Source organism: Syngnathoides biaculeatus, chromosome 3, assembly GCF_019802595.1.
Source record: "Syngnathoides biaculeatus isolate LvHL_M chromosome 3, ASM1980259v1, whole genome shotgun sequence".
Taxonomy (NCBI): domain Eukaryota; kingdom Metazoa; phylum Chordata; class Actinopteri; order Syngnathiformes; family Syngnathidae; genus Syngnathoides; species Syngnathoides biaculeatus.
The window spans coordinates 25,306,431-25,378,519 of record NC_084642.1 but is presented as its reverse complement, the minus strand read 5'-3'; the positions used below and the strand labels follow the sequence as shown (position 1 = coordinate 25,378,519).

General features: G+C 40.8%; 1 protein-coding gene and 1 long non-coding RNA gene across 8 annotated transcripts; one reads left to right on the top strand and one right to left on the bottom strand.

The window, feature by feature from the left end:
* Nucleotides 1-20,648: 20,648 nt before the first annotated feature.
* On the bottom strand, nucleotides 20,649-42,474 carry LOC133498321 (uncharacterized). Its single transcript, XR_009794264.1, has 4 exons — nucleotides 42,335-42,474; nucleotides 24,029-24,192; nucleotides 21,868-21,918; nucleotides 20,649-21,227 (listed from the first exon to the last, which is right to left on the bottom strand). It is a non-coding gene; the product is annotated as an uncharacterized LOC133498321 (long non-coding RNA).
* A 14-nt stretch (nucleotides 42,475-42,488) lies between these two features.
* LOC133498319 (LIM domain only protein 7-like) lies at nucleotides 42,489-71,233 on the top strand. Of its 7 annotated transcripts, XM_061815006.1 has the most exons (26): nucleotides 42,489-42,619; nucleotides 42,774-42,853; nucleotides 44,519-44,589; nucleotides 44,986-45,055; nucleotides 46,064-46,170; nucleotides 47,804-47,834; nucleotides 51,426-51,539; nucleotides 51,630-51,774; nucleotides 53,490-53,625; nucleotides 56,668-56,827; nucleotides 56,955-57,103; nucleotides 57,282-57,459; nucleotides 58,964-59,506; nucleotides 62,025-62,303; nucleotides 62,472-62,586; nucleotides 63,168-63,335; nucleotides 66,031-66,056; nucleotides 66,127-66,234; nucleotides 66,683-66,825; nucleotides 67,043-67,087; nucleotides 67,193-67,245; nucleotides 67,320-67,491; nucleotides 67,566-67,739; nucleotides 67,833-67,941; nucleotides 70,056-70,158; nucleotides 70,360-71,233. In XM_061815006.1, the coding sequence occupies exons 2-26, from the start codon at nucleotides 42,785-42,787 to the stop codon at nucleotides 70,380-70,382; spliced, it is 3,291 nt and encodes a 1,096-aa protein (XP_061670990.1). In that variant the 5' UTR covers nucleotides 42,489-42,619; nucleotides 42,774-42,784; the 3' UTR covers nucleotides 70,383-71,233. The 7 variants fall into 7 exon arrangements, with proteins under 7 accessions (XP_061670990.1, XP_061670993.1, XP_061670991.1 ...); XM_061815007.1 differs by having other exon boundaries at nucleotides 42,616-42,853; nucleotides 70,409-71,233; XM_061815008.1 differs by having other exon boundaries at nucleotides 42,616-42,853; nucleotides 70,387-71,233.
* Nucleotides 71,234-72,089: the final 856 nt, after the last annotated feature.

Below are 72,089 nucleotides of genomic sequence, written 5' to 3'. Positions count from 1 at the left end.
CCTTATTTCAAAATAATAGTCACCAAACACTTAAACGGGACCGACTTGTCATAGGTTAATTAGACACAGATTTGCCCTTTTACAAAGACTGAAGGCTTTCAACAGTGAATCATAATGCAAGGCAACAGAACATACACTAACTGATAATAAAATCTTAGCAATGACCACTCTCTAAAAACAGAGTATAACCCCTGGTGTGTATATTAAATTTTGATAATTCAATGCAATTCATGTTCTCTCAGAGAAAAATCTTCCAATTCCAAGCCCATTTTTATTTTTAGACTGAACATTTTTTTCCCCTTTCTTCTATTTTACTTGAAGAAAGTCTTTCTAACAATCATTCCATCTCTTAAATCAAATAATTAACATACAGCTAATCTCAATACAATTCAATAAGTGGATTTATCGAAGATACGCAGTACATTCTCCACACAACAGACTTAATGCAATGTAACTGAATTACTCACATGCTTTGTTTTCATTAAAGCGCTCATACCATCATGAATCAAATTTCGATTACTTTAGCAAGTAAATGGCAAATAATATATTTTGAGGCACTCTCTTTAGTCAATTCCAATTCCTCTCAAATTAACATTAATGAATGGGAAATCTGAAGGCCAACGTGAATAAAATACATTGTAGGTGAGTTTTGTTTGGTTAACCAAAGTCTTTATCGTGGTCAGCCACACTTATTGTGGACAAACAGGTGTGGCTGACCAAAAAATCTCTTGCAGAATTACATTTATAGTTGTTTGATATTTGGAATTAAATTAACAGGTTATACGCGCTATTATTAGCCAAAGTTGGATGTTTTGGAGTCAAGGTTAGAGAGAGCAGACCCTAACATGTTCAGAGGCGAGAGAGTGAGTATATTGGTAGAAGGGTGCTGAGGACGGAGCTGCCAGGCAAAAGAGCGAGAGGAATACCAAAGAAAAGGATGATGGATGTTGTGAGCGAGGACATGAGGACAGTGGGTGTTAGAGAGGAGGATGCACGAGATTGGCTTAGATGGAAAAAAATGACACACTGTGGCAACTCCTAACGGGACAAGCCAAAAGAAAGAAAGAAAGAAAGAAAGAAAGAAAGAAAGAAGAAAGAAAGTAAGAAAGAAAGAAAGACATTATTTCGAGTGTTTGACTAGTCAAGAGTAGTCTTTTTTTATTCCTTTAGTGCATCAATTACATTTAATGTGAATTCCCTCAAATTAATCAATAAATTATAATATAATATATTAGCTATTTAACAACGGCAAAGATCAACATCGGGAATTCAATGGAGCTGGAATTTTCACAAAGAATGGATCCACTCATCCACTTTTGATACCGGAGGATAAGTCTAATTATCCCTGCACTGGTCGCCAGTCAGTCACATGTAACATACTGTGTACAATCAGACAACCATCAACATTCAGTTACACTGATTGGGAATTGAACCCAGGCTGCCTGTGCAAAAGTTAGGCAAGTGAACCATTCTTCCATCAGTGACGGACGGAAGGTTGAATTCTGCTGACATTTTGATTGTCAAGGTTGAAAATCTGAATATTCGTTTCTTTGAAGCTTTCACAAGAAATGTGATCGTCTATCTGATGGTGTTATCGGGCACTGTATTGTGTGTTTTTGTGACTCACTGCTCAGGCTGTGTAGACTGGAGAATCCTAAAAGATGTCTTGCAGACAAACAGGCTGCAGGAAAGACACAGATCAATTTCTTGCAGGACACGACAGGGAGTATAAGTAGATGAGGGCCTCTCCAGCAAAGCTCCTATTAATTAATAGTATCAAGAGGGAATGGCATAATACTGTAAATTTCTCACCTCAATACCACAGCAGTCAATGGTTGAATTCATGGCGCAGCATCCATTCAATTGTGATAGATATTACAATAACATTGCAGCGTGTTTAATACATATTATCTAGTGCTGAAATATTCAATACCAACAAGTTTCCCAACACAGCAACTCTGTAGTGTAGAAACATTTAGTCAAACAGAAATGCATTTAGTGTGGGCATTGTTACATTAAATTGTCTGTGTACATGTCATGATTTACTACATGATTTTTTTTTTTGCTGAATAGGAAAAACATTGGTGTGTTTCTCTCCTGGCTGGAATTTCTATCTCATTTTAAAACAAAAACATTCATTCAGTGCGATTTTACATTGGCAAGTGAATATAATGAAAGCACAAATCATCATAGAAGTCACTGTGTTGAATGAATAAATATTATTCTCTATGTGTATCTATGGTTTAATTGCACGAGTTTCAAGTACTTGCACTGTTCTATAAACTTGTTAGAGTATCCATAATCCACTTCCTTTAAGATTTTACCAAAGGTTTTATGATAGCAGCAGCCTTTGAAGTAGAGCTAACTATACCTGGAATATTCCTGAATATAATGTTTTATAGTTATAAAGGCCCGCCATCATATCATTGTTCATAAAATTTGTTGATTGAGGTGATAGTGTGCCACATTCCTCAAGCCTGCGTGTACAATGCCATAGTGACCAGGAAAACATTCTACTTTGCAATCATTGAATTTTTCTTGGTACCTGTGTCATCACTTGCAGCTGAATGGATCATATTGGACGTTAATTGCAAGAAATTGCATGTCCAGGGACAATGCACTGCATTTCTTTGCTTGTATAAACTCATCAGAATATCTGAGCCTAGATGAGAACTGAAACACATTCTCACAGCTAGCCAACACAAGGTGCAAGCGGCAGCCAGTGTCAGTATGAAACATTTAGCTTCTCTCATGCAATCAGGGGAGCAGGCCCCACACATTTGGAAGACTATCGTTTGACATTATGTTGACTTAAACACACACAGAGAGATCGAACATATTTCACAATTACACACAATTTTAACATTTTTCTATCGCCCACATCCACACACAATAATAATCATGGACATTCTGAGAGGGGGAAAAAAATGACATCATAACACACTCATACAAATGTGTTGCCTTTTTAGATCATCTTGAAAAATGTGATAAAGCATTGAAGTGCTTTTTTTTCTCAAACCTAAAAGTCCCTCCATCCTTTTATTAACTTTCAGGTTCAAGGTGACTGGGCATGTTGGAATTCCAATGTAAAGTTTTAAAGCCAACTGAGGTACGATACAGGTATACTACATGAGGATACAATAATCTGATTGTCATCATGATTCAATCTGAATGTCAATTTGTGTTAGAAGCTTTTCTCTTGATACCTCACCTGATTGGGGTTTTCATAACGCCAACAGCTTGATGATGCTGCCGACAGCCTTTTAAGGCTGAAGTATAAATGGAATGTTCATCTCATCAGAATGTATATCACCTCTGACAAGGAGAATAGTATTTGGGTCAAATTTATGTGTAACACTCAGATGTTAGTGGCTGTAATGTTTAATAATTATATTTCATGTAGGCAAAAGGTGTTACTCTATTGGTGGTGGGGATCACGTGGGTACGCAATATTAAAGCAATTTTGGCCATCAAATTACATAAAATGCATATACGGGCACATAATTACAATTTGAGTTAGTGCTAAAAGAAAATCCAGAAGTTTTGAGAAGTCCGCGTAAATGTTTTAAAGCCACCAATCCAGATTAGGTGCCCGTAGCGCAGCACAAACAGTGACTCGGTTAGTCAGCAAAATGCTTACATCCTGCACCTTTGAAACTATTCATTAAATATACTTCTGTTTCATGAGCAGCATGTCATCTCCATAAAATATGATTTCCCTTTACTCTGAATGAAGAACAAATAAAGGCAGTTAAATGTATACCACTGAAAAACAAGAAGTTGAATAACAAACTAGACTTCAATAAATTGGTTTGGCTGTGTAGGTGTTTTTTTTCCTCCACCATTTCTGCTACTATTACGAGTGAAAGACACCAAGCTAATTTTACACTTCAAGTAAGCCAGTGTACAATGCCGTTCCATAGTATATCAGAGTCCTCATCGATCACAAGTACTTGAATTGTCCGCAAATAACGCTAAAATCGGCCAATTTGTTAGTTAATCTCTGTTGAAAAATCCATCTCTTTTCTTCGCCGCGTATTCTCACAAGGGTCATGGTAGCCAATCCCAGCTGTCAACGGGCAGGAGGCGGGGTACACCTTGAACTGGTTAGCAGCCAATTTCAGGGCAAATAGAAACAAACCATTATTCACACTCACAATCACACCTAGGGGCAATTTAGAGTCACAAATTCACGCGCGTTTTGGGGATGTGCGAGGAAACTGAAACCGTATAAAACCCACACAGGCACAGGGAGAACATGCAAACTCCACACAGCCAGGTTTCGAACCCCAATCCTTATAACTGTGAGGCTAACACTCTAACCGGTCGCACCACCGTGCCGCCTTTAGCTGTGATATTCAGTGTCTATATTCCGAGGTGCTCTGAGGAAATATTGTTACACTTACTTCTCAGACAAGCCTACTTGGTTCTCACAAATCCAGTGGAGGTCAAACAGTACATCTGGCTTAGATTTATAAACCATTCCAGTTAACACAAACTCTTCTAAGCACCTCTTGTCTCTTCATTTGGCAGTCTCTTTGTTCCTTTTGTTAACAACAAATGTACCATTAGGTCCACTAAATCACCTGGCTCCAAATATCTCAGAACTTGGCAAATGCCAGGGTCTTCGATTTTTTTTTAACCTGTTTTGTTCAGGTACTTGACCATGCAGAATGGTTTATCTATTCGTCTTTTTCTGATGGAACAGCAGTTTGAAATAATCCGGTCTCTCTCTCTCTCAGAACTCTGTTGTATTTCATACTAATCTTACTGTCAGGCCATAATTAGCGTGAGACTTTTTTGATTGAATTAAAAAGAATTTTTTTTTCTATTCAACATCACATTCAATGTTATTGGGTGCTTAACATTCCAGTTATTTCTGACTTCTGACATCATTATAAGAAAGTTGTGTCCACTTCCCATCAAGCAGTTGCAGTAGACAAGATGCATATGGAATAGTTCCATTCTCACAAATTTCAATTATTAACAATGCTCATCTGTGGTCTAACTGACCTTTGATTTTAGAACATCTTCCATATAAGTTTTACCTCAAATTCATACTACCAATAAGCATCTCCTGACTCCTGACATGATACTAACTTTGTGTCCCACTTTTGAACAGTCTGTGGGTCAAGTGCAATTCTGAGGCGACTGATGTAGTGCCTGCAGGAAATGAAGCAGCAGAACAGAACTGCCTGCAAATTTGAGGTTGACGCTTGAAGCAGTCCTACCACAAGAGAGCATACAAACTACTCTGGCTCTTGGCTTGTATAATTTTCTGATAGACAAAATCTGTGGCATGCTAATATTAGGTCAGGTTGGACTAGTGCAGACAACAATTATATAACAGCAGCTTGCAAATATCTTCTCTCCTCACTAAAAATGCATCTCTTCCTAAATTCTATTGCATTAGTAGATGTTTGAAATGATATTAAACAAGAAGGCATGTTCATACACCTTAACATTTTATACCACTGCAGGGGAGCAGCTGGTGTCCCATTCCTCTGCAGGAGTCTTGCTCTTCAAACGCAAAGAGCACAGAATGTATTGTTGTGTTATGCTGCATATCAAATTTTGCGACTGCTAAAACGGTGCTGAAATTTTGCAAAGTACTACTTGTCCTTGTTTCTCTTTGCACACAGGAAAATGTGTGGGAGAGAAGGCTCAAGGTGCACTGGTGGAGGAGTATATTGAGGTTATTCATGGATCTCGAGCTTGTAGTTGTTTGCTCCTTTACCATGCTTTTGTTAAATATTTATGGACATGGCAACTAACCTGGGGCAACTGATGACCACACAACAATATCTACAGTACTTATTATAAATTCACAATATCGCAAAATTAAAAGTGCCTTGATATTGTCGAGGTGTTGTCTCGGTATGAAACGATTTGCCTTTGTGCTCAAAATTTAGGATGAAACCAGGCCACACAGCAAGGCTACCAGAGCACTTCTCTTCCTCAATTGACCGTAAATACACTCCATGGGGCATGTAGCTCATGTTACTTTATGGGTATGTTACAAGAAATCAAGTGATTGGTCAACTGTACCATGTGACCTAAAGGCTCACATTGAAAGGGATGCAGAAGGATTGGAAATTGCTATGGTGTATTGCACCTGTCAGAGCGTTGTTTCATAATCGATTGGGAAAGAGGCGCCTTGTCATTCACGGTAGCTTCTGTCCCAGGAAACGCAGACACACGGGCCAGGATCAGCTGCCAGTGGGCCTCCGCTTCACATACCCCGCATCCTGGCTCACGTTGGCCGACACTGGGAAGCCTCACAAGTTGGCTCTCCTTGTGCTGCGCCCTTCCCGGTGGACGGTTTTGTTATTGTGAAAATTGCATGATTAATGCCACAGCAATAACGTTTCGGAGGTATTGGATAGACAGGGATAGAAGTGGACATTAATATTGCAATCAGAATCACAATCATCTTTCTTTGCCAAGTATGTTAAAAACACAAGGAATTTCTCTGGTACCCGAAGCCACTCTAGTATGACAACAGCTACTATTTGGCAGAAAATACTTTGGAGACATGAAACCACAGTACAGAGAGTCACTAAGCAATAAAAGGTGACCAGTAATGACTCAATGCCAATACATTTATTTTTGACAATTGTGCAAATGATGCAGAGTGTCATGATCCTGGCGGTCCAGCCCTGGCTGCACGGGTGCCCGCGCGGTCGCGCTGATTGGGAGGCGCACACCTGCGCCTCATGCTGGCTGATTGGCCCCGGTATATATCGGACCATGGGGACGACTGGTCTGGCGCCAGATTGTTGCAGTTCATGCCCCGTTCCAGCACTCCCGTATCTCTGATCGTATTCCCGTGTGTACCGACCTCCGCCTGTCCGCAGACCTGTTCTCTACGCCCAACGTCCTGACTACCGCTACTGCACCTGACTGCCTGCCCGATCCCCGACGGTGGAACAATAAACGTTTTTCCCGAATTTACTCTGCGTCTCCCATGTACTACTGCATTTGGGTCCTACCTCCGTCTCGATGGGTCATGACAGAATGATCTGGCCAAAACAGGACCCAGCAGGAAAGACCCGGCGTCGCCGGGACCGACGCAAGGTTGACCAACTGCCGGAGGACCAAACCTGTCCGATCTGGGTAGGCTCCATGACGTTCTCCGCTTCCGTGTCACACGCTCCGCCAGCAAGCTATGAATACGTCCCGACCACGACCCGTCCAGCACCTCACATTCTGTTGGACTCTGATTTTTCAGACTACGAGGAGTCCCGTGATTTATATGACCGGCTGCCTGACTACTACTCGGATTATTTCGACTATGAATCTCTTCGCCCGATCTTTAATCCCAATCAGTTTGTTTCACCTCCCCGCGTTTCCAGCTCCCTAGCGTTTTCTCTCGGTCGGTCCGAGTCCTCCAACCCGTTTGAAGGAAATTGCTTGGCCATCTACTCGGGTCCTCCGCATGGCGGCCACAGGAGACGTCCAGGTCGGGCGCCCCCGTGTGCCTCCCGCTGCGCGGCAACAAAGACACCGTCCTCGTCCACCCACTCCTCACCGGCTACGGTTAAACCAGCAGACCCACAGCTGGTGGCGAAGCTTCAAGCCCAGAGGGAGGAGGGGCCGCCAAATCTCAAGGAGTTCTGCCACGAAATGGGGGCAGAGTTAGAGCGGCAGAGCACCGAACTGGCGGCTCTCACGGCCCAGGTCCGGCAAGGATTAGAGAACAAGGCGAGCGACACTGATGTTGCGACTGCGACGGACGGATGGTAATGGCGCCCCCGCCTTCTCACTTCCCGTCCAGGAGGAGGTGGCGATGGCACCGCCACCTTCTCACGTTCCCGTCCAGGAGGAGGTGACGATGGCGCCGCCGACTTCTCAGGTTCCCTTACAGGAGGAGTTGGTGATGGTGTCGCCACCTTCTCAAGTTCCCGTGCAGGAGAAGGTGGCGATGGTGCCGCCGCCTTCTTACGTTCCCGACCAGGAGAAGGTGGTGATGTCGCTGCCGCCTTCTCACGTTCCCGTCCAGGAGAAAGTGGTGGCGCCACTGCTGGCTCACGTTGCTGTCCAGGAGGTGGCGACAGTTCCCCAGCCACCTCACGTTGCTGTCCAGGAGCACCGACGGCGACCGGTCCGCGGCCGTCCAACACCCCTGTCTCGACGGCGACAGGAGCTGGGGAGTTCTGATGAGCCACCCCAGATCTGGAGGGTCCTCGGGATGGCCGTGAATGGTAATTGTGGCGGTCATGGCTTTCGTTCTTCTCTCCACCGTCCTCCTCGCTCCGGATGATTCCCGACCGCTTCGTAACCGGAATTCGGCGGCGAACAATCCCTGGTCATCTCGCAACCACAGTGTCGGAGGTCCTCGTCCGGAGCAGTGGCATGCCTTAGTCTGGTGCCTGCTTCGCCGTTTGGTTCCTCACCGAGCTCGGCCATCCAAATCGCCCTGTGGGGATCCTGGTGCTTGGCGTCCGGGTCGTCCTCCTGACATGTCCACCCGGACGCCTTGCGTTTGGTGGCCTGAATGGCCAAGAAGATTTTGCATGCTCTTCTCACAGAATGCAAGTCCTTTTCAGCAATCCTGATGGTCTGTTGTAGTCTGAGTTTGTCCTTTTTTGTGGCATCACCAAATTAGACTGTAATGGATAATCAAAGGATTGATTCAATGAGTGCTGTGGAGAACTGCCTCAACAGCTCTCATGGAAAGCTCCACTTCCTCAAAAGCCACAACAAGTACATCTTTCGCTGGGCCCTTTTGAGGATGGAGTAGATGGCCTGAAAGACTGTAATTCCCAGGAAATTGCATGTTATATGGTTGACACAGGGCAGTTGGACAATGTTACGGGCAGCTGTAGTGGAAAATGCTTCCTGAACTCCACAATTATCTCTAGAGTCTTCAGCCCTCCAGCTTGTACCGTAATACAGCTCCAGATCCTCCTCTTCCTGTCACCTTCTTTGAGACCAATGACTGTGGTGTCATCTGCAAAGTTCAGGATTTTGACATTTGGGTGTGCTGTCGTTCATGTCATTTGTTCATGTCAAGAGAATAGCAGTGGAGAGAGGTCATCCTTGGTGTGCTGATTGTGAGTTTGGATGAGGTAGTGTCTCCCAGCCTCACTTGCTGTGTCCTGGCCATCGGGAGATGAATTCTAGGTTGGACACGAAAAACGATGAAAAGATCTATACTGGTTGGCCAGACATAGAGATGGAAATGGAAAGATGTGCAGCAAATTTAGGGTGATTAAGAATAAGGTTAGATAAATCTGTTGACTGGTGCCAGTAGTGTGACTGGATGGATTAAAAGAATACTTTGAGGAGTTGAAAATAGAAAGGCAATTTATCCAGAGGACACCGTTGGTGGTATAGATCTATCTAGGAGAGGTGTCTGTCTGTGGTGTTTCTGAGCAGCTTGTTCAACAGAATTCTAGTGTGTGAGTGGGGTGATTGGAACTTTAGAGGAATAAAGTTGATGCCCGATGCACAATGAAATTATTAGAAAGTGTTGTGGAGGCTAGAATCAGGACAGCACTGAGTATTTGCAAGCAACACTATGGTTTATCAGGTAATACTGCAGATGTATTATTTGGCTTGAGCGTGTTGATGGAAAAGTACAGGAAAAGTCACAAGGAGCTACTGTACATTGTGTCTTTGAAGATCTAGTACAGAAAGCCTATAATGAGAGAGGGACTGTGCTAGGTCCTCCACGCAGAAGGCTATAGTGACAGAGAAGTATGTTAGATACAGAGCAGTTCACCACTGCATAGATCATTGTTCCTAATGATCCTCATTACAATTTATTACAAACAGCCTCACCACTGTTTTATAAACTTTGCCCTACATCCTAGCAGAGACTCTTCTGTCACATAACACACCAGACACCTTCCGCCAGCTGTTCCAACCTGTTTGGACCCATTTCTACACCTCCTTACCACACTTACCATTGCTCTGGATTGTTGATCCTAAGTATTTGAAGTTGTCCATCCACTCAATCTCTTCTCCCTATAGCCTCACTCCCCCCTCACCCCTCTCATTCACGCACATATATTCTGTTTTACTTCAGCTAATCTACATTCCTTTCCTTTCCAGTGCATGCCTCCATCTTTCTTATTGTTCCTCCGCCTACTCCCTGCTTTCACTGCATATCACACTATAATCTGCGAACATCATGGTGCAAGGGGATTCCTGTCTAACCTCATCTGTCAGCCTATCCATTACCACTTTAAGCGGAAAGGAGCTCAGAGCTGATCTCTGATGCAATACCACCTCCACCTTCAATTCTTCTGTTACACCTACGGCACACCTCACCACTGTTCTGCTGCCCTCATAAATTTCCTGTAGTATTCTTACATATTTCTCCGCCACACCAGACTTCCACATGCAGTACCACAGTTCCTCTCTTGGTACTCTGTCATAGGCTTTCTCTAGATCCACAAAGTAATTTCTCGCCGGTAAAATAGGTATAAAGAAATATAAACACTTGACCCTTGACCTACTGCAAAAAATGTCACTACCTGGTTCTTCCTCAACACAAAATCCTAGAGAGACTTTTCCTGGCGGGAGATGAAAAAAAACAATATATGGCAACATTCTGACTTGCTGTGAAAAAAACAGATGGGTTCATTCCGGATGATTATTTTTGGATATAAACATACTACATTTTATGTTTTAGGTGGCAGTGGCCCTTTAAATATGTTATGCACAGAAAACCAGTCAAATCAACAAGCCAGGCCAAAACATGTATTTTCTGAAAGGCACCATATGACTTGAAGCTCTGAGTTGTTGTTTTTTTTACTGTATGTTGAACGACATGGCATCTTGTGATGATAAATGTGTACTGTACCATGAGGTAGGTGTGCCTTTTCATAAAGACAGAATTTAACGGAAAAAAAATATTGTTGGACCATGACTCCATTAACATGTTACCTACAATATACATATAAAAATTATAACTCCTGTAAATTTTTCCATCCACTGTAATTGTTCTGAAAACATGTGGGATTTAACTATGGTATTTGGCCAGAGCTCATTGGCCTCACGGGGCGGACACAAAGCCAACAGCAGAACCTCGGGACTTGCATGGTGACAGGGATGATGGAGAGCCACATTTAGCAAAGATTTGTGTGTGTGCGCACATGCGTGAGTCAGTTTGTGAAACAAAGAGTAGGAACTCTAAGGAATAATCAGTCATTACTGCTGTTATGTTAGGTGAGTGTGTGACAAGGATGACTAAAGAGTGCCAAGTGTTGTTTTTTGACTATCTTTGTGTAGACTGTTATGTTTTTATTGTTAAATGTAATTTTCATTACAGAAACATATACCTGCATATGTGAATCTAAAACAGCCCCGACTGCCTCCACTAATCCTTGAATACCATATAAATATTACTTTGAGCAATCCCATTGCTCACAATGTAAATATTTGTTTGTGACAAATGGTCACTTTGTCCTGCACCACATTTTGTTCTTTGATTTAGCCAAAAACGAATAAAAGTCCATTTGCTTTTATACCATAAAATTGGTAGTTCATTGATTTAAGGATGTGTCCTTTCTCCTACTTTACACTACTATCCACCCACGTAGATTGCTCTCATGTCATTGTCATGCTCCTGGCATCCTCCCCAGGCTGGGTGTGGTCAGCCAATTAGTCAACACACACCTGCACCCTGTTTCGGCTGATTACACCCAGTACTTATAGGACACGGGGGACAACTAGTCCTCCGCCAGATCGTTGATTCCCATGCCTCGTTCCCGCTCTACCGTATACCTGACCTACCATGTACAGACCCTCGCCTGTTCCCTGACCATCCTAGTAAGCCTGCCACTTCTGATACTGCTGCTTTTCGTGACTGACTCGCTGATCATTGACCACGGACCGAATAAAGGCTTTCTGTACTCATGATTTGTTTCATGTTGGAATTAGAGAGAGACAATCTCATTTCGCATTCCTTTCTGTGTGGAGTTTGCTAGCTTTCTCAGTTTTCTTGTGTCTCGGGTATACTTGTATAATTATTTAGACTTGGTTCAATATGATATATCATCATTCAAACGTGGATAACTACAGTGAAGAAAATAAGTATTTGAATACCCTGCAATTGCAAGTTCTCCCAATTAGAAATCATGGAGGGGTCTGAAATTTTCATCGTAGGTGCATGTCCACTGTGAGAAAGATAATATTAAAAAAAAAATTAAGAAATCACAATGTATGACAATTTATTTGTGTGATACAGCTGCAAATAAGTATTTGAACACCTGTCTATCAGCTAGAATTCTGACCCTCAAAGACCTGCTAGTCCGCCTTTAAAAGTCCACCCCCACTCACTGTATTATCCTGAATCAGATGCACTTGTGTGAGGTCGTTAGCTGCATAAAGACACCTGTCCACCCCATACAATCAGTAAGACTCAATTTTGTAACATGGCCAAGACCAAAGGACACCAGAGAAAAAAATGTACAACTCCACATGGATGGAAAGGGCTACGGAGAAATTGCCAAACAGTTTGGTGAAAAAAGGTCCACTGTTGGAGCAATCATTAGAAAATGGAAGAATCTAAACATGACGGTCAATATCAATCGGAGTGGAGCCCCATGCAAAATATCCCATCGTGAGGTCTCAATGATCCTTAGAAAGGTGAGGAATCAGCCCAGGACTACACAACCGGTTTTCTTCAATGACCTGAAAAGAGCTGGGACCACCATTTCCAAGGTGACTGTTGGTAATACACTAAGACGTCATGGTTTGAAATCATGTATGGCACAGAAGGGTCCCCTGCTTAAACCAGCACGTCAAAGCCCGTCTTAAATTTGCCAATGACCATTTGGATAATACAGAGGAGTTATGGGAGAAGGTTTTGTGGTCAAATGAGACCAAAATGGAACTTTTTGGTCATAGTTCCACTAACCGTGTTTGGAGGATCACGAATGATGAGTTCCATCCCAAGAACGCCATCTCTACTGTGAAGCATGGGGGTGGTAGCATCATGCTTTGGGGGTGTTTTTATGCACATGAGACAGGACGACTGGACTGCATTAAGGAGAGGATGACCGTGGCCATGTATTTTTTGTTTTTCGGGAACAACCTCTTTTACCTCAGTCAGAGCATTGAAGATGGGTCGTGGCTGGGTCGTTTAACATGACAATGACCCGAAGCATACAGCCAGGAAAACCAAGGAGTGCCTCCATAAGAAGCATATCAAGGTTCTGCCGTGGCCTAGCCAATCTCCAGACCTAATCCAAATACAAAATCTTTGGAGGGAGCTGAAACTCCGTGTTTCTCTGTCTGATCTAGAGAAGATCTGTGTGGTGGAGTGGGCCAATATCCCTCTTGTAGTGTGTGCAAACCTGGTGAAGAACTACAGGAAATGTTTGACCTCTGAAATTGCAATCAAAGGCTACTGTACCAAATATTAACATTGGGTTTCTCAGGTGTTCAAATACTTATTTGCAGCTGTATCACACAAATAAATCATTAAAAAATCATACATTGTGATTTCTGGATTTTTCTTTTTAGATTATCGCTCTCACAGTGGACATGAAAACTTTGTTTTCAAAACGAGACATAGGCATTTTTTTCAGATTTACGAAACTCGCGCCAAAATTATCCATTCAAAGCTGGATAATTTTGGCACGAGTTTCGTAAATCTGAAAAAAATGCCTATGTCTTGTTTTGAAAACAAACTCTTCAATGCACCTACGATGAAAATTTCAGACCCCTCCATGATTTGTAAGTGGGAGAACTTGCAATATAGCAGGGTATTCAAATACTTGGTTTTTTTTTTCGCTGTATGTTCTGTAAATTGTTTTGTTTGATAACTTTTTTTAGGTTGGGTTAAAAAAAAAATTGTGCTGCAAATTGTGAAATGGCTAACATGTTTTTATTGTTGCTGTGACTGTCACAATAAAGATATATTCTATATAAAAAGATCCTATAAAATAAGATACTTTTTTTTTTTTTAAATCCGTGTTTAAAGCAATAATGATGACATTTGAAGCCAATGAAAGGCCCCTGCAACACCTCCTGTCTTCAGAACAATCTTTCACTGGCCTAATGTTGCCAGCCAATAGCTGTTGGACTTCACCAGTCGTTTGGAGGAAGAGAAGAGTCACTTGCTCTTTCATATTGTCCATAATTTTTATTCCCTCTTGTTGCACAATTAGATAGATCAAATACAGGCGGTGCGTGGAATTGTATTGAAATGTTTATAGAAAATATGTGTCCAGTGACTTTCCAAACAGCCTGTATTCAGGAAAAAAAAATGTCCTACATGAAGACTTCTCTTGTCTTGTATCCCTTACTCAGTCGGGACAATTTGCGCTTCCTATTAACACAATTGAGAATTATACAGGGTAGAAGACTCCTGGCTATATAATTTTCTCCATCTGTGTGTGATCTAATTCATTGCAAGTTAGACATGATTCACAGAGCATCAACCTACCCTCAAACAGACATCAATTTTCTACTCAGCCTCCTACTATCATGCCCGTGAAAATGAAAGCACTTTGCAGAATACTGCTGTAGGCTAATCCCTAAATTAAAAAAAACGAGAGCAATCCCAATAAAAATAAGTGACAACATGATCAGTGTCATTCCTTCAATTAACTACGATTTCGCCTGCAAAGAACAGTATCAACAACATAAAATCCACATGAACAAAAGGAAAATGCTCATATTGGACTAACATGTCACCAAGTTACGAATATTCATGTAAATTTCCATTACGTGACAACAGCCAACATTACACAAAGGTGCATATAAATGTCTTACATGAGTCAGCATGTCTGTAAGCCACAAGTACATCATGCCAAAATGTGTTTTCGGACATATTATATCATTGTAACAACTCAGCAAAGACAGAAATTTCATGCACAATATAGATTTTTTTGTATTTAACATGATACATGCTGTACTTCAATCACATCTTTTATTTCACCTTAAGATAATGTGCCAACACTCCTCATGTTACCTGTGTGTTAATGTATTGATTTCAGATGCAACACAAAATAATACACAGACAGAATAATAGATTGGGCTGATGGCAAGTTATTGATTCTAAAATGACCTTGTCCTTTATGTACAGTATTTCCTGACACTTCTTTTTTTTAAGGGGAATCATCTCGATGTTTTGTTTTTCCTCCATGCCTCTTTACTGAAATAAGTAAATGGGCAATAACAACTCATCAAATGCTCCTCAAATTGCTCTGAGTCTAGACAGACAAGAAATCAACCCTCAAAATATAAAAAGCCCTGTTGAGACTGATGTAGCGTAGCCACCATCAAGTTTCCTAGTGGAGAGGTTCAACGATCCAGGGACAACATGTTCGTTGAACCGACATGAAAAAGTATTCCAGTTCACCTAAGGATAAAAACTGCTCTTCTAGAGAGATTCCTGTACGCCTCATTAGAACAAATTTGCCTGTGATTCACAATTTTGGAAAGAACAAAGAGTAAGTTTATTTGATAATATTAAAGTATGGTCACATAAGGATATAATAAGGTTAAGGATTTGCTTAATCCTATATCAAGGGCTGTATTTTTTATTTTTATTTTTTATTATGGTGGATTTGCAGCAGGGTGCAAAAACTGGGATATCTTGATTTTCATGCAAGAGTAATACTCACTTGGAAGGCGGAGGTCGGTACACACGGGTTGACGATCAGGGATACGGAAGTACTCGAACGGGGCATGAAGCTCAACGATGTGGCGCGGACCAGTCGTCATCGGGGTCAAATAAATGCACAGGATAATCAGCCCGCATGAGGCGCAGGTGTGCGCCTCCCAATCAGCGCAACCGCGCGGGCACCCGCACAGCCCGAGCGGCAGGATCATGACACTCAGAACCATGGGGCAGACGTTCTAACGAGTTAATCGCTGTGCCGCCGAAGGGGAATCATTGAAAATGAATAGTTGATTTGAGATAAGATTTCATTTTTAATTGTAGCTAATTGTGAATGTAAAATTAAATGTAGCCATTCTTCCCTGATGTGAGTGGGTTATTCCAATATTATAACTCATAAGAGATGTTTTCCATAACTGGTGTGTGATTTGTAACGCTTTGCTCTGATGAGATATTAATAGTGATAAATCGTTAATATTCTCCCTGGGAAAAGGGTAATCTGGGATTTGATTAATATATGATAAAATCCTCAACCTACTCATTAATGCTCAGAGACAAAGTCTCTGCAGTATGTCACTATTCCAAAGGCAATATGCTATGTTATGCTGATATGAAAAATACCTGCATTGAAAGTGATGCTTAGGCTTTGTGAGTGTACTCCTAGCGTCACACTTGTACCCAAATTTGCACAAAGTTGCTCATGGGTGCTTGCAGGGACATATGACCTCCTGAGGTCATGCTCCATCAGCCTTAATCTTCACATCCAAATAAATCCGTTGTCTCGTTCTCCAACATTGCTGTGACTCTTAGTCAGAAAGGGCAGGCTATTATCATTTTATAGCAATGTCATGCATGCTCAATTCAACAAAAACTCCAAATGCGTGTCAGAAATACTTTCTTTCCAGAGGGAGATTGCGCACAGTAGTGTGAAACTTGTCATTTTAGCATAGAAAAGCATTCAATTGTTCAACTAATACATTTATAATAGTTTCCGAAATATGTTTTCTTTATTCCCACACATTTCTCCATAGGACTCAGTTTTCTCTTGTAATGTTTAAAATAACAAACTTTGTTTGTTAGCCAGCGCCAACAAGCCTACCTACTGTCACTATTTGTCTTATTAGTATAAGGGAAATTTTCTCTGCTGATCACACCGGATAAATTATTTCTTTACAAAAATTAAAGTGTTCATTTTAAATGTGGCATTACTATCAGAATAGTATTCTTGTGGATGTTTTTTGCAGTTGGAGAGTGCATCATACAGAGCTCATAGAAGTATTTTTGAATATCCCATAACTTATTGAAAAGCTAACCAAAATATTAGACACTAAATCCACATTCATGAATATGGTTAAATTAATACCTCTTTTACAACACCAATAATCCCTCCTTGAGCAGTCACCTTATTATGGGGGAGGGGTTTGTCTGTTTGAAAGATCCTTGTCGCTAAATTGTCTGGGACTCTACACCCTGGTAGGGACATGCGGGACAAACAAGTTGACACTAAAGGGGCCTGGCGGGACACAGCCCGGAGCAATAACGCGATTCCTTCTTCCTATGGGCCGTGGGAAGGGCTAAGGGGGTTGGGAAGTGTAGAGAGCTGAGTGGCGGCCAAATGTGGGGTAACCTTGGGGGTTGGTTCCCTGCTATAGAAACTTGCTCGTGGGAGATGCAATGTCTCCTCTTTGCCAGGGAAAGAGCCCTAGCTGGTGTGCGAGGATGAGAAGTTCCGACGAGAAATAGTGATGAACTCAACTCTACACTCAGTTTGGGCTCCAGTTGGACTTTTTTCACTCTGCCATTGCCCACGGTGACAGGCGCCGAGAAGAAGTGCGCATACAACTCGGTGCCTGTTCAGTGGGACTACACTGGTGGACGAGAGGGTAGTGTTCAAAGCTCCACTGTCGGTACCAACCTGTTCAGACCTTTCAAATTGGGACAAATCCACTATTAGCCCACATCAGACCAAAGGACACTCTGATAAAATAATTTGACATGATATAAGATTATCAAGCATTTGATATGCTTGGTTGGGAAGTGGCTGAAGTCCAGATACCAGATTAACAGTTCACAGTTGAGTACATTGTGGGAAAGAGCCGCGCCATAGGCCAAAGGACACTGAAAAACAAAATTGTGTCTGATTATTTTTTGCATTATACTATTGCAGCTCCAAGTACTGGAGACAAATCCCTTGTGTGATTTTGACATATTTGGGCAAGAAAGATGATTGTAATTCTGATTGTGATAAAAGGAGAAAGTTATATGTGTTCACATAAAGTGTTGCTTTTAAGAAAACTAAAGTCTCAGGTTCTTTTTTCCTGTTTGGAAACTAGACACAACAGTGAAGTCTCAAAGAATTTCCCACATTTTAATTGAACCGATCTTAACTGAATTTTTTGATGTTTGTTCAACACTTCTCTTTTGATTGAAAATGGCATTTCACATATTACGCTGGAAACACTTTTCATAACAGCTCCCACTAGGCACGTCCCACTGGAAAGTAGAAATACAAATCACTCTGCCTGTTCCATTTTAAGGGCCATTTGTTCCAAATTTCTCTTGGTTTTTCAATCTTTTTCCGTGATTATTCTCTCCCCTCTTGCTCTCTCTCTCTCTCTCTCTCGGTCTCTCTCTCTCTCGCTCTCTCTCACTCTCGCTCTTTTCTGGTCTGTGCTATGTCAATGATTTCAGTAATTACCGCTTGCGATGCAGATTTAATTGGCTGAATGGGTGGTCTAACTTGCAGGTGATTGGTTGATACAGTTCATCACTGATTTGCAGTTTTGCTTTTCAATGTTTTTGGTTTGTTTTGTTTTTTTTGTTTTTTTTTACATGCAAAATGAGAATTTTGACACACAAACTGCAATTTGAGAGCGCTTAATTCTAGACTTGCACATATGGATATGTAACCAATGTTGATTCCCCATCCTCCACAGGGCGAGCATCAAATTAGTTCCCTAGGATATGTATTTGTGTAGAAATAGTAAGAGAACAGCTGATATATTTTAAAAAATGTCAAAAAGAAGATACTTCGTCATGATCCATAGCACATTGCCCATTACTGTACTGGACATAGAAATTCAAAGACTGTTTTAGTGATTGACAGATTTATGAAAAATTGATTGGTTTTATGAAAATTCTATTTTATCAAGGGGTGGCAGATGAACCAAGCAACAACTAATTATATTTTATACATGAAAATAATTTTTTTTGTATTGTCCACAAATACCGTCCACTTTTATGGAGCTAAGAGGATAAGAGACCAACCAAGTTGACAGCGCTAACGGCGCTGACAGGGCTGAAATGCAACAGTATGGCTTTGAATATCATGTTTAAATTTGTCCAGCCATGGCAGAGGTCTGCGCTCTCCAGCTTGTTGTTTATGTTTTCCATGCAAATGATGTGTTGCTATTTTTATTCAGTAAGTAAAATGTCATTGTTTTTCAACTACATTTATTCATACCCGTTTCATAACTGGCTTCCACTTTTCATCTTGTGGTTTATGTAACTGGTAGCTGTATACAGACAATTCATTAACCTCAACTTTCTCACCTTTTCTAATACATGTATGAGACACAGTATAAGGAGTTTTAACTTTTAATTTGCTTGGTTCCACAAAGATAGTTTGGCTGATCTTTGTTTTTTTTTTTTTTTACTTCTGTGTTTCTCTTTCTGAGCCCTCTGGCAGTCTCATAATAAAACTCACAGCAATAAATATTTCACCTTTCACACATACTGACTTCACTACATTATAACAACCAAGTGAGAAGAGGAAATTTTCAGGCAGTCCTGCAATATTAATGTATAAATGCCTATTTCAAGTCTTTTATTTAATCTTTTAGTTTTTGATAATTATAAATTATTTTTACTTGGAATGAATAGAAACTTTCCGTTACAAGATGGGAAATATTTTTTATTAATATTGAACAATATATTACCATATTGGGAAGCCACCTGAAGACCTGCCATAGGGAAATAATGAAAACATGAATGGTTGACGCTACCTTTACACTATTGATATGCCCGCGTGTAAGGTTCTTAATGCACAGCTCCTCAGGGTTGCAACATACAGTAGATATAAAAAAACTACATAATCCTGCTGATGCATCAGATTTTCAGATATAAAAAAACAACACCAGGATGAATCATTTAAAAACTTTTGTGTGTTTAGGGCGACGCCATTTGAAAGGTCATTGAAATTTTGTTGCATGCACTTGAAGGAATCCCTTGGAATTTCAACCAGTACAAGCTAATTGGTAGAATTTTTTTGTGAAACTTTGCAGGCTATTGGGGTTGCCTGAGTTGCAGAAGAAGTGAAGAGGTGAAGGAGATGTGTTGAGAAATAAAGAAATTAGGGTGGAACCTCCATAGAATGGACTAATGAGGGCGGGGGGCGGCTGGAGTCATCCAATACAGCCGGCTGTCCGTTACAAGTTTCATACTTTATCCAAATTTACCAATACCGGTGTACTTGGTCATGGTGACCCAAAAAAAAAAATCCCAGATAACAAAGACTTGTTTTTCATTCCTCAGAATTAACACTACAGCCATGCTGTTCTCTCTATCTCACACTGCATGCGCAGTCGACAATAGATATAACCATTGTCCCATAGTGCTGTCACTGTGCCGTCAACGCCCCACATTCAACATGGCTGCCATGTCGGCACAGGAAGCACGTCTTTTGGAAAATTCTGGGTCATCCCGACGTCCGCGGTCATTAAAGGGGCCAAGGATGTAAAGGACTTTCTCACCGAATGATTTACAATAATCTTAAACAACATTTACAATGAAAAATGAGAATTTCCAACTTCATTTTAGTCTGGACTGTGAGCTGGTTTAACGCATTGCATGGCTGAGGTTACCTAAGTGTTTTTCACCACCTCCAACAACCCACAACTTTGCTTGTTAAACAGTTGTGTAATCTTGTCACCTTTTCTTGCTCTTCACACCAAAAGTACAGTGGTGGGAGCAATGATGTGTGCGTGTATCCGTGCGTGTGTGTGTGTGTGTGTGTGTGTGTGTGTGTGTGTGTGTGTGGTGTGTGGTGTGTGTGTGTGTGGTGTGTGTGTGTGTGTAAAACATCTGGAATCCGTTCCTTGATGGGGAACTGTCATGGACTGTTTTGGTTTATTGAGTTTTTACATGCTATGTTCCATATTTTCCATGTCTTGCATGCTCATTCTGTTAGCTGTGTCCACCTGTTCGCAGGACCCTACTTCCTTAGTGGACTAATCAGTTCCCTTCAGCCACTCGTCTTGCCCAGGTGTTCTTTGTTGTCTCGTCACTCTGTGTATTTAGCTCCTTGGTCACTATCCGTTCTTGTTGGTCCATTGTTTGTTCGTGTCAGTTTCATGTCATTTATATCAACAGGTATTTATTTGCAGTTGTTGGTTTATTTCAGTTTTTCTTTACTTTGTTTGTTTGCCTTTTGTTGAAAATTTAATATTTTGGGACTCCAGCACTCCTGCTTTGCCTTCCTTGCTTTCACTAAATTCAACCATGACAGATATCAAAAAACTGTAATGTGAGTTGTCTCACAAACCTCCATAAAAGGTAGTCCATCAGAAGGAGTTTCATGTCACCAGCTGTCATTGAAAGCAGCACCTTGCATCTCTCGGAAATCTTCTGAGCCAGGAGGGCACTCCTGCACAGAGGTGCATGGGCATTAAGGATACAGTTATATTATACTGCAATGATGAATTATGATGTTTATTACCAAGCCAGGCTAATGGTAATGAAACTCCTACAAGTAAACTAACTTGCAAATCAGGCCTTTATGCACTAAATTACAAATACTACAATATGTAGATGGACAGATTGCTTCCCCCAAAAAATATTTATGTTCCCGTCCAAGTGCAGAGCATAGGTCTGGGAATTGTGGCTGTTTACCAAAGCCTTGAACTGAATCACTGAGTACTAAGTGTAATATGCACTCACAGTCATCCTGAAACAAGCTTCAACTCATCTGTGAGATTGTATACATGCAGGTATGGGCTGTAGTGAATGCCTGTGCAAACAACCCCTTCACAACCCCTCATGGATGTAACACAGTAACAGCTCTGACACCTGACTGCAGCACGACAGCATGAAACCTCAAGCTCAGACTGGAGCAGCGAAGACAAAGCTTAATATATCTGAAATTCCAGTTCACACCCTATAGGGGCTCAGTAAACACACCTACATGCTCAACCCCAAGAGAAAACATCATCCATTGTCCAAAAACAGAATTAAAAATTGCGTAGCAACTTTGCACATTGTAGAAATCTTTATGGTGAATGAATGACCTTAGTGTTGCAGATCTTGTATTGTCTCCACATGGTCCTCAGATTGGGTTTCTGCCACACACAAAGACACCAATGGGACATTCCATAATAACTGTCGGATGGAGATTTAAATCAATTATATACATCTGATTAAAAAATACAATGATTTTGTCATCATGTTCTAAGTTTCCATGACAGCTCAGAGCCAGGGGTGGCCAACACGCAGCTCTCGTGAAGGCACGAAAGCATATCGAAGTTCTGTTCAGCTGTGCTCAGTGTGCATGTGCGTTGATGAATAAGTGAGGCTAGACTCCGCAGCGTGTGCGGTGAGAGGGTTAGAAGGGAAAAAACAATGTGATGGCAACCAGGGAAGAGTGGCTTTACTGTTCCTGTCACCCAGCCCAGCTGTGAACCGAGAGCAGGAGTTTCCCCAACCAGGATGACGTCGGCACGGAGACATCTCCCGACCACTGTCACAGGACTACAGTAGGAAAGGTTAACACAGTTCCCAAAACTGGCTTTCACAATTAATGAAATAGCTCAAGATTTCCCAGTTAGATCGTGTTCTTTGGAGAAAAAAAAAAATGTCAATTTTGCTCTTAAAATGCCAATGAAAAATGCACAGTTAAATGAAAATCTATGCATGAACACAGGACATTTTTACCAGAGCGGAAGAGCTTTTTTTTTTTTTTTATTTTGAGCGCAATAGCAAGCTTTGTGTCAGACATCTAGTGCATTTCACAGCTTCAAATCTTCACTTCATCTCACTCCATGCTAACATTGGACAGGATTTTCCAAAAGAGATGAAGATTTGCAGTCACAAGGTAGTCACTTTGAAGAATCACACAGAAAATCAGTTGCACTTTTTTTTTTTAAAACTCTTAAACAAATGGTATCAGACCTTCAACTGTCCCGCCACACTATTGAACAGAGAATATTGGACATTAACATGGCTACTGATCCACAGTTGCACCAAGACATTCAATCATGTGAGTATTTTAGTGTCGCATAAGATGAGAATTGTGCCGGACAAGACAAGACTTGGTTGAACTGGTAGTTTGTCTGTGAGAGAGCACATCATTTTATTGTATTTTTAAATTGTGGTCTTGGTACTCGACTTTTCTTGTTGTTATGTTGGTGTGTGACATTTACAATAAATCTGGCTGAGCAAATGTATGTGTGTGAGGAGGAAATTATGTTCATCTGTATGATGGGGCTCTTTTGCCGTAAGACAGTAAAAAGTGTGGCTCTTCATCTCTGACTCATTGGCCAACCCTAGTTCAAAGAATTCAAATGGGGAAAAAGTATATATCCTGTATCAAACTGGGACCAGCAGAGATCCAGGTCTTCTAGCAGTAGGAATCCGAGCTCTATTAGATAACCTGTGATTCGGTTTGCCTTAGAGATGCAATAAATAAAAACCTTGATATTCCATCTGGTTATACCAATTTTTTCCTTAAGAGCTAATAATGAGCCATTAAGAAATATTGTCAGTCCAGATGCTCCTCATGTTACTTATCAAGGCCTTCTAAAACCTAGGATTTTGACGTTTCCATTTTTTGTTCTAAACAATATATGATAATACATATTAAGTGAAAATCCTGGCTTTTACTGGGGCTTAAAAATTAACATGAGGGGCATTCTGACTGATACTGTTCCTTAAAGACTCAATGAGCTTTCCAATGGGGAGACATAGTCAACCCAGAAATTTTCCACCTTCAGTGTCCAAGTCATAACAGATGCAGGGTACTACATGTAAGGGTATTGTAAAATAACCAGCCTGTGAAGATTAACATCTAATGCTGTGTTTATTTCTCCTGGCCTTTTGTTTTGAAATCAATTGCTGCTGTCTGACAAGCATTTTAGTAAGCCACCCCGGACAGTGTGTGAAAGTTTGTGGCAATATCATGCACCATTTGGCTTTGTGTGAAAGGCAAAAGGCAGATAAATGTCCCATTTTTTTTTTACAGGATCTCTGTGTAAATAGGTTTCAGATTTCAGACAAAAACTATCATTTGGAAAGTAGTTAATTCATCATTGTCTTTTGACAAATAAGCTACTATAGTCTCAATGTATAGAATAAAATCTGTGCGACCTGACACATTATTTTTAAGCATTCAAAGTTTTCTGCCTGTTTGAAATGTGTGCCCAAACACCCAATATATAGCAAAATGTTACGAACCTGGTGGTGCAGGTTCGTGTACTCACAGAGACCACAACTTCGCGTTACACAGACCAGCCGCTCCAGCTTGCCCATTCCTTTCTAAAGTGCAGCTGGGGTCGGGTTTTTGCTAGACGGGCCAACAAGCCTTCACTATAAGGATCCCATGCAGAAACTCAGGAGCCCTGAGATGGAAAATAAAGGTTTACACTTTAATACTGACATAGAAAGCAATCGGTATTGTAGGGCAGCCGTGGCCCAATTCTTCAGACGTGTTTGGGGGATCCTGGTCCAGGTCACCGAGTGCCAGAGGATTTTGGGCAGAAATGTCAGTTATGACAGTTTTGATAATCATAGCTGGAGAGCATTTGGCGATGGAATATAAACACCCAACAATTCCCCCGGGTTTGTGTGTTTGCTGCGTTCTCTATTGTGACAGGTTGAATGTAGAAGCTGAACCTCATGAACATGTGTTAATGACAATATAAAATAATTCAAATTCTACAGTTAAACATGCAGTTTTTGACAGAATGACCAGACTTTGAATTGATGTGATTCCTTTTGAGGATATCTTTTTGATGAAAATCACACAAGAAAACGGGAAAAGAAAAACAGACTGACGAGATACAATTTTTCAAAACACTATTTTTGATTGACATCCATCCTACCATTTTCTATATCACTCATCCTCATTAGGGTTAAGGCTTAGCCTGATTTAATCTCAGTTGAAATTGGGCGAGGTGAAGGGCTACTCCCTAAAAAGGCCAATTGCAGGATTTGTTTTTTATTTTTAGAAAAATCTCAAGATATCAAACCATATTCTACATTTCTCTTTACATGTGTGTGTGTGTGTGTGTGTGTGTGTGTGTTGTGTGTGGTGTGTGTGTGTGTGTGTGTGTGTGTGTGTGTGTGTGATTGGATGTCAGCAATATTAAACCACCACTTACTTTCACGTTTTCATACACGCATGCACAAAAGCACGCACACACAGTTGCCAGCACGGAGGACAATCGCCATCCATCGATCTGTCAGTTAAGAGTTTTTTTAGAGAAGTGTACTGGGAATAGTCTGCTTGTTTATGTTTAGGTACTTACTGTACTGTGTTGTCGTGCAAATTCTGCACTAAGTTGCTGATTTAACAGTAATATCTAAGGTATTGGTTGACGTTGCAGTAATTGTAATTTGTGTGGCTGATACTACCAAGTAATGTTAAACTAATGCTTTTGTTTTTTTGTAGTGGACAAGAGATAATCCTGCCACTTACAGTAGCAGCTGCTGTACTGAGAATTACCCCCAACAAAACAAAACCCAGAATTTGATCCATCTTCTTCTTTTTATTTTGGCTTGTCCCGTTAGGGATCGCCACAGCGTGTCTTTTTCCATCCAACCCTATCTCCAGCATCCTCTTCTCTAACACTCACTGTCCTCATGTCTTCCCTCACCACATCCATCAACCTTCTCTTTGGTCTTCCTCTCGTTCTTTTGCCTGGCAGCTCCATCCTCAGCACCCTTCTACCAATATACTCACTCTCTCGGCTCTGAACTTGTCCAAACTATCTAAGTCTGCTCTCTCTAAACTTATCTCCAAAACATCCAATTTTGGCTGTCCCTCTAATGAGCTCATTTCTAATCCTTTCCAACCTGCTCACTCCGAGGGAGAACCTCAACATCTTAATTTTTGCTACCTCTAGTTGTGCTTCCTGTTGTTTCTTCAAAGCCACCGTCTCTAATCCGTACTTCTTGGCCGGCCTCACCACTGTTTTATAAACTCTGTACTTTTCCACGAGCATCCTCATAGCAAATAATGCATCTGTGGTACTCTTTCTAGGCATGAAACCATACTGTTGCTCGCAGATACTGATTTCTGTACTGAGTCTAGCCTCCACTACTCTTTCCCATAACTTCATTGTGTAGCTCATCATCATTATTCCTCTGTAGTTTCTGCAGTTCTGAATATCGCCTTTGTTCTTAAAAATGGGGACTAGCACACTTTTCCTCCATTCTTTTGGTATCTTCTCTCCCGCTGGTATTCTATTGAATACATTGGTCAAAAACTCTAGAGCCACCTCTCCAAATTGCTTCCATACCTCCATTGGTATGTCATCAGGACCAACTGTCTTTCCATTTTTCATTCTGTTCTGTGCCTTTCTAACTTCCCCCTTACTAATCATTGGCACATCCCGGTCATTCACGCTTGCCTCTTCTACTCTACCTTCTCTCCCATTTTCTTCATTCATTAGCTTCTCAAAGTACCCTTTCCATCTGCTTAGCACACTACTGGCACCAGTCAACATATTTCCATCTCTATCCTTAATCACCTTTACTTGCTGCACATCCTTCCCATCTCTATCCTTCTGTCTGGCCAACCTGCAGAGATCCTTTTGATCCAGTGGCAAAAATAAAAAAAAAGGTAATCAACCAAATAACACTGTTCCCATGAACAGTAAATCTCAGTATTAACATTACAATGCAACAATGGACATTATAAATCGTCATTAAAGAACAGTCAAAAGAAAATTATTGATCTCTGACTGACACCAGTGAATGAGATGTTATCAATATGTTTACAAACTCAAGCACAGTTTTTCTTATGTTGCCACAATAAGTGAGTTTGTGTACATTAATATTTGTTAATACAGTATGTGTGGATGAATACAAAAAATGCATACGGTACACAGATACATAAATTAAATACAAAATAAAATGTGTGGTTTTCCACCTCCAAGTCTGACTTTTCTGACTTTTGTCTTCCTTTGTGGTGTGCGTAGTGTCATGGTCTGTGTTTTATTAAAGATTCTACAGTATTTAGTTGGACTGATATTTTCCCGTCCCATGTTGTTAGTGTTTTGTGTGTTCATTTGGTTTGTATCCACCTGTTCTCATTAACCCTCTGGCTCATGTCAATTAATTAGCTCCATCCAGCCACTCGTGCCTTGTCCAGGTATTCCTCATTGTCTCATCAATTTGTTCGTCTTTATTTCCCAGCTTTCTCTCAGTCTGGATAGCTGCTCTGGTGTCTATCACTGTAGGTTATAATTTAAGTTTTGGGGAGTTTATCACTCTTGTTTCTTTTTTTAACTTTTATTTTTGGACTTTAATGTGGTATTTTCTTGGCGCCACGGTCCTTGTTTGCCTTGATTGTTTTTGAAGTGAAATATCATTTTGAAATTTTTGCACTCCTGCCTGCCCTCCCTGCACTTGGGCCCTACACTTTCTCATCCCCAAAACCGTAAAAAACCCAAACCTGACACGTACGCACTGATATTAATAACCTTTTTATTTTCTATAAACAACGAAAAATATGAGACTGAGATTGGTGCACAACACTCATTTTCCCAGCTACTGTAGTGATATTTTTAACACTTCATCCATCATGCATGTACACCGCATTTGCCATTTAATTACTTAATATTGTTTTCAAATTCAAGCCCTCCTCCAAGCCCTACACATACTGTTACATAAACGGCAGTAATATCAAATTATAGCGCTCAAGGACAAGTGTGCCCTTCCCTCTCAAATGTTCTCACTCTTCGCAAATGGAATATTGTAGATGAACTCTTCACCTTATGATTTCAAATATACCCTCGTGATGAGCAAATGCAGTCTCTGCAGTAAGTATAGTGTTACTGTACTTCACTCAGATACACTCATGGTCTAAAACATCTCATTTAATCCTGCATGCAGACATAAATTATTTACAAAATGCAAGGGGTGAAGTCGGAATCTACATATGTACGTAGCTATATACATATAGCATGTATCGGTGAAATATGGTTGAATCTGGTAGCTTTTTAGTTTGTACTTTATAGAGTTCGGATCATAAAACGGGTTACTTTTGACCTGCAAAAAGAAAACACACCATACACACTAGGCATATAACATACATCGCAAAGAAATACAAAAAGTGGATGGAATATTTCAAGTTTAACAGAAAAAAAAAGTTAGTTGATCCCTCCTGATATCAACTACAGTGAAGAAATGGAGGGGTCTGAAATTTTCATTGTAGGTACATGTCCACTGTGAGAGAGATAATCTAAAAAGAAAAATCCAGAAATCACAATGTATGATTTTTTTAATGATTTATTTCTGTGATACAACTACAAATAAATATTTGAACACCTGAGAAAACCTTTTCCTTTCATCTTGTCCCATTCAGTGCCACCGTATCTAATCCGTACATCATGCCCGGCCTCACCACTGTTTTATAAACTTTGCCCTTCATCCTAACGGACACTCTTCTGTCGCTTGGCTGTCGCTGAGAAACACGGAGTTTCAGCTCCCTCTCAAGATTTTCTATTGGGTTTAGTTCTGGAGACTGAATAGGCCAAGCCAGAACCTTGATATGCTTCTTACGGAGCCAGTCCTTGGTTTTCCTGGCTGTGTGCTTTGGGTCATTGTCATATTGAAAGACCCAGCCACGACCCATCTTCAATGCTCTGACTGAGGGAAAGAGGTTGTTCCCAAAAATCTAACAATACATGTCCACGGTCATCCTCTCCTTAACACAGTGCAATAATCCAGTTCGTTGTGCAGAAAAACACCCCCAAAGCATGATGCTACCACCCCCATGCTTCATAGTAGGGATGGTGTTCGTGGGATGGAACTCATCATTCGTCTTCCTCCAAACACAGTTAGTGGAATTATGACCAAAAAGTGGTTTGGTCTCATCTGACCACAAAACATTCTCCCATGACTCCTGTGTATCATCCAAATGTTCATTGGCAAATTTTAGACAGGCCTTGACATGTACTGGTTTAAGCAGGGGAACCTTCCGTGCCATGTCTGATTTCAAACCATGACGTCTTAGTGTATTACCAACACTGACGTTGGAAACGGTGGTCCCAGCTCTTTTCAGGTCATTGACCAAGTCTCAGAAATTTAGTAACACTACATTATGGACACCTCTGAGTATGACAAAGAATAGTTCCATACTATGAACTCTAATACAATTCAATCAAAAGTTTCATTTGTTCATGGCTTATATATCTGATTCAATCATTTAAGTCTACTTCCCCTATGGATATTTGTGCTGCTAACAAAGACATAACTAATATGAAGAACAAAGACATCAATAATATGAAGACAAATTGCTTAAAATTCAAAATTCACTGTCATTTTTAGTGACGGGGTGCACGTTGTGCATCTGGTTAGCACGCACAACGCAGCATTGCAGTTCTGGCCTTGCCACTGTGGAGTTTGCATGTTCTCCATGGGTCTGTTTGGGTTTTCTCCCATATCCCAGAAACATGCATAGTAGCTTAATTGAAGACTCTTAATTCCCCGTAGGTGTGAATGCAAATGGTTGTTTGTTTACAGTATATGTGTTATGCAATTGGCTGACAACCAGTCCAGCATTTCCTCCGCCTCTTGCCCCCAGTTAGCTGAAATTTGAATGTAAAACAACATAATTTCAATTGTATTTCATTGACCAAGAAAATTGACACGTTGACAATATGTCATGAAAAAACATTGAATTTCTGAAACAAGAACAGAAGTTCAACAATTTTTCCATCATCTTCTTCTTCTTCTTTTCCTTTCGGCATGTCCCGTTTGGCCTCCGTGCAACGGTCCCAGATTGATGGCCAGGTAGAGGAAAGGTCAGAGGCAACGGACTTAAGATTGGTTACACAGGGGCTGGAAAAGCAAAAGAAAAATGACAAAAACTGACTAGGTGGAAAAAAACTACTGAATGAACCAAAAAAAAATTAAAATAGGTGTCACAGTCAGAATCAGAAAGGAAGTTAAGTAAATTGAAAGACATCAGTGAACTAAGTACAAAGACATGAATGAAAAAAAAGGAACACTGGGACAAGACACAAGTGGCGAGAGGTACCCGATTGGTCAGCACAAGGTAGAACCTTGACGAGAACAGGTTGACACAATAACTAAACAAGTAAACAATGCATAAAAAAATGGGACAGAGGAAAACATGTTCATTACTCAACGTTGTGGCCAATGATCAATTTCAGACCCGAAACTTGAGACGAATCCACTCTTAACACACCTCCACACCACTAATTGAATCCTTATTCCCAGTCATCTCTTGTTTTTGTTGCAGCAACAACGTAGCAGTCATCTGATCACCAAGCAGATCTAGATCTTTTTGGCACTTCAAGAAGGTTTGCCTCATTAGTCTTAACTTTAACTGATCTGGTATTATGACCAGTATTTCACCAATTCCATTCTTCAGGAAACAACAAATGAAATAAAATGTTGTAATTGGAGGCCAATTGGATTGAAACCATACAAACAAACATTTGATGAGCCAAAAAACAATGAACAAAAGTTTGGGAAACAAAACAAAAAACAACTTGACTTTCCAGATTAATGTGACCTGGATAACCGGGAATCTACAGACTAGGGGTGGAACTCTTTGAAATTCTCAGACTATTTTGTTTCGGTTTGCATATCTGCTGTTCGGTTCATCATAGGCACGCACAATATGTTTTTCTTCTCATTTACTAAAAAAGAAAGATCACATGAAACTCATTTCTATTTTAGTTCCATAGTACAGTCTGTGCTTAATTTTGATTTTCATTTTGAATGACTTAATTCTTAAAGTAGGGGTTAGGGTTTGCCCCCAACCCCTAAATGACTAATTAAATAACTTGAGGAGAGATTTAATAAGATGAGATTTAGAGAAGTAATTATTAGAACAGAGTTTTCCAACCTTACCTTGGCATCCATTTTATATATATATATATATATATATATATATATATAAAAAAAACCTCATGGTTAACCGGCAAACACAAAAATAAAATATAAAAAGTTGTAATACTGAAACAATGATTTTTTAATTTAATGTAGTTTATTTTTTTAATTCAGTGTGAAATCTGAGGTTCTTTTGTTCAACACAAAGCTGATATATTTGCTGTCTGAATGGCAGTAGGTGTATGGTTTATTGTACCTTTTGTCATCCAGTGGAAGAGGATTTAATTATAATGCCTGTCACTCTATACTGCTGGAATAATTAAATAAATAATTTCAGTAATGATAACACAATAACAATTACAATAATTAATAACATCAATGCTGGGAGAATACTACCCGTGCTCTTTCTTTCACTTTAAATCTAAATCTTTTTTTACTGATACTGCAAATATGCTTATGAGTTTGTGATTTTTAAATTGCATCACTGAAGCAGTTAACAAACATTATGTAGTCCAAATGTATAGAGTGCGATTGGAGAGTGTGAGCAAAACATACCATAATGTAATATTAATACTTGGAGTGATGATTAGCTGATCTTCAACAGCGAAAGGCTATGCAATATCGGGGATGAAGTTATCCAGACTATCATAATCAAAATGCATGTAGGGTCCCTCAACATGGTAATAAGATCCTGGAAGAATGTTATGAATACTGTCATTCTATGAAGATTTATGTAACTATTCTTACAGATATCTAACCCCAAATCAGTGGTTCAGTGTCTTCTGTCAGGCTTGGGACCACTCAGTACAGGTTGTACTAATGTTAATTCGCAGGTTCCTACAGGTGTTTAGACATTAATAAACAATCCCACCGCATCACTCAACAGTAGCACTCCTTTGCTCATTTTGGCACATCCTGACCTATGCTTTTTCTGTCCCCTCATACATGTCTCGTCTTGGTAAGTTATTGGATGTCTTGACTTGGTGTTCCCCCTCGCATCTTCCAATGCCACCGGTCTACAAATACTGTAACTGTTGTACGGTTATTTGTGCTTAAATGTCTAGACTGTTTCACTATTGTTCTGATGTGGTTCTTCCCCTAGTCCCTTTGTCCAATCTGTCCCAATGTCTGTCCCCTAAAACTGTTTGGTTCTAGGTTCAGGCTACATTTTCACTAAACATCTGATTAATTTAAAGAAAAAGAAAAATTAAGCAGAGGGAGAAAAAATGTTCCAGCACAAAGGGAGACAGTTACACCCACCATTTTGCAAGGCCATCCAGCTGAACAGGACATGTTACAAAAAAAAAAAAAAAGAAAAAGAAACAGAATCCAGACTTGTGAGCATTACCCATGGAAGCAGGGGAAAACAGGAGGCTGGCAAGTGAGCCTGTAAGTGAACTTGGCAGTGTGGTGGAGGCAGACAGTATTACAGGAGACACTGGAAGGTACTGGAGAAGGAGGAGAAGACAGGAGGGGAAATATGAGCACTGGAAAGTTAAATACACGATACTCAAGTGAAGACTCGGCAGGAGTACGGTAGGGAGTACTCTGGCGATGGAAAACTGGGATTGCCAGGCTTAAGTGGAGGCTGTGATGAGAGCTTTTGGAAAGCAGGTGCACAGCAAGGAGATCAGTGGGATCAGGGAGAGGAGCGCCGCCCATGCTCTGCATAGGAGGTCAATAATGCTGATCAACACAGTACCCCCAGCCATTCGACAGAAGCTGACATCTTCTCAGGCTTCCCTGGGACAGACGCACAAAAATCCTAAATAAATGTGTCATCCTGGATGTGTTTTTTCCAAAATCCAGGAACATTCCTGTTGCCATAATCCTCCTCGTCCATAAGGAACCGAAACCCCCATCCCCAGAGCTGCTCACAAGAGGTTCTTGTGGTCTATCCATATAAGGAAGGGGTGTCTTAGATCCCTCCAAACAATGCTTCATCTTGTGCAAGGCCCACACAACTACCAGTCGGTCACAATTTCACATGCCATAGTTCCACTGGTGACAAAATAAGGCACAGTAGTGGAGTTTCTGAGTTTCGAGGTTCCACTAGGAGAGGATGGCACCGGCTGTGGTGTCTGAGGCATCAACCTGTACCACAAACTCGGGAGTGTATCTGGGTAGTTAAGAACCGGGGAATTGGTGGACAATTTGTTGAGGCACTTGAACGTTAGGAAAGCAGACTAGAGGTGAAGCTAGTGAGAGGATCCCGGAATATACTCTTGTATGAACCAGTGGTAGAGGTTCATGAAACCCAGGAAGTGTTGCAGATCCTTCCAGGTGGAGGGGCTGGGCCAGTCGACAACTCCCTGGATCATAGAGCTTGTGCACTTACCTCATAAAATCACGTGATTATTGTTTACGTCGCCATATTGCCGGTCAAACAAAGCATTGTTGCAGGTTAATTCCATTGAGACGAAATGAAAATATGTCTTATAGCATGACACCCGACACCGTTAAACATTTAGAAGGTGATAATAAAGGAAGGTACATGGAAAAATTTGACACACTTGCCATAGAGGATCCATATTTAATGCCAAAGTCGATATTTTTGCAATAAGAAATTTCACTGTTAATTCGGTACCACTAGTCTTGGACAACTGGATGTACATGTACCTGGTGAATAAGTCATCAAGATTTAAACAGAAGAGTTTGACAGCATATAAAATATGGCACAATGCAAACTGTGACGTCACATGCTCGAGCTCTAGTGACACGTCTGGTTGTGTCTATCCTTTGGTGGTGATGTATTCCAGGAAGTGGACAGGGGAAGCATGGAACTCACATTTTTCAGGTTTGACAAAGAGGCGATTCTCTAGAAGATGCTGTACCACATGAGGATGTGGTCTATCTTAGCAAAACTTGTATGGCATATCATAATTAAAATGTCCCAAAGGTATATTGAAGGCCGTTTTCCATTCATCCTGCCTTCTAATGGAGATGACGTGTCAAGGTTTACACAGTTCCAGCTTAGTGAAGGTGTAGCAAAAGGGTTGAAATGAAGGATCAATGAGGGGTAGAGGGGATTTGTTTCTGGCCCCCAGGGAGGAGGAAGAAGAGCGTCGGATCAGCCCAGAGGCTCAGAAGTCACAAATTTAGCCCTCCATGGCACTCATTTCAGGGCGGAAAAGTTTGAAGAGTCAGCTTTATGGCAAGTGGGATCCAGGAAGGAGGTCGATGTTGCATTCATAAGCGCTGGGGGGGCTAATGCCGCTTTCAGAAAACCTCTGGGTTTTCTAGCACTACTGGTGGCTTACTTTTATTGGTGGTCTGGACAACTGAGAGAAGACCAGTAATCGATAGGTTGCACCAGTCAGTGTTTCTTGAACCAGGGATGTCCAAAAACTAACCAAGTCTCGGGAGTGGGGATGATAGACAGTTGGAGGGTCTCTGATGGTTGCCAGAGATGAAAAGGCTGACCGACCGGTGCATTTTGGTGGGTCACTGAGACACAAGACATTGTCAAAAGGGTTTTATTGTGAGCTGTGCGTGGTCCAGAATCCAGACACATGAGGGTAGCCCATGAGAGCAGGGGAGTGGAGGAGACTGACAAGTGAGTAGGTAAATGAGCTTGGCAGTGTGGTGCAGCCCGGCGGCATTGCAGGAGGCACTGGAGAAGGAGGAGATGACAGGAGGGTAAATACCAGCACCGGAAGCTAAATAACTTTCTTCAGTACTCAATACTCAAGCGAAGAGTTGCCCAATCTACTATGGAGGTGCGGGAATATTGGGAATGTCATGTCTTAAGTCTTGTTGAGCGATCATGAAAACCAGGTGTGTAGGCGATGGAGTGGTCAGTGATGGAGTAGGAGGGACAGGGAGGAGCAGAGCCCTACCCGTGATGTGCAGAGTTGGCTCAGAGTCCACACCACAAAAGAAGTTTACCTAGTTACACCAATGTAATTTTTCAACATTTGCTTTCTTAAAACAATGTCATGGGGTACATGAGGGAATTATCTTAACAAAAAGGCCACAAACGTGTCCCAAACTCATAAAGGATAATCAATGCATTACTCAACTAATGGTTCATTTAACATTTTTAATTTATGTAAAATAGCATAGCTGCTCACCTAATTTTCTGTGCACAGTGGCATATGGTCGATCAAACTTAATCTAATTTTTGATAATATTTCTAAATTCAATGTTGTTTCAATGTTATATTCAACAACATTGGAGACTTCTGACATTGCTACGATGATTCAATGTTTATTTACCTTTGAGAAATTGATATTAACCACTCTGACATCAGTTCAGATAAAATAACATTGATTTAATGTCCTCTTGCTGTCTGGTAAGGCAGAATAACCCTAATACTAAAAATTAAAATTGGACATTTGCCATTTTGTCCATTCATCCATTTTCTGTATACAGTTTGTCTTCATTCATTATCCCATCTGACTTGCGGGCAAGAGATGGTGTACACCCTGGACTTGTCGCCAACCAATCGCAGGCCACATATAAGCCTACAGATATGGCCAATTGTTCGATTTACCTAATGTCCGTTTTTTGGAAATCTGGGAGAAACCTGGAGGAAACCCATGCAAGCACAGGGAGAATACGCAACCTCAACACGGGAAGGACGGAGCCAGTTCTAAAACCCTGAACAGGTGAGCAAACCACTCGCTCCCTAGAATATTTATTTTTGTATCCTATCATTTTTCTTACATGCAAAACAACTACTGTACGCTGTACATGTCTGCTGTTTTTAAGGAGGCTAGCTATTCATGTTCCTAGTGTTGATAATAGAGATGACAGAGGACATAATTGAAAAGTGAGTATTGCTGGCTGGAATGAGTCCCTCCTCTAATACAGGACTCCGGGGAGCAGGCAAATGGAAAATATGGAAAAAAACATCTCTATATCCCAGCGCTTCACTGCAACTACCTCTCATTACTGTCCATTTTTCTCCTTACCGTCCTGTACAGTATAGCAAACCCTAATAACGACACCCCCCCCCCCCCCATGCCTCATCCGTCCCCAATTCCATTATTCATGCAGAGCTACAGCAGCATCTACTGGTAGTCAGGTATAAATACAACAGATATGTTCATATAACAAAATGCATCGTTGAAATTAATTTCGCTTTTATCTTTATTCTCCATTTGTCTTTTTGACACCCATACACACACACCATCTCGTTTGCTCTTCACAATAATTTGTAAATTGTAGCTTGTGAGGGCTAGAGGAGCTGGACTTTGAGACAAGATGTGCCATTGGAGAGAGACAGTTTATATGGCGCTTGTGGGGACAGTATTTTGATATCAGGATAACTTATCAAGGTTTTCACATTCAAGTGTATCATAAAAGAACACTGCACATGCATACCACAAGTTTTCCTATTTGAAATGATCCCTCTGGAGTCTAACAATATTGCAGGCTTCTCTGCCATGATTTCATGCAAGCAGATGGATTCCCATAGGATCCTCTGCAGCTCTGTCATCAGAGCCATCTTATTGTTCACTTGTTAAAGCGGGTACCCTTGATAACCCTCCTGAGCTAGGGGAAGAGGAAAGAAAAAGACAGGGCCAGGTCTGTTAAGTAGCAATGTTGCCCCAGCACGGCAATGTCCTTCTCAGTAAGGAATTGTCGGAAGTTCAGGGAATTGGGTCTCATTCTCTAATAAAGGTGTAGAAATGTTCTTATTCCACGCACAAGTTCAGCGTATATGCAAATGTAGGATTCATGACACATTCGCACTAGCCCATTTTCTTCTTACCACGGTGCCCATGTTAGTGGATCAATTTAGTTTTCATTTCGAGGCTTGTTCCTGCGATCCCCAATTTGCATTAACCATGCCTCAATTTCCCTATAAAAGGACAGCAACATATCAAGACGAGATCAGATAGGGAATTTGAATTTGTGAAAGATGACTCCAAAACTTTCAAAACTTTCTTTTTCTATGTCCTTTTGTCAAAAGGTCGGATTCATTGGAAAGCTTGTTGAACACTGAACCTGACAGTATACATCCATCCATCCATTTTCTTTGCCACCTATCCTCACGAGGGTCACGGGAGTGCTGGAGCCTTTCCCAGCTGTCAATGGGCAGAAGGCAGGGTACACCCTGAATTGATTGCCAGCCAATTGCAGCGCACATGGAGACAAACAGCAGCACTCACAATCGCACCTAGGTGAAATTTAGAGTGTCCAATTAATGTTGCATGTTTTTGGCATGTGGAAGGAAACGGAAGTGTCTGCAGAAACCCCATGCAGGCAGGGTGAGAACATGCTAAGTCCACACAGGCGGGTTCGGGATTGAACACGGACCTCAGAACTGTGAGGCCAACACTTTCCAGCTGATCCACCGGGCCGCCCCCTGACATTATATAATAATGTTAATTAGTTTTAATTAATGGATTTATTCCAAAGTTTGGTTTGAGAATTTGGCACAAAAAATGCATTGAAACAAAAACTTAAAGCTGAAAATGAACAAACACTGCAAGCTAAAATGAGCCCAGAGGACTAGATTCAAGTGGAACATTTTTGATTAATCACGGATTTGTGCGTCAAATGATTTCAGCAGAAGTTTCTAAGTGAATGAGGTCCATTATGAGGAGACGGGTTGTCATGGTGAAACAGCCACGAGTTGTCCTGCCACAACTGCGTCGTCTGACGCACTCAACAAAGCAGCATGGCAGGATCAGGTTGATTGTGTGGTCCTGTGGTAAGAACTAGTAGTGGAATGCAATCAACATAATTTGACTTGGGAGTGTGACTGTCTTGCTGTCTTTGGCCTTGGTGACATCGGACTCTCCCGCTGAAGGCTCTGGCATTTGTTCTCCATGTCATACATGAAGATCCAAGAGCCATCTTCTTCTTCTTCTTCTTTTCCTTTCGGCTTGTCCCGTTAGGGGTCGCCACAGCGTGTCATCTTTTGCCATCTTAGCCTATCTCCTGCATCTTCCTCTCGAACCCCAACTGCCCTCATGTCTTCCCTCACCACATCCATAAACCTTCTCTTTGGTCTTCCTCTCGCCCTTTTGCCTGGGAGCTCCATCCTCAGCATCCTTCTACCAATATACTCACTCTCTCGCCTCTGAACATGTCCAAACCATCGAAGTCTGCTCTCTCGAATCTTGTCTCCAAAACATCCAGCTTTGGCTGTCCCTCTAATGAGCTCATTTCTAATCCTATCCAACCTGGTCACTCCGAGCGAGAACCTCAACATCTTCATTTCTGCCACCTCCAGTTCAGCTTCCTGTTGTTTCTTCAGTGCCACCGTCTCTAATCCGTACATCATGGCCGGCCTCACCACTGTTTTGTAAACTTTGCCCTTCATCCTAGCAGACACTCTTCTGTCACATAACACACCAGACACCTTTCGCCAGCTGTTCCAACCTGCTTGGACCCGTTTCTTCACTTCCTGACCACACTCTCCATTGCTCTGTATTGTTGACCCCAAGTATTTGAAGTCGTCCACCCTCGCTATCTCTTCTCCCTGTAGCCTCACTCTTCCCCCTCCACTTTTCTCATTCACGCACATATATTCTGTTTTACTTCGGCTAATCTTCATTCCTCTCCTTTCCAGTGCATGTCTCCATCTTTCCAATTGTTCCTCTGCATGCTCCCTGCTTTCACTGCATATGACAATATCATCTGCGAACATCATGGTCCAAGGGGATTCCAGTCTAACCTCATCTGTCAGCCTATCCATTACCACTGCAAACAGGAAGGGGCTCAGAGCTGATCCCTGATGCAGTCCCACCTCCACCTTAAATTCCTCTGTCACACCTAAGGCACACCTCACCATTGTTCTGCTGCCATCATACATGTCCTGTACTATTTTAACGTACTTCTCTGCCACACCAGACTTACGCATGCAGTACCACAGTTCCTCTCTTGGTACTCTGTCATAGGCTTTCTCTAGATCCACAAAGACACAATGTAGCTCCTTCTGACCTTCTCTGTACTTTTCCACGAGCATCCTCAAGGCAAATAATGCATCTGTGGTACTCTTTCTAGGCATGAAACCATACTGTTGCTCGCAGATACTTACTTCTGTCCTGAGTCTAGCCTCCACTACTCTTTCCCATAACTTCATTGTGTGGCTCATCAACTTTATTCCTCTATAGTTACCACAGCTCTGAACATCCCCTTTGTTCTTAAAAATGGGAACTAGAACACTTTTCCTCCATTCTTCAGGCATCTTTTCGCCCGCTAGTATTCTGTTGAATAAGTTGGTCAAAAACTCCACAGCCATCTCTCCAAATTGCTTCCATACCTCTACCGGTATGTCATCAGGACCAACTGCCTTTCCATTTTTCATCCTTTGTAGTGCCTTTCTGACTTCCCCCTTAGTAATCATTTCCACTTCCTGGTCCTTCACTCTTGCCTCTTCAACTCTTCCTTCTCTCTCATTTTCTTCATTCATCAACTTCTCAAAGTATTCTTTCCATCTATTTAGTACACTACCGGCACCAGTCAACACATTTCCATCTCTATCCTTAATCACCCTGACCTGCTGCACATCCTTCCCATCTCTATCCCTCTGTCTGGCCAACCTGTAGAGATCCTTTTCTCCTTCTTTCATGTCCAACCTGGTGTACATGTCTTCATATGCCTCTTGTTTAGCCTTTGCCACCTCTACCTTTGCCCTACGTCGCATCTCGATGTACTCCTTTCGCCTCTCCTCAGTCCTCTCAGTATCCCACTTCTTCTTCGCTAATCTCTTTCCTTGTATGACTCCCTGTATTTTGGGGTTCCACCACCAAGTCTCCTTCTCCCCTTTCCTACCAGATGACACACCAAGTACTCTCCTGCCTGTCTCTCTGATCACCTTGGCTGTCGTCGTCCAGTCTTCCGGGAGCTTCGGTTGTCCATCGAGAGCCTGTCTCACCTCTTTCCGGAAGGCTGCACAACATTCTTCCTTTTTCAGCTTCCACCACATGGTTCTCTGCTCTACCTTTGTCTTCTTAATCTTCCTACCCACCACCAGAATCATCCTACATACTACCATCCTATGCTGTCGAGCTACACTCTCCCCTACCACTACTTTACAGTCAGTAACCTCCTTCAGATTACATCGTCTGCACAAAATATAATCTACCTGCGTGGTTCTACCTCCGCTCTTGTAGGTCACTATATGTTCCTCCCTCTTCTGGAAATAAGTGTTCACTACAGCCATCTCCATCCTTTTTGCAAAGTCCACCACCATCTGCCCTTCAAAGTTCCTTTCCTGGATGCCGTACTTACCCATCACTTCTTCATCGCCCCTGTTTCCTTTACCAATATGTCCATTACAATCTGCACAAATCACAACTCTCTCGCTGTCTGGGATGCTCAGAACTACTTCATCTAGTTCCTTCCAGAATTTCTCTTTCAACTCTTGGTCACATCCTACCTGTGGTGCATAGCCGCTAACCACATTATACATAACACCCTCAATTTCAAATTTTAGTCTCATCACTCGATCTGATACTCTTTTCACCTCCAAGACATTCTTAGCCAGCTCTTCCTTTAAAATAACCCCTACTCCATTTCTCTTCCCATCTACTCCGTGGTAGAATAATTTAAACCCTGCTCCCAAACTTCTAGCCTTACTACCTTTCCACCTGCTCTCTTGGATGCACAGAATATCAACCTTTCTCCTAATCATCATGTCAACCAACTCCTGTGCTTTTCCTGTCATAGTCCCAACATTCAAAGTCCCTACACTCAGTTGTAGGCTCTGTGCATTCCTCTTTTTCTTCTGACGCTGGATCCGGTTTCCTCCTCTTCTTTGTCTTCGACCCACAGTAGCTGAATTTCCACCGACGCCCTGCAGGTTAGCAGTGCCGGGGGCGGGCGTTGTTAACCCGGGCCACGACCGATCCGGTATGGGATTCTTTAGATGAACGCTCATATTTGTTTGGCACAGTTTTTACGCCGGATGCCCTTCCTGACGCAACCCTCTGCATTTATCCGGGCTTGGGACCGGCCTACAGATTGCACTGGTTTGTGCCCCCATAGGGCTGCATTGAAGATCCAAGAGCCATCATTGGTCAATAATCATTTCTACCGTTTTGGCATTTAGGTACAGCACATTGTAGGCCTGTTTTACTGCCACTTGTCCTCTCTCCTCCTCCTTCATCTCCTGCTCGCAGAGAGGGGTTTGTGACGGTGACTTAAACTGAGGCATATCCATGGACGGTTCTGCTTTGCTCTGTTCCGAAGCAGAACCGCTGAAGGTGTTTACTCTTTGGCCCCATTTCTCTTCAGTTGATCGTGGGACATCTTAATGAACATTGTACAGCACCAAGCTACATGATGAGGTTGCCTCACTCGACAGCCATTGCAGCCTGGTCACCCTGGAAGGCGGGTACCTTTTCAAGGTTTCTTCTTTCCCCAAATCTGGCTTTGAATTTTACCTTTCTCGATTTTCTCATTTAGATTAGGTGAAGTTGTCAATCACTGCCAACTGTGGGCTTGTGAAACACTGAGACTCTTTTGTTATTAAGGGCTATAAAGTTCTTAGAGCAACTGCAAGGATAATTTTCCACTGCCCCCGGGGTCCTCTTTATTAATATCTTCTTGGTATCATGTTTTCAAATATACTGACTATCAATCATGTTAACAATTTTATGAAAGCTCTGTGCACAGCTCTAACATTACCATAAGTACAACGTGTGTTTCTTTCGGCTTGTCCCTTTCGGGGTCTCCAGAGATTGGCACAATTTTTACGCCGGATGCCCTTCCTGACGCAACCCTTCTCAGGGAGTGGAGGCCCCAGTGGGATAAGAACCCACAACCCCTGGTTTACCAAACCAGTGCTCTAACCACTGAGCTACGGGGCCTCATTACCATAAGTACAATCACTCTGGTAATTCTACACAGAGCTAAAATTGTCAAGTCGAGATCTTGTTTTCCATATTATGCCATGCTACCATTAAATTATTTTACAGCAAAAATATGAATTATCATTCAAATGTGTATTCCTTTGACAACGTATAACACATACTCAGGTTGTTTGACTTCATGTGCACTTATCAAACTAATGTGTCATCTTAATTGCAGTTATTGAACCACAGTCAACATATGCAAGCACGTGAGCAAGCATCTTATATAACTCTTTGAAAGTGTGTATACTAACAAAAACAATCCAAGCAATCATGATGAACTATCACATACTCCAACCTCAAGGAGAGCCGTGTGCTTGTTTGTTTTGGGTGATGTTGCTGTGGTTGAACGATGGGGGACAAATGAAGAGGGTCAACAAATCTTTTGCCATATTTTTGTTGCTCTTGAAAAAGTCATTAGTGAATGTTCATGGATTTCACTAATCAACATTCACTTGCACTATTGACATACTCTCATGCACACTCTTTATTACCAAAGTGACTGAATGTCTAGCAAAATAAAAAAAAATATATATATATATATGTGTGTATATATTAAGACTTATTCCACATTTTTATCCATTTGAGGAGGAAAGAAATATATGTCCCTATGAATTTTTATTAAATAAAACTACTGATAAAAAAAAGTTCATTGGATGTGCAGTAACTGGATGCAAACGTTTGAAATAATTGTTACTTTAAACAAACAAGAACAAGACATACATCAAATGAGAATTTTCTCCCCACTGTAATGTTTTTTTCTTTTTAGGAAGAAAGCGTCTACCTCTATTTTTAACGAACGCTTTGGCCTACTCAATTAGTCATCACGCAAAGAAACTCTAGAGCTAGCAATACGTACCCCCCGGTGATTCAGCACTTGAAGTAAAACGTTTTAGAATCGCTGGTCAACTGGGAAATAATCCGCATTGCAAGCGCATTGTGATGTTTAAATGAATAACGTCGTCTCAGGGCAATTCCCCCCGAGGCCACTAGGAGAATGTGTCCACTTCACATGACTCAAACTTTTCCTGTCCTTTCAAAGTGGGCGGTGGGCCGAGCGTGAACCTGATTTTTTTTTTTTTTTTAACGTCACTTGCTTGGAGATAAGAGCACCAGGACGTCAATTAGCGGCGAACGCATACTGGTGAGTACTGAGCGACGATATCAGTTCCATGCATCTTCCGTATCCTCATATTGAACGGTTGAACGGCGGGGCAGACGATTTCGTGCACAAACGCGTTGTTCGTCTCGTGTGTCCCGATGTGCGGTATTGTCGTTGCTTGATTGTGCTCGTTCAGATGCAAAGCAAATGGAGTGGCGCCAGCAAAGCACTTTCAGCTGCGCAGACGCCTTCAACGAGGCTCGGCGTTGGATTGAGGTGAGCGGGATGTTCAATTAGCTCCTATTGCCCTCACAGCTGTCACATTGGCGTGATTTGGTTCATGTGTTTATCAGCATAATTGGCAGGATGCAATATTTTATGTCTTTTTTTTTTTTTTTTTTTAAAGGAGGGTAGGTGCACTTTGGCCTTCCTGTAATTTGCTTAAAGTATTACTCTCAAACCTGCTGTGCATTTTGTGAGTGGACTGATAGACACTGTTGCAGACTTGACGGTTGTGGTTTCAAAGCAATGTGTGCTCTACTTTCCTTGGGCTGGCTGCTGGCCAAGCAGTGCACATTTTGAAAAGCATCGACTATAACCACTCAATTCAAATGAACGCGAACCCTGAATGTTGACCAACTCTAAATAGGGTGTCAGTTGTCTGAGTGGATCATAATGAGAATGTGTACAGCTCTGGTTGGCAGTAGGCCAACGCCTATCTTGCATTTTCCCCACTGTCAAATAAAGATGGTGTACTGTATTGCTTTTAGTGGGTGAATGTTGGTCTAAACAGGACCTGTGCCAACTCAATCAAGAGTTTGCTCGTTGTGTTTTGCATATGAAACTGCGGGAGGGAAGTATTTGGACTCCAAATATGAGATCTGCTCTTGGTTTCTGCCTCAACTGGGGCAGTGCCAGTCTATTTAAACCATTAAGTCATGGGCCATGTGCTGATCTGGACTGGTTTTACATAACTTTTTTTTTTTTTTTAAACTTTTTGGATGTGCTTATATGTTTGCAGTTTTAGTGAAAAAGAAGACAATTGATAGTGTGTTTCTAATGAGATCATTGATCAGTTGACCAATTGAGGATTGGTGCGATGGCTCAACCAGTAGAGTATATTGGCAATTTAACTCACATGTGTATAAATGTAGTACTTATTCCGAATGCCGCCCATAAGCATCATCCTTATTTCCAAACACACAAACAAGTAATTGTGGATTCCTGGAGGAACTAATGAGAGAGAAGAATAGGCTTTTGAGGCCCTCTTGTTAATTGTGGAACTGAACCCCTTTTTGTGTCCTCATTACTAAGACCCCTCATCTTGTGTACTCCCCTGTTGTGTATAGTAATTATGCATATATTTAACTCTTTCATCACATTTGTGGATGCCATCGCTTACCTCATTAGGCACCATCTCCCACATCCATTTGTGGGGAAGTTGTACCTTTTGAACGTGTTACTGCAAGACTAATTGCGTCCTTATTAATGCAAGAAAAAAAGTCACATGACCATGTATTGTCCATGGAAAAAGGTTGGCATTGAAGACTTGACCTCAAATGGATTTTCAATCGAGTGAGCAGTATTTGTCCACCACGCTGGTGGTAGAAAGCCGATGGATTCTCTATTCAATAAAAACTGGAACAAAACAATGCATCCACCTCTAATATGGTGACGTATGTCATCATGGTCAAACAGCCTATTACGACAACAATTTTGAGGCAAGATATATAGGTTTATATCAAGTCAGAAATTACCGGCTGTACGCTGACACCACAATTTGCATCCACAGTTTTGTTTAACACATTTCATTACAGATACACACTCTGCTCTTCCCACAAGCAGTTGCACTATACCTACGAGTCTCCTTACAATGACTTCCTGTTAGGATCAGTAAAGTATTCTGGATTGACTTTCACAAGTCAACATTTTTGTTTTTAGGAGGTAACTGGAAAACCTTTTGGCTGCAGCGACTTTCGTGCAGCTCTGGAGAATGGAGTCCTGCTTTGCGAGTGAGTTGTTCTGTTCCTCCATTTGTACATTATTGCTGCAATTACTTCTAGAGTCTATCCAAATTTCCAAAGCAAGTTTCTCTATTTTGAGAAACCTTTGAAAATCTTGCTGTGCCGATGCAAGTATTAAGTCATCAGCAAAATATGTCTGAGCTGTTTGTTCAATCAGAGGTATAAGACCTACAGTATTTGCAAAGTGATGCAGGATCCTGCTGGCTAAGTTCACCCTAACCGACGATGGCGTTTGAGTGGCCTGCAACAGTCTTTAAATTTCTTGACCCTTCTTGTATTTTTTTTTTTTCAAGTATCTAAATGATGATAAAGTTTCTCTGAATTGTAGTATACTGTGGAAGATTTTAAAATTCGTATAAACTCCTGTTGTATTCTTCCTCATAGTCTGATCAACCAGTTAAAGCCCGGAATCATTAAAAAACTGAATCGACTTTCTACGCCCATTGCTGGCTTGGTAAGTTTTTGATTCCAGTTTAAATTTGTCGCAGGTATGCTTATTTGACTTTTCAAAGTAAGATTGCACCAGGTGGTTTCCTGTCCGAAGCCTGGGGAGAAATTATTTTGCAATTGGGTAAATCCTTCTGATGTTCCTTTTTAGGTGTGATGACCCAGCCCCTGAAATATGTTAAGTTGTTTTTAGGATAGTGCAATGCATAGTCTTATTTTGGCTCCAGGCTGTTTACACGGCGTTATTCAAATTTCTAGAAATTGCCCAAAGCAAGATGAGGGGTGGGGGGAAAAAAAATCAATTGCTGACCTCCAACTGGAGCTAATAAATAGTGAGGCCAAAAGTCGAGACTTATGTGGTTTAGATGTTCAGGATGTTACGATACATATGCTTCAAATAATGAATTAGTACACATGATGTGCAGGTTAATGAGGAGACACATTTGTGGGCAACGACTGGCCACAACGTTGACTAAGTGTACAGTCCAATCAATTGTTACAAATTTAGATGTCAATCAGGTTATAAAATGTCAATACTATATTCTCTCTTTTTAAGATCGGTCTACAACATATTGATTTAGCTCCTCCACTGTTGCGCTTCAGCAATTACATTAATTAATTGTATTAAATGGACCATGAGAACATTTACTTTTTAACTTCAAACACAAGGCAGCTAACTTTGGCACTTTACATCCACCTTTTGTATGTTAATAGTGCTCCAGGGGCCCTGGAAGAGATGAAAAGTGATGGCCCAAGAAACTTTTGTAATATTGAAGTAATTGGAAGACTTATTTATTCAGAAGTTCAAATATAACACCAAAATAAATGTGCCATTTTTATCCAGCACCGCATTTCCTAAAAGTTTGTCAATTGATTTTTATTTTGAAGATTAAGTTGATTTTGTGTGTTTTGATTATTGTACCAGCAGGCTCTGACTTGAATTAGATTCCTGATGTGACTATGAGGTTTTATTTCAATTGCTTATGTTGCTTTTGTTTTGGGCTTTCCTTTGCAGGATAACATAAATGTGTTTCTAAAAGCTTGTGGGAAATTGGGACTCAACGAGTCACAGCTGTTTCATCCGGGAGACTTGCAGGACCTGTCAACTCGAGCAATAGTCAGGTGCCATTGTCAGGAGTGCTGTTTGGTCTGGGATATGTGCAGTAAAACATGCAGGCTTATGCATCATTCTTAACAATTGGGCATAGTTGCCCAAAGTAATTTTTAGCTTGCTGTAAACAAATCAATAAAATAAAAAATACCCATCGATGTACTTAAAATACAATCAAACATAACTTGGGCAAAGATGCTTAGACGAACAGAGTGATTCTCAAACTTTCGACACCAAAATTCACCTAAAAATTCTTAGCCTTCATTGTGATGACCATTAAAATACCTTAGTGTAGTAGGATTAAGTGATAATTAAAAAATGAGGCAAACATTTTAATCATAAAGAGTACATATAATATTGTAAATCACTGTAACCTTATGCATAGTTTGTACATTAACATTGAACTTAAATATTCTGTCAGAATAAAAACAATTGTAAAGTAAAAAGTTTATCTGATCTTGTCTGGTGATTTTTCACGTACAATGAAAGTTACTGGGACAACACTTTTTGACAATCACTGGAATAACACAATCTTCCTTAAACAAAACTTTGTACTTAGTTGTTCATCTTGTTCAAAAATAGCCTAGCTTTCTTTATTGGAAGGGTGCCCGTCCCAATTTTGCCCCTTAGCCCATCTTCAACTCAGCCTTTGGTTTTGAACCTCCAAATGAATCCCAGGATATCCCATTTCTTAGAGGAGGAAGGTGTGTAAATCCCTTTTAAAACCAAGTGTCGTCCAGGACCTCACTTGAGTGCAAAGGGTGCGTGACTCCGCCCCCACTGACAAATGAAATGGACAAGGGAGTACATAAATGTGAGCATAACTCGTGTCAGTCTTGTATTCATCAATATAAATCCAAGCTGTATTATGAATGGTGCATCACAACTCTAGTGTCAGACTTTGGTGACAAATTCACTACAGTTATTGCATTTTATAAACGGTTAGGATTAGACTGCTAATGGACAATACCGTATGAACAAAATATTTTTTGACAGCTTTTCAGTTAGAATGTGGATTCTGTATTTACATTTAAAAAAAAAAAATTCTATTTCATTAAGTATTTGATCATATTACACATTACTAATAAACATTTTGAAATGTGTGTGTTTACAAATGTTTTGTGATGGATGATGATAGTATTGTTTGCTGAGGTTAGGCCATAAAGGTAGTCAAAATGTTCCTTCTGTGTTTGTGGAGTAGGTACAGACGAAATGTAGAAATGCATGTACCTGTCATGTGGTAGGAAAAACTATTTTAAAATAACATTCAACATTACAAAGTGCCTAGACCCACTTTTTTTTTTTTTTTAACAATACTAACATTCCTTTGACACAAGAAGGCAGATTGCAAATGTTAACAATTGTGGCCTCTGCCTATGATATCGCCAGTAAGGGGTGACAATACATTTTACCCCTTCAACTATCACCCTTCCAATGAAGGAACAAGGGAATGCAGTAAAACAAAGGGGAAAGGCTAAGGGGTACAATTTGAATTGGTTCTTAATATCCAAAATTGTGATAGCTGTTCTATGGCATGCAAATGAGGGAGCCACATTTTTGAATGAATGAAGAAATGTACGTAATTGTTTTGATGCATCCTTTGAGATAATCATTACATTTTTTTTTTATTTTTTTTTATTATAGGCGAAATGAAGGCAGTCGAAGACTAAAAAATGTAAGTACCTGTAATGCCTTTTTAATGGAGATTTTGTCCAGGTTTCTCAACAGTCACATTTTGAAACTGCACATTTTGTCTCCAGTCTGTAGCAGTAGTAACACCATCAAATTGAATAAGCATGTGCTGTAACATGCTGTTTTCTATAAAATTATTGTGGGAATAAAGTGGCCTCTTCTTTCACAATAGTACCTCAAGAGCTTTTCGTTGCAAGGTATGTGAATGGCCCTGCCAGCTCATATGATTTTTTTTTTTTTTTTTTTTTTTTTTTTTTTTTCTCTCCCCTTCCCCCAGTTCATGGAGTTGTATAGTTGCGTCAGAAACCTGATTTTGAATTTGCATACTGGTTGCCTACAGTACATGTACGCATTGATGGTATGAGTACAGTCCCCTGGTTCTTTGAAAAGGGTGTAACCTCGTTTTCTGTATTGGGCAATTGGGATCAATTTGTGTCCATTGAAATCCAGTATATGAAGGGCTTCCATCATGCACTTTTAATACATACAGTATTATGCTTCCAATCCAGCTGGCTTTATTTTGTTATTGCATATGTTTTAACGAACTCGTTCTGAATTAACATTTATCCCAAACATCACTTAATGAATTTATTTAATTCTAAAATTAATTGACAGTTGACCGTGTAGCATATATATCTAATCCTCTTGGCGGGGTGGGGGATATATATATATATATATATATATATATATATTAGTATTAGATTGAGTAATGAGGCTGAAATTGGGGGTATTGTGTATAATGTGATTAGCGGCTATGCCCCACAAGTAAGTAGGAGGGAGAAAAGCACAGGTGGAGTCTATTTTGTACAGAAGATGTAATCTGAAGGAGGTTACTGATTGTAAGGTTGTGGTGGGAGAGAGTGTAAAGCGACAAGGTAGGATGACTCTGGTAGCGGTTAGGAAGATTAAGAAGACAAAGGTAGAGTAGAGAATCAGGTGGTGGAAGGAAAAATGTCGTGTGCCAGGCTCTAGATAGACAGGAAGAGCTCCCGGAAGACTGGACTACGACAGCCAAGGTAATCAGAGAGACAGCCAGGAGAGTAGTTGGGGTGCCTTCTGGTAGGAAAGGGGAGAAGGAGACTTGGTGGTGGAACCGCAAAACACTGGAAGTCATCCAAGGAAAGAGATTAGTGAACAAGTGGGACATGGAGAGGCGGAAGGAATACATTGAGATGTGACGTAGGGAAAAGGTAGAGGTCGCGAAGGCTAAACAAGAGGCATATGACATTTACACCAGGTTGGATACAAAAGAGGGAGAAAAGGATCTCTACAGGTTGGCCAGACAGAGGGATAGAGATGGGAAGGATGTGCAGCAAGTAAAGGTGATTAAGGATAGTGATGGAAATATGTTAATTGGTGCCAGTAGTGTGCTAAGTAGATGGAAAGAGTACTTTGAGAAATTAATGAATGAAGGGAATGGGAGAGAAGGTAGATTTGAAGTGGCAATGATGAGTAAGGGGAAGTTAGGCACTGAACAGAATGGGGGATGGAATGTCCTGATGACATACCAGTGGAGGTATGGAAGAAATTTGGAGATGTGGCTGTGGAGTTTCAATAGAATACTAGCGGAGAGAAGATGCCAGAAGAATGGAGGAAAAGTGTGCTAGTCCCCATTTTTAAGAACAAAGGTGATGTTCAGAGATGTGGAAACTATAGCGGAATAAAGACGAGCCACACAATGAAGTCATTGAATAGTGGAGGCTAGATTCAGGAGAGAAGTAAGTATCTGTGAGCAACAGTATGATTTCATGCCTAGAAAGAGTACCACAGATGCAGTATTTGCCTTGAGGATGCGTGTGGAAAAGTACAGAGAAGGTCAGAAGGAGCTACATTGTGTCTTTGTAGACCTAGAGAAAGCCTATGACAGAGTACCAAGAGAGGAACTGTGGTACTGCATGCGCAAGTCTGGTGTGGTGGAGAAATATGTTAGAATAGTACAGGACATGTTTAAGGGTAGCAGAACAGCAGTGAGATGCGCCGTTGGTGTGTCAGAAGACTTTAAGGTAGAGGTGGGACTGCATCAGGGTTCCGCGCTGAGCCCTGTTTGCGGTAGTATTGGAAAGGCTGACAGATGAGGTGAGACTTGAATCCCGTTGGACAATGATGTTCACAGATGATATTGTGATCTGCAGGGAGCAGGTGGAGGAACAATTACAAAGATGGAGGCCTGCACTGAAAAGGAGAAGAATGAAGATTAGCTGAAGTAAAACAAAACATATGTGAGGGGCGGAGGGGGAGGAGTGAAGCTCCAAGGAGAAGAGATGGCGAGGGTAGATGACTTCAAATACTTAGGGTCAACAATCCAGAGCAACGGTGAGTGTGGTAAGGAGGTTAAGAAATGGGTCCAAGCAGGTTGGAACAACTGGCGAAAGGTGTCTGGTGTGTTATGTGACAGAAGAGTCTCTGCTAGGATGAAGGGCAAAGTCTATAAAACAATAGTGAAGCCGGCCATGATGTACGGATTAAAGACGCTGGGACTGAAGAAACAGGAAGCAGAAATGAAGATGCTGAGGTTCTCGCTTGGAGTGAACAGGTTGGAAAGGATTAGAAATGAGCTCATTAGAGGGACTGCCAAAGTTGGATGTTTTGGAGACAAGGTTAGAGAGAGCAGCCTCTGATGGTTTGGACATGTTCTGTGAGTATATTAGTAGAAGGGTGCTGAGGATGGAGCGAGAGGAAGGCCAAAGAAAAAGTTGATAGATGTTGTGAGGGGAGGACAGTGAGTGTTAGAGAAGATGCACGAGATTGGATGGAAAAAGATGATACCTTGTGGTGACCCCTAACGGGACAAGCCGAAAGGAAAAGAATAATAATTTTGATTTCTGGTCTTGCATGTTTCCCTGAACAATTACGACTACAATGTTGACAGAACATGTTAGGGAGAACTAATTTTTAAACTACTAAAATCTGTTACCAGGGTTATCTTAAATACTTCTTCTCAAGGGAGATTGAAAAAATGCCAGTTCTTTGTTGGCAAAAAAATAGATCCTAGAAACACACACACACACACATTCATTGCATTTACTTGTTTTCCTCGTCGGTATCTGTTGTGATACGCATCTGCACTATTGAGTGTTGCTGCCTTGTTAATCAGATACTTATACGGCTCCTAAGTGAGTGGTCACAATATTCACACTTTTCTGCACAATCATACTTTGTTTATCTTCCATGAAAATAAAAAGCCACAGCATTTGTCAAGGACTTAGTCAGTATGATTCCTTTTCTAGATTAGACACAGAAAAACGTCAGAAGAAAAATGTTTTTTTTAAACCTCTGGCAACATTTGAATGTCACATTTTCCTGCAGCTCTTTTACTTATTTTTACCACAGTAAAATAAAAACCTTGATCTTCATAGCCTTTCTTCATGGAACTACTGATTGTATCTTTTTGGTTTTTTTTTTAGGTCAGTCTTTTGTTTACAAAAAAATATATATTTCACGATAGTGCATTTTTTTTCAACACTCTTGGAATCTTAGTAACTAATTGGTAAATGTAAAAAATAACTCTGGTATAGGACCCTTTTTATCTTCAGCATGGAGTTTGTTGATTCCACACATTTGTCTTCTGTTACAGGTTCTTATCACAATCTACTGGTTGGGACGTAAGGCCTACCTTGATGATTGCTACAATGGTAATCAGCTTAATTTCAAGGCCTTTGAAGGACTCTTGGGGTTGGCTTTGTCAAAGGTCTGATCTATTTCCGTTTTTTTTTTTGTTTTGTTTTGTCGACCTTTTCATCTAATTCATTAAATAACATGCACTGTCTTCTCTTTTCAGGCTCTTGATGATGGCAACAATACATTTGAGAAGGATGGTGCCTGCCGAGACTGCAGTCAACCAGGGAGAACGGGCGATACGAGGGAAACTTCAGTAAAAAGCTTCGACTTGGGAGACGCCCGAGCCCCAAGTGCAAACAGTGAAGGTGATTGCATCGTATGTTTGCGTAGGCCATAGTCAAAAAATGTTTCCTTCAGATTGAGTAGCTTTCAAAGTGCCACAAATGCTTGTATCCAAGGCGTACCCATATATAATATGCATCCACAAATTTGAGCTCAAAATTCTGGAAAACCCTTCAACCTATGTATAAAGCATTTTTACAATGCATGATTTTCCTTCTACTGATTTGATCAAAAGATGAAGTATTATCAGTATCCTTTTCCAAATAATTACTCTAAGCACTTTATTTGAACATGATTTACTTGCTGTCATTTTGAAATTCACAGCTCTACTTTTGTTTTTCGTTTTTTTTTTTAATGTACTCATCATTCATTACCTACACTGAATGTGTAAAATAGTTAGAATTATTAAAAAAGAAATCATGAAGGGTTAGGCAAAAACATGTTATTTTAATGGGATTCAACTGAAACTTCAGGATTTTAGAAAACTATTATCATTGAACAAAACAAAAACTCATGGTTGTTGTTCAATCATTAGTCTTGTTTAAAAAAATAAACACATTTCTTCCACTTATCTGAAGTTGGTTCACAGGGGCAGTTGTTTTAGCTTGGAGACCCGTACTTCCTACTCCCCAGCCACTTCATCCAGGTCTTCTGGAGGGGATCGCAAGGTGTTCCAAGGCCAGCTCGGAGCCATAGTGTCTTTCGTGTTTCCTTTGTCTCTTTCCTGTGGGAGGAGCCCGGAACACCACACCAGGGAGGCATCAAGGTGGAATCTAATTCAGATCCCCCCCAACCACCTCACGACCCACAGCTCATTAGCATAGGTGAGAGTATGAACATAGATCAACTGCACTTAAGGGTACAGTTTATTCCATAGAGCTACAATGGAAGAGTGGCCACCAGAACCCTTCCTATGGCTGACCATCTGGCCAACTTGAGCAATTGGGGGAGATGACACTTGGTGAGAGAGGTAAAGAAGAACCCAAAGATCACAGAGTCTGAGCTCCAGAGATGGTGAAGAAGTTCTAGGAACTCAATAATTAGTCCTCCACCAGTCTGGACTTTATGGCAGAGAGGCCTGCCAGGAGCCTCTCCCTCAGTGCAAGACACATGAAAGCTCGTGTGTGTGTGTGTGTGTGGGGGGGGGGGGAATACCTGAAGCAATCCAAAATGAGAGATAAGATTCTCTGGTCTGATGAGGCCTAGATAGCACTTTTGACCTTAATTGAAAGTGGTACGTGTCGAGAAAACCAGGCATTGTTCATCACTTGTCCAATATAGTCACAATAATGAAGCATGTTGTTTGCAACATCATGCTGTGGTGGTCCTTTTCAGCTGCAGGGATAGGAAGACAGGATGCAATCAAATGAAATGTGAACAGGTAAACTATATCCTCGATTGAAAACCTTCTCCAGAGTGCTCAGGACCTAAGTCAGAGGGGTTCACCTTCCAAAACAAGACAATGACAATAAGCATACAACTAAAGTAACAAAGTGCCGTTAGTGTTGGGGAATAAGCCTGACAGCAACATATTGAGGAGGAAAACCAAAGAACTATGTAATGGTGAATTTAGTTCAAAATTTTGAAATCTTGACTGAACTGGTTCATTTTTCCAACAGTGATCATAACGTTGAACTCTGTAGAAAATGAAATTTCCAAACAGTCGTTCCCCTGCTTGCTTCAGCTACAAGGCAGCACCACCTCAGCCCTCACTGGTATGTTTTATTGTGTTCTGAAGGTTGTGGAAGTGATGCAGAAGCTGAGCAAGTATTTAGGAGAGAGAACACACGGCCGATCAAAGGCCATATCCCACCTTCAGTGCTCAGGAGGAAACGAAATGAAGAAAACAGAAACGTTTCTACTTCATTGACCAGGTACCAAACTATGACTTGACACAAATGTGAAACAGCTGTTTGCCTGTCCAGGGCTTTTCCTTGTGTGTGTTTGCTTTTCCTTAGTTTATTAATAATTCCAAATATTACAGTTAAACATTCATTTGTGGATAGGTCATGAGTCAAACCTATTGGCTGATGGGCCACATCACCTTTTTAAAATTTGAGTGGTAGGCCCAAGTCAGAGCCAGATGCTTGCATATCAAAAATTTTCAAAAAAAGGCATTATATTCTTTAATACTTAGCTTTACTTTTGATGGGAATAATGTTTTTATTTTGCCAGTGCATCAAAGTCTGCTTTGTTGTTGCAATTCTCAGAACAGCAGCCGCCAAGTGCCAGGAACTCCTCCATACTTAAAATAATAATAATAATCAGCTTAACTGTAATTTAGCGGAGTTTGGGTTGCTTGTGCACACAATCCCAGACTTCCCTCTCCCCAGCCACTTCAGCCAACGCTTCTGGGAGAATCCTAACATGTTCCCATTCCAGCTGGAACGCATGGTTTGTCCAGTACGTCATGTGTCGTCCCTGGGGTCTCCTTCTGGTGGAACATCATCAGGGAGGTATTCATGAGGCATCCTAATCAGATCCCCAAGCAATCTCATCGAGCTGCTCTCAATGTCGAGGAGCCCTGGCTCTACTGTGAGCCCCTCCTGGATGACCAAGCTTCTAACCCTATCTCTAATGGAGGACCCAGACATTGTGCGGCAGGAACTCATTTAGGCTGCTTGTATAGGTGAGTGTAGGAGTGTAAATTGAGTCTGTTGCCTTTTGGCTTGCCTCCTCCTTCACCTTTTGATCTTCTGTTCCATCATTCTCTTAACCGTGATCTGGACCCTAAGATGCTTGAACTCGTATTCTTGGGCCAGGATATTATCACCGACCTGAAAACGTACTCCACCCTTTTCTGACTAAGGACCGTGGTCTCACATTTGGAGGTGCTTCACACTGCTGCGAACAACTCCAGTGAAACACTGAGATCACACTTTGTTGAAGCCAACTGAACCACATCTTTGAAAAGCAGAATTGTAAGATTCAGGCCACCAAACCAGACCCTCTCTACACATTAGCTACACTTTGAAATTCTGTCTATGAAGATGGTGAACAGAATATGTGAAAAAGGGCAACTTTTATAGAGTCCAACGCTCACCAGAAGAAAATCAGACCAAACTCTGACACTGGTCATACAGAGACTGAACAGCTTGTATCAAGGGTTTCAGCACCCCACAGTACTCACTGAGGCAAGACGCTCAAACACCTTCTCCAAATCCACAAAACACATGGAGTGGTTGAGTGAAGTCCGATGCAATCTCAAAGACCATGCTGAGACTGTAGAGCTTTTCCACTGTTCTACAGCCAGGATGAAATCCATACTGCTTCTCCTGGATCTGGGATTCAATTTCTCAACAGACCTTCCTCACCAGAACCCCTGAATAAACTTTTCTAGGGTGGCCTAGTAATATATATATATTTTTTTTTCCCTCCTTCTTCTTTCCTACCCTGTAGTTGGAAAACACCCTCCGGTCCCTCTACTTTAAAAAAGGGGGACCACCATTCTGGTCTGCCAATCTAGAGCCACTGTCCCTGATGTCCATGCAACGGTGCAGCAGTATTCCTTATACTGACTTACAATTTCCTAAGTCAACGTCAGTAGCTGACCGTCCCGACTATAAAGTATTGATGGTGGACTGCTTCTCCCTCATGAGATGCCAGATTGGAGACCAGAATTTCCAGTCATTCTCACGGAACTCCTCCCAGACCTGAGTCGTTACCTCAGCGACCACCAAACTTTCTGCTTGGCCCTGCCATTACCCATCAGCTGCCTCAGGAGTCCTACCGGGCCAAAAAGGCCCGATGGGACTCCTTCAGTTTGACAGCAGTATGTGAACATTCAATGTTATTCTTTGTTTGGTTTCATAGTGAACATCAACTGGACTGTCAAACCACATTCAGTAAGCAACAGACACTCTTACTCTTTGCTACTTTGGCAGCATCTTAGCGTCATGTTGTGATCATGTGGGCACTGCATGGCATCCGTGTACAGTTGGAGCAAACATAGAATGGACTGCATAAGCCTGTGTGGGGGGGAATCTGACAATGTACATCGTCTTTTTTTTTGTTGTTTTTTGCTGACATTTGAACAATGATCAGATCAGGACACCCCTAATAATAAAAGCTACAACTATTAGTTAAAATCAACTTGTCCATGTTGTCCGTTGAACCTCCATCAGTCCATTTTCTTGGACTTTTATCCCCACAAGGGTCACGGGATTGCAGCTATCTTTGGGGAAAAGGTACACCATGAACTGGTTGCCAGGCAATAGCAGGGCACATAGAAACAAACCATGATTCGTGAACACATTTAAGGGCAATTTGAGTGTCCAGTAATCCTGCCATGCACGTTTCGAGGATGTGGGAGGAAAGCGCAGTACCTGGGGGAAAACATGCAAATTCCACAGAGGTGAGGCAGGGATTTTAACTCCAAACCTTAGAACTCTGAGTCAGACACTCCGATCAATTGTCTGTCATCCCTTGAACAATAGTGTAAATCCAACCCTGGCACAAATAAATTTGACAGCTTTGATCAAATCTGTTATGCCAGCTTCATCTTTGCTTGCTTCTGTACATAACTGAGGGAACCATCCAGACTTTACTGCTACTGATTTTGTTGGCAGTGAATTTTCATAGTTTCATGTCATGATCGTCTCTTTGTTCCATCCAATCAAATGTCAATGTTTCTGTGCCACTGATTTAAATTCTGTTCGGGTAAGAATGCAACATCTTAACTGGAGTTTCAATGACTTTGATGCAACCCTTCTTTTCACTTAGCTTAGAATATAAATTATTGCTCATGCCTGCATTCAGGACTCTGTGTAAGAAACCTACAAACGCAAGAGTTGCCAATTTAAATTACTTTAAATATCTCAGATGCATGAGTTTGCTTGCAAGTTCTTTTGCCAATCAGTTTTTAATTGCTGCTTTTATATATTGCATTAATTGTCTTACATTTATCTGTGCAATAGGAGCAAATCGTTGAGTGATATGCCAACGGTATGCAATTCACATAAGGTATACGAAGGCTTTGTGGGCAAGGTCCAGGATGTGGGATCAACTAAATGGAGTCAAGACAGGAAATGGAGGAGCCACAGTGCTGGCAGAGACAATGAGACTCGGTGGCAAGATGTACGTCAAATCAGTGTATACATGGCTACAGAGGCAATGACTGTGTGTTTTTGTGTGAGACTGGACTTGCAATTGTCTAACACTGCACTTAAGTCTTTAATACTTGGATCATGTTTGTCCACGTCAGGCTTTGACAAAATGGAAAAATCATCGCAGGAATACAAAGTCTAATCTCCGCAGGAAGTCCCTTGACCGAGAACATGTCATTAACAAGATGACAAATGAAGCTTTGACTGACCATCAAAAGAAGGAAAAGCACTGTGCACAGTCAGAAAGGTAAGTTGATGTCTGAAAAGTCTGTAAATGGGTGCCAAATGTTTTAGAAAACCATGAAAGACTTGCTGACCTCACTTGTCTGTAAACCGCAGTGAACTGGAGTAATCTGACACATCCTCCATCTTTTCTGCTGCCTTCATTGATCTGACTCCTCTTCCATTACAAACCAATTCCACAGAGAGCAGCTGTCAGCACAAAGGCAAAACCCTGACCCACCCGCTCAGTCCACTTCTCCTCCAAAGTTCTCAAGCTCCTTTTTGTGGACACATCGAGCTCCACTGGCGGGAAGCTATGCTACTGAGGTGACTTTTAGTGCTGGCTCTTCTTACAGTCACCAAAACATTTGCCCTGCACAGGTAAGTTTGCGTTTCCTCATTACATGAAATCACAGTGAAGTGTGATGAAGTATTAAAATTACAAATGCTAGCAGGTATTTGAAGTGGCTAAGGAGAAATTATCATTTTGTGGTTAAACTTTTGAAATGTTTTATGTTAAAAAAAAAAAAAAAAGTGTGTGTATGTATGTATGTATGTATATATATATATATATATATATATATATATATATATATAATGTAATTTGTAAAATTCAACTGCAGTTTGTGATATTGGTTATTTTAAGTGTTTTATTATAGACCATAATTATGTAAATTGTGCCATTCATGAAAAAAATAGAACTTAGTCATTTGGAATATAACGCACAGCACACTTCAGTCCCTTCTGCCTTAATTTTCATAATGGCAAATATTCCATTTCATCAGTGTGGTGTAGGTACCAATGTATTTTGCAATAATGGTGAGGAAAAACTGTTTAAACCAATCATTTTGAAAATATCTCACATACGTTACTGGTGCTAGACATACCAGAGATGTAGGATGGGTTTGTTCTTTTTTTGTTCAGCACTCTTAATCCTATGAAGGATATTAATGAGACTCCATATAACTATTGTAACAAAATTAGGTTGACTATAATCATCTCACTTTGCACAGGCATTTGCATTTATTTTCTAAACATTATTTTTCCTAACAGTTGGAAGGTCAAGCATTCTGTTTTTAGGGTTAGGTGAAGGGAAACGAGCCCTACCTCTCCTGGAGTATGGAATATAATTACCCCTCTGGGATTGGGGGGGGGGCACAGTCCACTCCCTGGGCCACCCACCTTCCTCATCTCTCTTTTGCTGTTGGCGGTACGCTTGGGCACGCCGGCCATAACGGACCACTGTCCATTCGCCACTCATTGTACTTCCGTTTGAGTTGGGGGGAAAAAGTCAAGTATGTAGTTGTAGAAGACAATTTTTATTTTTGACTCCCAGATGAAAATATACAGTCAGTTGTTTTAAAAAAACAAATACATAAAAGTTCAAAACAAACAGTTGACGTCAGTGGGTGTGCCCTTGGCAAGGTTTCGACCATATAAAGTCTTCCTCAGGCTGAAGTGCACTCAAAAACAAATTCTAATCAAAATCATCAAAAAATGTATTTCAAAAAAATTAGTCAATTGGTACTCACATGTCCTCATAATCTTCCCAAAGTGGAATTGTTGGTGTTTAGACAGTCAATGATTCCGAAAAAAAAAGTCCAAAGAAAAGTAATCCACCCTCAGGCATGTGATCCATTCACTTAACACTCAATGTAAAGTGAACAAAAACATTCAAAATCAAAGCCAATTTGTACTCTCATGCGAATTAAAGTGTTCCCCACGTGGAGTTATGTCATTTTGACAATCATAATCATCCCAAAAACAAGAAAAACATCCAAAAGAAAGTAATCTACATAGGGTTAGGGTAACCAAAGAATGTAAATCGTTACTAGATATGAAATAGAAGCTGTAATCTCTGTTTTCTGGTTGTTGACATTGCCAGGCACCCTCAGTGGGTGCCATACCTGCCTCTGATGGAGACAAGCTGGGAGAGGAGACCCATTTTGCATCTTTGACATTAAATGGAGCAGCAGTAACCACGCCAATAGAGGACAACGCTTTTAGCTTCCAAACCCAGTTCAAACCCCAAGGCAATTCTGCCCCTGTTCATCCTGTAACTGATCTGAGTCAGCCAGAGAATGTTGCAGCCCAAATTGCTTCTCCAAGCACGCCAGCATTTCCAGGTGAAGCAGAACCGGCTGACACCGTGGATATCTCCAATGCTTTTGAAGACCTTTCTGACCACAGCCCCTGGTCTAAAATGGAGGGAAATGAAAACTCTTCTGAAACATCAGGAGATAAAAGTAGATGTCAGTCAGCTGCAAACACAAAGTATTTGACCAGAACTGTTTCCTGGTCATGCTCAGCCAGCCTTCCTAGAGGTTTCAAACGGTCTGACGGTTCCTGTCGGCTCTCGTCTGTCATCACAGCCAGGCCCTTTCAGACCAAGCATTCCAGTATGTCGACGTTGCCAAGACTTCGCAATGTAAGTTTAATCAATGCAACTGTTTTTAGTACAACTTTTTTAGTAAATGGTAAGCAGTTTGTTGGTACGGGGGGGGGCTGGTGGAGACACATTTATTTATTAGGCTTTTACACCAGGGGTGCTCATTATGTCGATCACGAGGCCTTTTTTGGTCGATCGGATGACGGTGTGGCAAAAAGATTAGATGGTAGTAGTTACATACAGCAATTAATGTATGTGCCTTGCGTCCAAAAAGTTTCAAATTCACTCCTTCAGTTATATCAACAGGACACAGCATCTTTACACACATCAACCGTGAGGGATAAGCAAAAGCTTGCGAGGCTACGTAATGTTTTGTTGGCTGCTTTCAAGTCGTATCATGTTAAAGTACAGTACATGAACATACCTCAAGCAATCCCTACACGAGCATCCTCCCCTTTCCTGAGAAGTGGTGACCACCAACACCCCCCACCCCCTCCAATTTTCTTCTTATTGTACAGTCGGCGCGTTCCACTCATGTCATCCTATGGTAACGAGTGTATCCAATCGTGTTTGAGTTGACCAGGTTAAAGCCCACTGATCGTAATAAAGGAGATGCAGTTGTATCGGAATATAAGATTTCCTTCTAGTAGTCTGACATTGTGCAATCATGACAAATTTGTCTTGTATTCTCATCAAAGCATCAAGTCGCCGTCTTGCCTCTACCATGCAGATGTCTTTTTTTTTTTTTTTTTTTAATAACTTTTTTGCCCTTCAGATATTTACAGTTCTACGTCAAGAGACCCCCCCAAAAAAATGATATAAAAAATAACTTTTGGATATACTGTGTTCTAATCCGTCAAGTCAAACCAGCAATACAACATGACAGAAATAATGTTCTAAATTACTCTAATTATTGTAATTAAATTACTTCACGCAACCAAAACTTAAGCGGACATTTCAACAGAACGTCTATTTGCTTACAACTGTTAGTGCTAGCAGTAGCTTGATAGGCTACAAAATATTTTGTTCCCTCCTTGCGAGTGGTATCATATTAAAAATATTGGAACGTACCTCAAGTAAGCCTTAAGAAAATGTCCTCTCCTGAGCGCTGGTGAACACCAACGCTTCCCCCCCACCACCACCACCACCCTTTTGTTCTTATGAACACATGGCCCACATCCTGATTGTCGTAGCCATGGTCACAAGTGTTTCCAGTCGCATTTTTGAGTTGACAAGCCCAGTGATTTACAACAACCAAAAAAATTGGTATGTGGTGCTGTGGGAATACAAGATTTTATTGCAGTAGTCACATAGTGCAGTCGTGAAAGACCAAATTTGTCTTGCCTGATCTAGGCATTGTGTTCTCTCGGTCCCACACTGACTTTTTTTTTTTTTTTTTTTTGTGGTGGTGGATTTTTTTTTTAATTTATTTATTTTAATATAACTTGGTCAGATATTTACAGTACTACATTAAAAGATGCATGACAAGGAAAAAATAAACTAGCTTTTGATACAAATATGCCGTACACGACTGCAACAACTAAACTTCTGTGGCGCTGACCAATTATTAATTATTATTGGCTGATCATCATAAAATTATTACTGTTCAATATTGATCAGATCAGTGTTAAGTCAAGAATTAATTTAATCTTCAGTTGCCCATTCATCTCCAGGTGAACAGTTCTCGTTTATTTTGAGAAAATATTCGGAAAACAAATTATTAAACTTGGTCTTTTTTTTTTTCATTCATTGGTCTCTTGCGTGTAAAAATTATGAAATTTAGAATGTACTGTTCTTCATGACATGTCTTTTTCTTTTTTTTTGTCATTCTCTTATTGTAGCTCCATTTTGATCTACCACTCAAGACAAACACTTAAAATGATTTACAAGTATAGTTCTCCTAGAAAGGCCGCATTCCAGATTAAATTTGGTCATCACTAATATAATAGGTCAGATTTCAAATTGATAGCCTAAATTCAGCCACCCGGCCACACCCCATTTTCTTCACTAAATATGAAATATGTTCTCTGACTACTGCTGTTTTCTTTTATGCAAGGCAGTTGGTCTTGTCAGACTTTGTCCCACTCTGATTTAATCTAACAGGAACTATGCCCCTAAAACGTTCTCAACATTTTAATCAGCCATTATTAAAGAAGTCAGGACATTATGAAACTTAAAATTATGTAACAACGTATGTGCCGTGCCCCTCTCCGTTTGCCAAACTGCATCACTTTCACTGTGTGCTTGTCTCGTCTTTTTCTCTCTCGTCTGTGGGCGTGTTGCTGCCTCATCCGTTGGGCTTAAATCCTCAGGCAGTTTGCAAAGGCTATGCTCATGGCGATTAAGATCTCGTTTCCCGTGTACATGGGTGACCCGCTTTCAGTGATGTATGAGTTACCCACTGCTTCCCCATTAATCCAGTTATGCGGCTGTCATTGTGAAATTGTCCGTTTTTACAGAGTCATTGTGTTGTTTGAGTGCTCCCAGAGTTAATGGTTTATATTGTATTAATGGTTGTGTTTTTCATACAGCGCATAAATTCATATCTTTCACGCAGGTAAACGACTACCAGAGTCCAGCGTGGGAGAGTGAAGGAGAGGCCACTCCTTCCACAACCGGCAGTGAAGTGCTCAAAAGGCAGACTGCCACTTCTTATCTCAGAGGTCAGGACCAGGGTCCTGAGCAGGCAGCCAACCGTGTAGAACAAACTGCTTCAGGAAAGGTAGAGTGCAAGAACCTTTCCGGCCAGACTTTTCGAACCAGCTGCTCTCAACTCCAGCCCCAAGACAGCACACGCACAGCTCCGCGAAGTTGTGCCAGCATTGACAACTCAAAGGTAAGCGTCAACATTCAACAGCTTTGACCTTCTAGATTAGAATGCATCTACATATATTGAATAAAACTGTTTTCAACAGTAGTACAGATCAATTACGTGTTGTCTGTGGACACGATATTGGATCACTGGGTGTCACCTTCAAATTTGTGTCTGCTTTTGTGTTTTCAGGTAGACCACAATGACATGAGTGTTAGTCTTGCTCCTACACAGAACAGTAGACCGGTCTTTGGTTTCCAGTTGCATGGGGACACAACTGGAGCAAGAACAAAATATATTCAACGAGGTGAAATGTTTTACTGTAGCTAAACATTGATTGAATTCATTTTACCTAATAAAGATTTTAGTCACGCAACTTTGAGGCTTTATTTAACTTTATTTCTCATGGCTAAGTTACAGTACGTTTCATTGCATGCTCACTTTGTCCCCATCAGTTTTGTTATTGGAGAAAATGGATTTGAAAATACATTTAGCATGACATATTTCAAGATTTGTTCTGAGTCTAACTATATGTTCAACAGATTTTACACACTAATGGCAAACTATAAATATTTTAACAGCCAAAAGTTTTCCTTTGTTTTGTGGAAGCTTCAGACTTCTGTGTTGTGCAAGAACATCCACACAACAATGCAGTCAAAGACTTTTGTTGAAAAGTTTACAGATGACACACTTTCAGGAGTAGAAGCAACTTCTGGGAATCGGGGACATTAGCATTTGGAGTAGCAGCCTCGTTCCCAGCACTGCAACTTATTTCTCAATTTTGGTTTGAGCAAATCATTTCTGAAGCGTATACCTTGTTTGTGTTGTGCTGTCTGCACCCTTATCCATCTATCCTCATTTTCTTGACTGCCGTCCCTCTCTCGGCAGGCAGCCTGGCCGATCTCTGCCCGCCGCGTGGAGACGACGAGATCCTGACTGTTGATGGCGGTCTGGATCTGGCAGCCCTCATGAGCTCGAGCCTGCGCGAGGAAAAAATTACATCAGCCCAGCAGATTGGCACTCATACCATGGATATGCAACGCGATGAAAAGAAGGGTGAGATATGTAAAGAAAGGCATTGTGCACCTCATACTAAGGTGATGAATTTGTCACAATTTCACTATTTGTGTTTTGTGGATGACCAGGTCACCAGTGCGGTGGAGTCAGAATCCTCTGTGTAACCACACAATCGGTACTAACAGTCAAAACTGTTTGCTATTGACTTAAGTATAAATGTTAACTATGAACATCACATTTCTGGAATACACTGGTCCTTTTTTTAATTGTCCAACTCTAGTTGAGAACAACAATATCAAAACAATGACTGAGCTTTTCTTCTACTGGATTTGCTCTGTCGCAGTTTGTGGAGGGTATCAGTTCCCAGCAAAGGGATTTCAGATGTACCCATTTGACCTTTGCCACAGATACATCTGGCATATTAAATCGCACGATTGTAAACAATAGAGGTCTTGCACTGACAAAATGTCTGAAAGTTAAGGCTGGTAGAGGTGGGGAATTTCAGAACTCTTTGACCATTGTGTGTCCAATATCAGTCAGTCATCTTCCAAGACGAAGCCCTGACAAGTTGGGCAATTAGCTGAGAATGGGCCAAAGAAGACATTGCCTTTGGTGTGGTTCCACCATGTTTTTTTTGGACACTGAATTGTTCAAAGAAGACAATTAATGATATTGGACTTAGATCTTGGAAGTTGTTTCCATGGATTTTGGAATGGATGTCCGACCATTTGTGTGTGTGTGGTGTGTGTGTGTGTGGTGTGTGTGTGTGTGTGTGTGTGTGTGTGTGGTGTGTGTGTGTGTTGTGTGTGTGTGTGTGTGTAAATGGGGAAAAAAATAATGGATATACAGTATTTTGATTAATATGAATTCCAAAGGCAGAGGCCCTGTTGCTCAGTGGTTAGAGCACTGGTTTGGTAAACCAGGTGTTTGTGGGTTCGTATCCCGCTGGGGCCTCCACTCCCTGAGAAGTGTTGCGTCAGGAAGGGCATCCGGCGTAAAAATTGTGCCAAACATATATGTGCGATCATCTGAGATGATACGCTGTGGCGACCCCGTAAGGGACAAGCCGAAAGAATGAATTCCAAAGGCAGCACGGTGGGTCAGCTGGTCAAAGCGTTGGCCTAGCTGGTAAAAGCGTTGGGCTCACAGTTCTGAGGACCAGAGTTCGATCCCGTCCCCACCTGTGTTGAGTTTGCATGTTCTCCCCGTGCCCGCGTGGGTTTTCTCCAGGCACTCCAGTTTCCTCCAACATCCCAAAAACATGCAACATTAATTGGACACTCTAGATTGCCCCTAGGTGTGATTGTGATTTGTGAGTGTGGGTGTTTGTCTCCATGTACCCTGCTATTGGCTGGCAACCAGTTCAGGGTGTACCCCACTACCTGCCCTTTGACAGCTGGGATAGACTTCAGCACTCCCCGCAACCCTTGTGAGGATAAGCGGATAGAAAAATTGATGGATGAATTCCAAATCGGAATTGTGTATTTAGTGCTGCAGTCTAAATACAAATTCTTCGGTCTTATGTACAAATCTGCGCACATTGTTCCACACATGGTGGCCTCAATTTTCAGGTACTACCTGAAATCTACATTGTTTTTTTTTTTTTTTTTTTTTTTTTTTTTTTTTTTTTTTAATGAAACAAAAACAACTTATTTGTATAATGCCTTTCAAGGGACCAATTGATGCTTAACATACAGTAAGTGCAATCCAATTTTTAAAACTGAATTTTCATCTTGTTTGTCTCCTGCTGATTGATTCTTCCCCAGAAGGCTTTGCAGAGATCAGCTTGTGGTTTTACTTATGTTGTAAATGTTTGCAACTTGTGAAAAGCTTGTAAGACCTTTTGAACATGTTGAAACTTTTGTTTTGCTGTGGAGTATCAGCAGAGTCAGAGCGAATCCAATTAGTTAATTCACCCTGGAGCAATGTCTTATTTGTAATGTATTTCCCTGCTGTAACGTGAAACTATTAGCAGATTAGTGGATTGATTTAGCCTCATATTTCCAGATCCTGGCATCATAAACCCAGAGTAGGAGCACTCACTGACTGGTTTTCTCTTTTAAAAGTGTCGACAAGGTTTAAGCCTTGCTTTATTGAGCCTTGGCTGGACTGAACCATATATTCGACTCGCTGGGTCTCTACAATCTGGTGTGAACTACAGAAAATTTCTCACATTTTAAGACTTCTGTAAATTTTCTAATTATAAAAATTAGATGTTGAAAAGGGATAGACTAAAACCATGAGCAAAATTATTGGCTTTAGCAGAACTGTTTTTTTTTTGTTTTGTTTTTTTTTCTCCCCACCCTTACCAAGACATTTTGCTCTGTGGTGTGGAAGAACTCCCAAACCTGAACTCTGTCAGACACATTGGGATGAATTAGAATTTATTGTGAGCATGCATCAGGTGTTTTTTTTTTTTTTTTTTTTTTTTTTTTTTTTTTTGGGGGGGGGGAAACCTCACAAATTGTTCAATGCAAATTCCCACAGATGTACTCTAAAATCTTGGCTGTCTTCTCCATGAAATTCAGATGAAAAAGTAGGGGACCAACTTGACTTTCAACATTTTTGACTTCCAAAAGCAGTGCTTCAATACAATGTTTTGCCTGCCCTGCCCTTCAACAATTTGTGTGGCATGTTTGTTTGAAATAATAATAATAATAATAAATCCATTCAGCAGTAGTGCTCCCCCCACCCCTCCTCTTCTTCTAAACTGTCACTTTTCTTTCTCTCACAGGATGCTTGGAATCGGCAGTTTCAGATGTAAGTTTGCACCATTTTGACCAAAGGAGCTTTGTGTGGATGGGAGTGATCATGACAAGGCTGTGTGCAGCTCCAGGGGCCATTCCTCACCCCGTCCACATCCAGGTGGTCGTGGGACCACGAAGACGACCGCAGGCGGCAGGAGAAGAAGCAGGAAGAGCAAGAGCGCCTCCTTCAGGTAGAAATTTTTCCGGCACCCAGGTGAAACTGAAGCGATAGTGAGACTGTTAAGCGCCTGTTGCATTGTTTAGGAGCAATATGAGTGAGATCAAGCACAGGCTTGAGACAGAGTGGCAGAAGCCCTGACACGATGCAGTTAAGGTTTTTAGGGAGCTGGCTGGAATGGTGGTGTAAAAGTTGTTCTGTATTTTGTTTTAAAGTACGTGTAAATTTCCTTCTACAAATTAGGTTTATCACTGTTTGAGATGTTCATTCCTCCTCTCCTCAATTGAGCACGAATGATCCGTGCTTGTGTGGTTTAATCAACCTTTGTTTGATGAAATTATTTTTGTTGTTACTGCCTATGATACTAATTTTTTTTTTTTTTTTTTTTTGGGTTGCTGGGTGTTGTAGCCTACTTACTGTCCATGTTTCTCCATGATTTTTTTTTTTTTTTTTTGTTTCAGAGTAATTTGGGAATGAGCAATGATATTGAGACCACTGCCAGAGGGATTTATTTGAATGATTTGACAAAAACAAAGGAGCAGAACCCTGAAAAATTCTGGGTCAAACCTCAAAATAGTACACAGAAAGATCTGTATGACATCTGGTAAGACCATATTTCCATGACTCAAATATATTCCATATTTAGTATCTGTTGTATAAGGCGCGATTGCATTTTTATTTTAATGAAAGCTGTCAACCACAATGTGACTTTTGACTGTCTCGGCCACTCTCCATCTGCTCCCTACACGTTCTATTTTTTTTTTTTTTTTTTTTTTTTTTTTTTTTTTTCCCGGCAACTTGCTGCTAATGTGACACCTCAGGGCTGAGGACACCTCTGGCTTTGCTCCGCTGTCTCCTGCACACAGGTCAGAACAAATAGACTTCCAATCTTTGCGTGCCTATCTATATTGCTTGACTTAATATTGTGCTAATTTATGTATACTAACGCTAAGCCACTGCGTCTCCTTCAGAGCAAAGTCCTTGTCTACTCCAGCATTAGCCGTTTCACACAAACAACCAAAAGGTTAGCTGAGCTTCTCCTCGTCAACTATCTGTAGTCTTACCTTTTGTGCGCTGAAATCTTTTTGCTATGTTCAGGTGAACGGAGGAAAAGAAAAGAGGAACCTCTTTCCAAGGCCGAGCAAGAGAGGCAGCAAATCTTGGAGGAGATGAAAAAGAGAACTCAGCTTCTGACTGACAACAGCTGGATACGCCAGCGTAGCAGCAGTTTTTACAAGGAGCCGATCTACATCGGCACACCCCTTAAAAGGTTGAAAGCTGTCACTTTGCTTACCTGGTTAATTTTTATGCTACTGTATGTCAATTCTGCATCTTTGCTCGCAGGTATGAGTCTCTCGAGGCTCTTGGAACCCATCGTTCAACCTTTACGGGGGTTTGCCCCCGACCGCATTCGGCGGCTGCAGGTTCTTGTGCTCAAAGTCTCGGCAACTCCACCTTTTACAATGCTGGACCCAGGCCATCCCAGAGAAGTACGACTACATACTCTCACCCTGTCAGGTAATGAAATATTTGAAAGCTTTTCCCGTGGTCGTGCTATTGTGTCAGTTAATCTTGTTAAACATTTGAGCTGTGCATCATGTGCTGCCCCAGGAAGGTCAGTGGAAGGAGAACTTGCAGTTTGTGTGACGGTCACTTGAGTAGTGGGGCAGCCATGGTTATTGAAGCCCTTGGTCTCTGCTTCCATTTTGCCTGTTTTCAGGTGAGAGGTCAATGAGAGGTTAATCTTGGTGTTCTCACGTGTGTTGGTCTCTGGCAACGTTCACTCTGATTTTAATGGCACCGTTTTCCTTCTCACCCCTGTTCATCTTCGCCTGAACGAGTTCTCCCATTGGATTGAGGGGCAGGTCACCAGTAATAATTGTAGTTTCATAACGCTGTGGACATTTGTGATGTAGCACACTGACAATACTCTGCCCGGCTACGGGAACAAAGCTGTCAGAGTGGTATTAATTGACCAATTTTATTGTATTGTTGTATTTGTTATTTGCAGTATGAACGCCACTGCAAACTACAATTGATAAAACTGTTTAATCAATACCCAGTGGAGTGATGGCCTTCTCTGCAGCTCTGACCTACATTTAAAAGCAAAACCTTATTTGTTCCATGAAATTGTGTGGATGTATTCCCAACATTCTATTCTATTAGTTTCTCTTCAGTTCTTTTAATTGGTACTTTTTTGGGGGGTCGGGGGGGGATCTGCCAGTATTTTTCTGAAGTTGATGATTTTACTGTAACGCACCAAAAAATTTGATAATTAGCTAACTGGTCCTGGAGGGTTTTTTTGTTTGTTTTGGCCCAAAATTGCTTTTGGGGGGGAATATGTTTAAGGAATATCACCAATGGATGATTTTATCAAAATATGCGTTCAACTTTGAGTAACTGTATGAATTAATTATTTTTCAGCATATCATCTCAATCTTGGTATTTTTTTATATCTGCTACTTGGGGAACCGTTATTCCAATTGGCTGACAAGTTTCGATTAAGTCACATTTAAAAATCCAACTTTTTCTAGTTGAGTTGAACTTCGATTAAAAATGACCCCAATATGACCGATGTCAGATAAAACAATGCATACAAAATAGTTTCCTTTTGTCACGTAAACTGCCATTGACAAAATGTCATTGGTGTGTTTATTGGTGCTGTGGCCTCATGCTGGCAGAGAATGGGACTGATTTGTGTCACAGACTGTGTATTTAAAAAAAACTAATAATAATAAATAAAAAATTGATCCAATTCCAAAAGATGTGCCTCCCGCTCCAATTTGGGTGCAATGTATTTGGTGCATCCACAAGGTTGCCATGTCATGATTATATCTATTGTGCCATGTTAAAGAGAGCATGAGAGGCAAGCCATTCGGATTTGGAAATAGGAAGCACGTTTTTGGATAAAATGTGAGACTTTTTTTCAATATTTACATTAACTTTGTTCTGTACGCAGTATTCCAGGCCATGGGGGTAAAATACAAAACAAATTTTAATATGGGTGTGGTGTGTATGGCTCCCATTATTCTCGGACCGGACACAATTCCAAGGGGTTCTCCAGATCAATGCATCAAAACCTTGGGCAATAGAAGATGTAAAGAATTGTAGAGGCATTTGAAGTACTTGTTTTTTTTGTTTTGTTTTTTTTAAAAGAAATTCCCACTTGGTGCATCATGAAAAACAATCTAATCTGCCCCGTGCTTCGGAATTACCAATACTGGGACATAAAACTAAATTACCACTAGGACTATTTCTTCCAATTGGATTTCAGTTTATTTCCAAGATTGCCCTCTGACCACAGGATCTTTGTCCTCTGACAGAAAGCCAAACGTGACTACAAAAACACATGTAACGATCTGCCAGTGTTAGTACTGCATTAAACTCCTTAGACTTTCAAAGTACTACCACTCTGACAGTGGTGAAAGGTATTATAATCTTTTACTGCATTAAACTCCTTAGACTTTCAAAGTACTGTAGTCACTGCATGTTATGGCAAGCTCCTGTTCGTAGTTGACATTAGCCTTATCACAGCAATCGTATATTAAAAAAAAAAAAATTATAGGCCGTTTCGTGAGGTTTCAGCTTTATGTTTGAAATAAAACATGGAATGCTTTTTTTTAGATTATTCATTTCCTGACCTAGTCCAAATTTATATACTGTACATCATTTGTGTTGACGTAACATGATAAAACTGAAGTCTCTCTTCCCCATTATTTGGGATCTAAAAGAGGTCTTTTGTGCTGAGATAGTCTGGTAACATTACACATTAAAACAAAGGCCTTTATTTTTGTTAGCCAAAGTGCCTTTTTCTCACTTCTCCCTCCTCCTCAGTGTGTGGGTTGCGGGCAATATCTTGGAAAAAAGGAGGCTGGAGTACAGGTTCGGGTCCGAAACAAGAAACCATACTGTGAGCCCTGTTATTTCCAACTTCAGTGTGAGTATTGCAGTTATCTTCACATTATTAATCTCTGGTGGTTAGAAATGAACTATATAAGACTTAACTAACAATCCATAGAGCTTATATTTCTTAAATCGTACTTCAATCTTTAACATTCCGTGGGTGATGACTATCAAAAACATTTGCCATATTTATCATGAATTTTTTTTTTTTTAAACAAAATGTTTGACATTTTAGCAACCAATTCCCCATCCATGTGACCAGAACACAGAATTCATCCTTGCAGAGTAAACTACACAGTGGAGAAATTTCTTTCAGCTCTGGACGAATCCAACGCATTGACAGACAACTTTGAAATTGCTTCTTTGTAATTGTATCAAGGTTTCTGCAGTTTTGGGGGGGATTAATGTGACAAGTAGATAAATGTTTTATCAATTTGAAGGTATTCAAGAATAAAGAAATGTTTAGTTTATTTTCCTATTAATGTTATTGTTTTTGTTGTCAAACATTAAACCTAGCTGTTGTCACGTATTGTGTACAACCCTTGTTTGGAAGCACGTTTAAATTTGTATGAGCAATTTTTTTTCTTTTTCCCTTGTGAATGCATCTCTCATTGTGCACTTTGGTATTGGTCAGTGCTATCTCACACAAAGTTGACAACTAATAGTATAACTGCAGCGTTTTCAATACATTTTTTAAAAATTGGCTTTTGCTGTACATGTGTACCACGAGGGGGCACATCTAATTAAATCTGAAGTACAGCCACTCTTCCTTAAGTACTACAGTAACTCTATTGTAACCTAATTGGTCTGCAATGAACACAAGGATTTATGCAATCTGATTGCAGGAGGTGTGTCTCTTTTCAGAGTGCTCTTAATATATTGATTGATTGTATTAAACTTGCAGCCTATGCTCATTGACCACAGCAACACATTTAACTGAATTCCATCTTATTTTGCTTTTCGGTTTCACACATTATAACTAACAAGTCTCTTGTGTGAAAGACCTTAAATTATTTTTTCATTCCCCCTTGCCAAGATCTCTGCAATGGAAATGTGGCACTCAATTCTGTTTTGCTTCCCTATCAATAAAAAGACTGAAACAATCAATATCCTCATTTGAATGTATTTGTCCAGTACCTATATCTTCAGTGATGATTAATAGAGCATTTTCTCTAATTTCAGCAAAGATTCTTAATCTAATCAAAAAAGTGTATAATCCAGTTAATGCTAAGCATTTCATGTTACTAAAACTAATTTGCTAATTGTGGCTTGAACTTTGTGGTAGGATACAGTATGAAGACTATATGCAGATAACACTTCTCTTTTTGGTGGAGGGAGGGACTTACGAGAACAGATAATGTTTAATAGGCTAAATTAAGATTTAAATGTTTCATTTCGATTTTTAGTGCATGTGCCTGAAGTCACAATTACACATGAAGACATGCTCATTTTTGAAGAGTAGATTGTGAGTGCAACTCTGTTCTATTTTTGGGACAAGTCATGTTTCACCCAAGTCTGGAACTACCTCTACGGGAAATGAAGCAAGGTTAGAAAGCAGAAGAGTTTGTAGAGTGAATAGAGAAGTGTTGCTTTGCATGTTGAGGTTTCAGTCGCATCAACATTTATTCAAGAGTTTCATTCTGTGGCAACGTTAACATTTGGGCTCATTGCATAATTTGCAGTGTGTACTCAAAAGCAACATCAAAAGCTGCACATCATACTGTGAGTCTAATGTACTGTAAATGAATTTCCAGAAGTTATGGTATACACGTAAGAGGTTAGCTTGTCTTCCTACTGGTCATATGAGCAGTCCATTTGTTTCCAAATGAGAGAACCTTTTATTAATCCCAATAACTGGGAAATTTGCTAATAATACAAATCTAAGTTAATGAAGGATTGGTAAACAGTATTTCATGCTCGGTTTAACTAATCCTATCAGTGAGATCATTTAATCATTTTAGTAAA

Bases quoted from the DNA above. Each gene is read 5' to 3' on its own strand.
- LOC133498319 (XM_061815006.1), top strand. From the start codon at position 42,785: ATGGAGTGGCGCCAGCAAAGCACTTTCAGCTGCGCAGACGCCTTCAAC. The intron at 44,590-44,985 runs GTGAGTTGTTCT...TCTTCCTCATAG, and splicing joins AATGGAGTCCTGCTTTGCGA to TCTGATCAACCAGTTAAAGC. The intron at 66,235-66,682 runs GTAGAAATTTTT...TTTTTGTTTCAG, and splicing joins AGCAAGAGCGCCTCCTTCAG to AGTAATTTGGGAATGAGCAA.